This window comes from Glycine soja, chromosome 4 (genome assembly GCF_004193775.1).
Source record: "Glycine soja cultivar W05 chromosome 4, ASM419377v2, whole genome shotgun sequence".
NCBI classification, from domain to species: Eukaryota; Viridiplantae; Streptophyta; class Magnoliopsida; order Fabales; family Fabaceae; genus Glycine; species Glycine soja.
Window position 1 is genome coordinate 21,906,784 of NC_041005.1, and position 72,089 is coordinate 21,978,872.

At 36.2% G+C, this 72,089-nt stretch overlaps 2 protein-coding genes, 1 long non-coding RNA gene and 1 other non-coding gene across 4 annotated transcripts in view; 2 read left to right on the plus strand and 2 right to left on the minus strand.

Annotated features, from left to right (window-relative positions):
* The window catches only part of LOC114409526, a 4,022-nt gene extending 159 nt beyond the window's left edge, over positions 1-3,863 (minus strand). Inside the window, exons 1-2 of the mRNA XM_028373011.1 lie at positions 1,144-3,863; positions 1-251 (exon numbers count right to left, since the gene is read on the minus strand). The exon at positions 1-251 is cut by the window's left edge and continues 159 nt beyond it. Of these exons, the coding sequence (XP_028228812.1) occupies positions 1,158-3,542 (2,385 nt within the window). The 5' untranslated portion in view covers positions 3,543-3,863 and the 3' untranslated portion in view covers positions 1-251; positions 1,144-1,157. The remainder of the gene's footprint in view (positions 252-1,143) is intronic.
* Positions 3,864-22,447: 18,584 nt separating this feature from the next.
* LOC114410676 lies at positions 22,448-28,031 on the minus strand. Its single transcript, XM_028374621.1, has 2 exons — positions 27,599-28,031; positions 22,448-22,737 (listed from the first exon to the last, which is right to left on the minus strand). The coding sequence occupies exons 1-2, from the start codon at positions 28,029-28,031 to the stop codon at positions 22,448-22,450; spliced, it is 723 nt and encodes a 240-aa protein (XP_028230422.1).
* Positions 28,032-44,253: 16,222 nt separating this feature from the next.
* On the plus strand, positions 44,254-44,834 carry LOC114408141. Its single transcript, XR_003665828.1, has 2 exons — positions 44,254-44,386; positions 44,478-44,834. It is a non-coding gene; the product is annotated as an uncharacterized LOC114408141 (long non-coding RNA).
* A 10,777-nt stretch (positions 44,835-55,611) lies between these two features.
* On the plus strand, positions 55,612-55,718 carry LOC114410960. Its single transcript, XR_003666350.1, has one exon. It is a non-coding gene; the product is annotated as a small nucleolar RNA R71 (small nucleolar RNA).
* The last annotated feature ends 16,371 nt before the right edge of the window (positions 55,719-72,089 follow it).

A 72,089-nucleotide genomic window follows, 5' to 3' on the forward strand; every position in this document is an offset into this window, starting at 1 on the left:
AATTTTGTAAAGCAAACCCACACAGCTAAATTGCAACCACAAATTCCCTTTCTGGAGCTTCACTCTTCGTTTAGTACGATTACAAGTCCCCTAAATCTTGAAGCTGAGTTTATCCATGTTTCAGATAGGTGGAGATGCCCAACCAAATTACTTCTTGTAATGGGCATGCACATTACTCCTTGGAGGTTTGGTTATGCTTCCCGTGCAAGATACACTTTCACACGTATAATTGGTGACCTTTTGCCAGAAGACTAATTAACCAAAAAAGAAAAAGGTGACGGCAAATTTTTGTTAGATGAGTATCATCATAAATTTATGGTTAAAAACTTAATAAATATACATAGCGGTCTATTACAAGGTTTCCGGGGTGTAGTGGCATAGAATAGTTTAAAATATTTTGAGTAATAATAATTTTTTGTTTTACTAAAATAAAATATAATATTTTTATTTATGTTGTATTAGAGATAATTATTTTATTTTTTGAGATTTCAATACCATAATTTTCTTAGTTTAAAATTTTATATTTAAAATAATAAAAATGAATATTTTAACAAAATTACTATTTTTGTTCAAGAGTGAAATTATTTGTTATTATTGAGACTTCATGTATTAATTCTTGTATCCATGACTAAAGATAACAAACAACTTCACATATAAAGAAACACAATTTTATTAATCATATACGAAAAATTTTCTTTTAACCATAAATGAAGATATGGAAACCCTCTTCATAAGAAAAATATGAAAGCAACCTAATTATTTTATTATATAAGAATATTTTTTTAAAATAATAAATTAAAATATATGAGATCTCTAAAATTGAGAGAAAATCATCAAACAAATTACGTGAATCAAAATAGCTTAGGTATTCCTAGTGATACAAATATAAGGATAATTTTTTTAAAGCCAAATATAAGGATAAATATAAATACCTTAAATCGTCCAAATAAAATTAAAAATTCATGTAAAAAAAAAAATAACATACAGAATTCAATGCCAGATGAACAACCAAGAAATCTTAATATTCAATAAGTTCCCATGTCAATAATGTTTTAAAAGGCTGAAAGACTGAAACAATTGAGTATGATTAATGAGAAGCTTAGAAAGAATTTTAAAAAAAAAGGTTATCTGTTGAATTTTTACCTCAGCAGCATCCATCAGCTACAAGCTTGAATTATTCCTGAATGACCAAATGCTGGAGAATTGTTTCTCACACGGGTTTCACATTTGGGTGCTGCTGCTGGCAATACCGTTTCAAAGGCTTCAACTAGCAGTGCCACCTTTTTCTTCCTAGCTGGAGCAAGCTGTGTCACAACTTGTCTTAGAGCACAATCAAGCATCCAATCCTCTGAGTTCTTTCTCTCATCCATCATTTGATGCCTCAGGTCAACCTTCTCTTGTCCTGGCTCAGGAACCAATGGCAGAAAATTTGGCTCTTTTGGGTTGAACTTTCTCATTTCATCATCATCATCTTCAACACCCTTCTTTCTTCTAATGCCATCTTTCCAATTCTTGCTCGTGCTTTCCTCTTCAGCACTTATGCAACTTGTGCTTTGTTGCAACCCTATAGCTTTGCCTTGGTCTTTTTCCAACAAATCTTGATCTTCAGAAGCTATGTTACTTTCTTTAGACACATCCACCAACTCAATTTGTCTCTCCCCTTTGTTGCTCTCATCATTGTTCTCTAGGCTACTTGAGTATCCATCTTCATTTGTCTCTTCAATTTTGGAAGTTTCACTCATCTTCTGACATTGAGTGTTGTCAATTGTCTCTTCATCACGTGCCTTTGTGTTGCAACTGGCCGCATCATCATCCTTATGCTTTTCATCTCCTTCACCATTATTTTGTGCATTTGTCAGGTACTCAAATATTTCCTCCGTAAAAGAAGGTTGGTCGTAACCAATTTCTTGTGTTTCAGTGCTTCCATTTGTGTCTTCAAGGACAGAATTGATGCCACTAGGTTGTTCTTCAAAGTAGGTGCTTTCTTCTGAATTGGCTTCTTTGTGTGTTTCATCAACCAGAAAGTGCTCATAATAGCCACCAAGAATATCATCTAACCATGTCACTGATACATCATGAGAACTCTCTGATGAGGACTCAACTTTTGAGTCATTGTCCTCCTCTGAGTACACAGAAGAATCAGCATCCTCTTCGTGATCGAATCCGTGCAACCGCTCCTCCTCCCACTCCATGTCAAAGGTTTTGGAATCCGAGTCATCCATGTCAACATCCCCCATGTCTTGTTCCCCATCACTGCAGTAACTTCCCATGCTCATTTCTTCATGAGACCAGACAATAGATTGGTAATCTTCATCTGCACCTCCTTCATTTTGTTCTAGGAGAGAGCTTCCTTTGGTATCTACTTCAATTGCAACATTATCTAAGGATTTTTTCAAATCCTCTTCAAGATCAATCTCAGATATAGAGGGAGAAGGAATACAATTACCAATACTTCTTGAAGTAGTGATTTGCATGACACCCTCACTGGCTTCTATGCCATTATCCTCAAGTGTTGACTTGTTATCTTCATGATCCTCAATCTCTTTGAGAAAATCTATTCTCCCCATTTCTTCTGCTGCTGTTGGTTTTGCATCCTTTTCATTGGCATAGATTTCAATGAAGATATCAATGCCAATTTCATCACAAGAAGGTTTTGCATCAAAGACATTCTGCTCAGCATCAGAGTCCTCCTTCTGTGTCTCAAGGGGAACCTTCAGTCTCCGAGGGCTGAGAGCTTCAAGCTTTGCACGCTTCTGCATCTTCAAAAGCAACCTCCTCGCAGACACGAAGCTCTTCAACGGTGGCAAATCAGCATGATGATGACCATTAAGAGAACAATATGTGTAAGGGCAAACCTTCATGGCTGAAGTTCCCTCTGACTCAGTTCCCCCAGGGCTAAGCATGAGGTATGCAGGGAACTTTGAGTCCTTCAAAGTTGAAGAACAAGTGGCTCTCTGTGGTGCACCCATATCTGCACACATAACAGCCCTGGTGGATTTTCTAGAACAAGCTCTAGAAGCCTTGAAACTAGTGGTTTTGGTCAATGTTCTCACCAAACTCAAACTGGATGTTCTTGTCAAAACTTTTGCAGGCTTCTTAGCACAGGAAGCTTTGGAATCACTGGAAAATTGTCTAGGAAGACTCCTAAAATCAGAACCAGGTTGAGTGTTCCTGTGGCTTACCGGGAAAAGCTCCTTTTTTGCATGTGAACTGCTTGTTGGCTTCATGTAATTAGGTGAACCATCTGTTGTTCTGAACAAAGGTTGCTGCTTCTGTGGTGATGCTGTAGTTGTTGGAGTATGAAGAGGGAGTGGTTTTCCTGGTTGTGACAATCTTCTCCTTGAAGGTGATGATGATTGAAGAGCCTCAAGATCAGAAAGCTTTATTGACCTTGATTTTTTCATTTTCTTCTTCATATCAGCCCCTCTAGTTTTTCCATCTTGGTGCTGAGATGAAGATAGCTTCGAGTTTGCCAACCTCTTTTCTGATTTAACATGTTCAGCTTCGATGCCAAGCTTGCTAGGCACCTTTCTTTGAACCATATTTCAAGGATAAACCACACAGGTTGAACAAGTGGGATATAAGGGATATTGGTTTGGTTTGTTTTCCTTCCTTGGCTTTGTGGAGTTCAAGCACAGGAAGAAAAGAAACCTTGTGGTGGTTTTGTTTTGCTTGTGAGGAAGTTCATAGAGGAAAGAAGGGAAGCTTCAAACCCAAACAATCAGAGAGAGATTCTCCCCTCCTGGCTTGGTTTGGTTTGCTTTGGTTTGATGTGGGTTTTTCTTTTTGTTTATTCTCAACTATTGTTCGGCAGATGATGATTTTTGAATTTGCCTTAGATAAGTGTTTGATGCTGACTAGCACTAACAGGTGGTTTTGTTTGGGGGCCCTTTTTTATGCTTGAGCATTTTCTCACATGAATTATTAGTATTTTTGAAATATGGTAGTTTTTAATTGGCTGGTGAATTGATTTTCAATTTTTAAGCATAAAATTGTTGCTGATTTGATTTCTTAACTCATCTTTTTCTGCAAATGACCAAATTACCCCCTCTCTTGTTTTTGGATAAGGAAAATTAACCTTGTGGCCTTGTGCAGGTGAAGGGATGAGGACAATATGCATAATGCACTACTTGCTTTAGTTTAGTACACTTTTGATTAATGTGAATTTGGCTCTATTATGGAAACTCATCTGATTCCAGGAACAACTATCATGGTTTATGCTTTTCAATAAATTGCTTTATAGTGCTGCTTCATAAACCGAATTAAAATAACTTTGTTATGGAAATGGTACCTGATTTATCAAATAAAATTGATGGAAAGCTCTAAATAAAGGATATTCCGTCAGTTAGTGTTGGGAAGAGTTTATGTTTGAGTTGAGAGAAAAGTAGTTGGCAGTTAGTAGATCTGTTAGCTCAATAAAATCAACTTTGGGATAGGAAAAGCTCAATGTTCATAATTTGCATGTGTGTTTCAACATATATTTTCCTTAACAATGAAGTTTTTGTTTCAATGAACAATCAAATATCCATATCAGCAATGACTCTTATTTTAAGTATTTAATGTCAACTACGAAAGAGATGACTTAAGGCACGATATTTGAAGAGATGGTAAAGAAACACTAAATACACGCTTGAATTTTGAGGTGATTGTAATTTCAGTTGATTGAAATTTTTGTTAGTTGGCATAAAGCTTTCAAATTTATTATTATATATAATACGTTGCAAAATACCCTCAACGGGCTCAATCCATAATTCCTTAGGTCACCGACAAACTATATACATCAGTTGCTGTATAATACTTTTTAGTAGCAACAGCGATATTTATACATAATTCATGATTTCATATTAGCTGTTTTTGCGTCATTTTCTTGAGTAACAAAATAAATTAAATACTTGCAATACACTTTCTGTTTTTTTTCTTCTAAACAAGTATAGTCCATTTGCATTGTCGTTAAAATATCATTTTGAAGACTCAAAATAAATAACTCACACACACAAGAAATCGCTAGTTTAAAAAAAGAAATTACCTAATTATTATTGTTTGTCAAGTCATGTAAGCAATGCTGTCTTTGGAATACAGAATCTAGGCAAAGAACACTTGACTAAATCATCACTATGGTACTAAAAAAAAAATAAAAATCAATCAATCATCAAAATTTGTTAAAATATTTCTAATAAAGTAAACAGTGAATCGATCTGAAAAACAAATACTAATCAATCATATTTATTTCAAAATTCAGATGTGAATTCAATTTTTTTACAATCACAAAATGAACACGGGTAGTACTGTAATTTGAACCTGCTAAATATGTTCTTTATTATTCCTAATAATCCTAAGAGAAAGAAAAACATGTTCATTAAAGAATAGTTATTGTACAGGAACCCATGACTTATGAGCAATGCCCGCGTGAGGCAGGGAAAAAAGATTTTTTTTTTCTTTTTTCTTTCTTTTTCTGTGGCAAGGTTTAGGAGGCAGAGACTAAAGCACTATGGAAAAGACAAAGCCTTGTGGTCGGCAAGCTTGGGCTGCTAATGGGCCCTACCATGGGCGTGGAGTCCACATATACAGACGCTCCTCTTCTCCATCTCAACCAAAGATTCAAAGAAATAAAGCTAATAAAAAAAAAACAGAAAGTGATAACCGATAAAGTAAACAAAGACAAACAGAATGCCCCAATTAGATATGGTTTTATCCTATGATATGATCCTTTTTATTGAGGCATACGCCACCGCCCCATGCCAGGTTTATGGGTCCTAAACGTATTTGAATAATCTTTTAAATCAAAAGGAACTGTCTGGGATATATAATAAGGTCATGTATTGCAGCCCGTTATTCTTGCTGGAGTAGTTTTCAAATTGCTTTTGAATAATCAGCGTGTGTGTGGCGAGCATGATAAGAGTCCAATGTGATTTTGTCAGAAAAATAGAAGGAAAAAGAGGAGGAGGGAGGAGTCCAAGATAAGTTTTTGAGAATTTGTTACGTGTTAGTTGATCGTTGATTAGGATGAAAGTTTTCAGGGACTGGCTGCTATGTAGCATTCACATGGATAACTATATGAATGGTGTAATTTTCAACAATTGTATATGTATCCGTTTGCAAGAAATAATTTGGATTACATTATATAAATTGTAAGCTTAAATATATTTTTATCACTTACATTTAAAATTTGTGTCTTCTAGTTCTTTAAATTAAAGTTTATCATTTTTAGCTCCATATATTTTAGAATATTTTTTTAGTCCTTTCTCATCATTTTTTTATGGTTTGAACGAATAATTTGTAAAGATTTTTTACAATAAGAAAGACTATAAACAATATTTTTACAAGTTCAAGAGACTAAAAATACATATTTTAATTTAGAGGTTAAAAAAGACCTACGGTCAAATTTAAGGGACTAAAAACATATTTAAAATTATGTTCAATAAAACTAATTGAAAAAATAATTGAAATCTGAAAAACAAGCCAAAAACTTGATGTGTAAAATAATGATGCACAAAGACAAATGTACCTATACAATAATATTGATGACTAAAAGTCCAAATATTGAACTCATAGGACCAATTGTGTCCCTAAATAAATACTTTTGCTAAAGAAGTAATTGAGAAAAGAATTAAAATTAAGATGTGATTGAATTGTCAATATAATTCGAGACCCAGCTAGTAGATAGACACTACAATAGTTGTGAAGTGAAACAACTATCATTTCTAAGTTTATTGATTCATTTTCACTACTTGGAGCTAAGACAAAAATATTTACATAAACATTTTTAGATCATTTCTATAAAAAAAAAAACATAATACAATATTTCATTTCAAATGTCTTATCGATTATGTGACACTCGAATTTGAATTGGGGAAAAAGGATTTGCAATCCCCTGCCTTACCATTCAGTCATGTTATTAAATAGATATATAATTATATTGAGTATATGAGAATACCCCTTTTTTCTATTGAAAAATTAAAAAAAAAATCTTGAGACAATTCACAATCGTTAACTGCCCAAACAAGATTGTTAATTGTCAGTTTCCCAAAGTCAATTATTAGCCATTGACAGGGGTTTAATAATGCTCTTTGTCTTAAAGAATACTCAACTAACAGTTGACGTATTAATTTAAACCAAAGGATGAACAAGGGTGATTAAGCAATTTCCTAATTAACCTATTGGAGATTATCCAACTAGTTTGGTATAAAACATTCTCTTTCTGGATCTACCAATTATATGCATATGATCACTACTATACAATCAATTAAGTATTACAAGAATCGTTTCCAAATAAAAAGTAGAGGTAAAAAAAAAGAATCAATTAACTAGAATACATAAAAAATCTTATTAAAATCAAAAAAGGAGTTTGAGGTAGGTTACATCTTAATCCCTGAACTAGGGAGACTAGTCACTCATAGCCATGACAAACTATCCTCGTATTTTTTCTCTATAGATAACTCTCAAGCTTTGTACAAAATTACTCTGTGTACAATATTACAAAATTATGCTTTGAGATGAAGAAAGGAAGGAAAGGAAGAGACTTTGGGTCCAAGATGCAAGCTTTTTCCCACTCATACAATAGCTCCAAACCATCCATATCACCCAAACCCCAAAAACCAACAAAAACCACATCAAAATCATGAAAATGAAAATGGAAGATGAGAGGGGAAATAGAAGAGTTTCTTACCACTAAACTAGCCCTCCAACTCAAATAAAGTTTTGCTACAAGGTCCCTTGAGCAAAGGAATTCAAGGTCTCAAGCTCTCTCGTGAAAGGTTGTCATTGAGAGGAAGAATAGCGTAAAATGAGAGGGTTCACCATCATCTTAATTATGTCAAATTAATTAAAATCACTTAATCAGACATTATGAAAAATAGAGTGTTACATGAAAATTATATTTAAATTTAAAATTCCAAAATCAAATTTTGACGGTTAAAAACCACCACAAATTATGAAACGGTTTACCATGTCACACTATTAGTTAATGTTGTCTTGATGGAGGGACTAAAAAAATTCAATTGAGAGACTAAAAATTGTAAATTTTTATTTGGGAGACTAAAAATGATAGACTCCTAAATTAAATTTGAATGACAAAATATATTAGGCCAATTTATTTTAGGTACTTTTGTATATTTGACATTTTATTGGTAGAATAGGAAAACAAAAAAGAGAAATTACATAATGCAGAATCAAACTCTAGACTAGCTAGCACCCCTAAAGGAGGTGTCTTCCATAATCCAACCATAGGTATCAAATTTGATCCCCATGTTGATAAGAGGTGTGCTACTCCATTTGCTTCCCTAAGGACCACTTGAAGCTCCACTTGCCAATCCCTCTTTAGAACCTAAAGTATGTTGGCAATTAGATTCACGTGCACATGCGCCTAAGAACCAACCTGCTCACCCTTACTAATAGCCTCAAATACTTCATGGCAATCAGGTTCATAGATTAACTAACAGTAACCATGTTGCCATGCTTCATATAGGCCTTCCCTAATAGCCAAAAACCATGCACATTTTGGACATCCACCATCAAAAAATTTGGAGACCCCACCCAACCATCATCCTTCATGATCACGAACAACGCCACCTATCCCCATGCAATTGTTCCTAAAGCTCCCATCGACATTAACTTTTACTAAAGGCTCCACCTGACATTGCCAATACAGAACATTCTCCATAGATAGCTTCTTTCCCCCACATAACTTCATCATGCTACATAATATTAGCAACCCACTCCTTAACATTAGTGATAATAATAATAGGAGGAATTAGAATTCCTAACAGATTCCATAATTCTCGCGGATGAGGACAATCCCTTAGCACGTGCAGCGTTGTTTCATCCACTAAGAAGCACCTAGGACAAGCTATAGATTGCGCCAATTTACAAGAAACCCTCTTATTATTAGTTGGAAATGCAGTTTGACAGATTTGCCACATAAAATAATGAAGTTTTTCTGGTAGATGAGCACGCCAAATTTTCCTCCACTTAGAATCAATGGGGTTATCATCCATACACATGATCTAGTGATAAGTAGATCGTGAATTATAGACACCAACATTATTCCCTTTCTAGCAAATAACATTCTCACCCACTAGAATAGCTAGAACTAGAACAGCTACAATCTGAAGAACCACTTGCTTAGGTAAGAGTTGCTGAAGATGGGTTGCATTGTTCTCCTAGAAATTTTCAACCAACAAATCTGAATCTAAGATATAGACGTATGGCACTTTATTATATAGTTTTCCTCTCCCTGTCCAATCAGAATACCAAAAGGAGGATTTACCATCTCCCAACTGGGCCTAAAACTCATCTCCTAGAGCATCACGAGCTTTAAGAATACTTCTCCAATTATATGAAGAGTCTGGTTTTAAGGGATTAGATAAAATAGATTCCCCCTCGTGTATTTCCCCATCATAACTTGCACCCAATGAGTGTCCAAAGAGTGCAAAATACTCCATATCGTCTTGCCTAAGAGAGATATAGTCGCAACTCTAGTATCACGAACTCCTAGGCCTTCAAGAAGCTTAGGACGCATGGTAATTTTCCACGATGCAAGATTCCAGTAGCGAGTGTTTCCCAAAAAAGACCATATCATGGCCCGACAACATTGATGAATCTTGGTACACATATGTTGGCAGCCACATAGCTTGCATGCTATAAATGGGCATAGCTGCAGGAACTAAATTTGATAGGCAAAGACACCATGCTTCATATGTAATTTTGCTTTCCACGATTCCAACCGAGATTGCACTTTTGTCACAATATTGTTGAAATCTACCAAAGTCACTGTTGATGGATTGACAAGTGCACCGATTCGTCCCAAGTAGTAAAGTTAAAACGGAAGTCTGAGTATCGTATTCATAGGGACTTTATTTGTAGAAAAAGATTTGGAAAAGTTGTAGAAAAGCCGTAATTTAAATTGATAGAAAATTAAATCAAACAAGAGAAGAAATTACACACGAATTTAAATTGATTAATTAAAGAGAAAAATTAGACAATCCAATAATATTGTAGAAGTAAATTTAGAAGATGAGAATGTTGGGAACTTAGCCTACCAGAGCTAACTCTTTGATGTAATGTTAATGATTTTTCTCTATTTATAATTATTCCAATTTACATCTACATCTACTAGTATACTCTAACTTTGGTCTCCCACATGAAAGATCCTAATTTATCTATTTTCTCTCCCAAATCTCTTTGCAGAGCTAAAATAGTAAATTGCATTTAGAATAGAGATGTATAACAGGCTGAATAAATATCAACCTATCCCTAGTGATGACTTTATTTAGATATTCTTTCCCAGTTCTATTAGAAGATAATGTTTCCCAATGATATCCCTAAAACTTACCATGCAAATGGGTGATCAAGTTACAAGCAATAATATTAAGCATAAAAAAAGATAATACAAATGTAATATTCATAAATAGATAGAAAGAGAAATTACAACAAGAGTAGTTGGCTGTCAAGTTCCCAACAAAAGGGAATTAGCCTCTCATTGTCATGGAGACTTTACAATTGCAAGAGGGGAATATTTAGTAAAGGGAAAGAAGATAAGAAAAAGAATGGAGGGAAGGAATGACTCCCAATGCTTGCTTCTCCTTCTTCTAGCATTTTCTTTCTATAAGGAATTATATTCTCTTGGAATTTCTATGTGTATTTTGCTTCTTCTCTCTACTTCTTTTATAAGTGCATATTAGCGGACTTCTTGTACTAAGCCCATCTTTACTTTTCTAAATTAGCTTGTTTTCCTTAATTACCGTGCTTTCCTTAATCAGTCTTCTTTCCTTAATTAGCTCGCCTTCCTTAATTATTCCTGCTTTCCTGAATTATCCTGCTTTTTTGGACTTTATTTTACTCACTAAGCATCATAAATTCATCATTTTTAATATTCTCTGTACAAAAACTTAAATGATGTTAATTTAATAATTATTTTCTCAAAAAGGAAAAATTAAGAGAGAAATTACAAATTCCTATATAATTTAACTCCAAAATATACTTATAATTAGCAGTTATCAATCACCCTACCAGAAAATAATTTAAACCCTAGATATTTTCCAATGTGAGGGGTGCATCGAATTCCCAAAATCTCTTCAATCACATGCTTAACCACACGAGGAACCCACTTCGAGCAAATGAAGTTGGACTTGGCCAAATTAACTTTTAATCCAAACACTGCACAAAACTTATTAAGAACCTTTGCTACAACTTGAGCTTGATCAACATTTGCCTTACAAAAAAGCATTATGTTATCAACAAAAAAAAAGGATGGGATAATGCGAGACCTCCATGCGACAAATAGATAGCTATTAGAAAATATGCTTTTTGTAACACCCTGATATATATCTATATATTATTAGTAATTATGTTTGATGTTTGATTATATTCATTGTGTTATTTTTATCCGTAATTATTTTCAAGGAGGTTAATTTAGTTAATAGAGGGGTGTGGGTAGATAAGGATCTAGCTTCTCAAAGAAGCCTCTTGAGAAAACTTCTCAAAGAAGCCATGAGGAAGCCTCTTAATGAAGCTTCTTGAGGAAGCTACATGAAGCTGCCTCGGTAAAAATGTTGTGCAGCCTTCGTTAACCGTTGGATCTTCTCGAAATTGTGTCTGCAGCTTCACAAGACACTTGTCCACGATCTGACAATTGGGATCTTTGAGACATGTCTGGAGTGTACGCAAAGTTTCCATGTCCGAGACCATTTCTCACTTGAGCATTTTCAGCCTTTGCTTTCGTGTAGCTTAGGAAAAACACCATTTCTTCTTCTTTCTTTCTTCCAAAGACATTTCTAATGTCCCAAGCACTTTCTCCATCACCCACAACCACTATTAGCCACCACAAACCATCGTTGTTCTCCGTTGCAACCCCACACTGAGAGGAACCCTTCGACCGAAGCAGAATCTTCCAACTTGGCTCGCGGTTTCGGTAGAGAATGAAACCCTAATCTGACTTTTCGTTTTCCTTCGAGGTAACCATGGTTCTACGCTTGTTTCTTGTTAGTTTCAACTTGTCTTTGCATCTTTTCTGACCTTGGAACCGCCATTGCATGTCTTATGCTTCCTTTGAAAAACCTTAGAGAAAGAGACTTTGTAAACGTTATCCTTTCATGAAATGCATGTTATTTTCGTAACCTACACTGAACCCCGGTCACATTGGCGTGGTCGGAATTTCCAAATGATGTTCCTTTGTAAAACCTGAAATGCTCTCAGCTCTTTCATGTAGTGATGTGGGTGTTTGACCCAGAGCATTGTTATTAGCTTTATTTTCTGAAATCCATATTAAGTCTCCTTCGTTTTGGTATGATAGAGGATTGCACGGAACCGACGAGCGGAAAAGAAAAAGACATCTCCAAGTGACGTGACGAGGAAACTGCGGGTAGCTCACAATAGGTGAGGGGAGTTTATTATAGAATTTACCGTTTTAACACCATAGTTAGAGTCAGGGAACCTACCTATGAGGATATCTGCCTATCCCTGTTGCATGCTAATTTTTCTTTCACGTTCATATGTTGGATGTTGTGTATGTTCGTGGGGGGCACTGTGCACTGACCTTCCAGGGTCTTTGGCACTAGCTTTTGGCCATGTTCATATGTCGTATGGAGTGTATGTCATGGGGGGTAGAGTGCACTGACCTTGTCGGATGGCCCAGATATGGGTAACTAGCGTGGTTAGAGAATCTAAGCATTTCTGAGGGGATTCTTAGGTGCTTTAATTGGTCCATGGTCTTTGGCGCTTACTTTTGGCCGTGATCATAGCTCATACGACATAGGAAATAGAGTAACTATTGCCAAGTGTACTTTGTACTAGGAGGCTTGTCACCTGGTAGGGAACACCTTTGGGCTCCCATGCTGATCACCTATGGGAGGGGGGCTGTTACGTGCACAACCGGGTGGTCTCGACAAACTCAGCACAGTTCCCTAAGTGAGAGTCTCATGTGGACACTCAGATGCAATGTGGTACGTACCAACAACAACCAAATTTCAGGAAATAGCCTAAACGTGTCCACATGACACTCTCACTTAGGGAACTATGCTGAGTTTGTGGAGACCACCCGGTTGTGCACGTAACAGCCCCCCTCCCATAGGTGATCAGCTTGGGAGCCCAAAGGTGTTCCCTACCAGGTGACAGCCCCCTAGTACAAAGTACACTTGGCCACAGTTACTTTATTTCCTGTGTCGTATGAGCTATGATCACGGCCAAAAGTAAGTGCCAAAGACCATGGACCAATTAAAGCGCCTAAGCATTCCCTCAGAAATGCTTAGATTCTCTAATCACGCTAGTTACCCACGTCTGGGCCATCCGACAAGGTTAGTGCACTCTACCCCCCATGACATACACTCCATACGACGTATGATCGTGGCCAAAAGTTAGTGCCAAAGACCCTGGAAGGTCAGTGCACAGTGCCCCCCACGAACATACACAACATTCAACGTATGAACATGGCCAAAAGCTAGTGCCAAAGACCCTGGAAGGTTTGTGCACAGTGCCTCCCACGAACATACACAACATGCACATGTCAATGCATTTCCAACATCAATCAACATTCCATTTCCATGTCATTCACAACATAAATATCATCTCATCTCAATGACGTTATCAACAACAACAGCAACCTCATTTCATATTCACATAGTCATCAATAATAACAATTCATGTTGACATGGTCTTTATTAACAATGTCATCTCAAATCAATATCATCATAATTATCATTATCATTACATATCAATTAAAATCCTTAATAGCGACATCAACAACAAATCACATTTCGCACACACACACACACACACACACACACACACACACACATATATATCGCATCCCATTCGTCAAAAACATAGGTTCTCCTGAAAAAAACCAGCATGCATATCAATAACAAATTTTATCGCATCCCATTAGTTAAAACGTAATTTTCTTTGAAGAAAAATCAGCATGCAACAGGGACATGCAGATATCCTCATAGTTAGGTTCCCTGACCCTAGCTATGGTGTTAAAACGGTAAATTTTATAATAAACTCCTCTCACCTATTGTGAGCTACCCGCAGTTTCCTCGTCACGTCACTTGGAGATGTCTTTTTCTTTTCCGCTCGCCGGTTCCACGCAATCCTCTACCATACCAAAACGAAGGAGACTTAATATGGATTTCAGAAAATAAAGCTAATAATAGTGCTCTGGGTCAAACACCCACATCACTACATGAAAGAGCTAAGAGCATTTCGGGTTTTACAAAGGAACATCATTTGGAAGTTTTGACCACGCCAATGTGACCAGGATTCAGTGTAGGATACGAAAATAACATGCATTTCATGAAAGGATAACTTTTACAAAGTCTCTTTGCTCTAGGGTTTTTCAGAGGAAACGTAAAACATGCAATGGTGGTTCCCAAAGTCTGAAAAGATGCAAAGACAAGCTGAAACTAACAAGAAACAAGCGTAGAACCATGGTTACCTCGAAGGAAAATGAAAAGTCAGATTAGGGTTTCGTTCTCTACCGAAACCGCGAGCCAAGTTGGAAGATTCTGCTTCGGTCAAAGGGTTCCTCTCAGTGTGGGGTTGCAACGGAGAACAACGACGGTTTGTGGTGGCTAATGGTGGTTGTGGGTGATGGAGAAAGTGCTTGGGACATTAGAAATGGCTTTGGAAGAAAGAAAGAAGAAGAAATGGTGTTTTTCCTAAGCTACACGAAAGCAAAGGCTGAAAACGCTCAAGTGAGAAATGGTCTCGGACACGAAAACTTCGCGCACACTCCAGACATCTCTCGAAGCTCCCAATGGTCAGATCGTGGACAAGTGTCTTGTGAAGCTGCAGACCAAATTTCGAGAAAATCCAACGGTTAATGAAGGCTGGGCAGCATTTTTACCAAGGTAGCTCATGTAGCTTTCTCAAGAAGCTTCATTAAGAGGCTTCCTCAAGAAGCTTCCTCGTGGCTTCTTTGAGATGCTTTCTCAAGAGGCTTCTTTGAGAAGCTAGATCCTTATCTACTCACACCCCTTTATTAACTAAATTAACCTCCTTGAACATAATTATGGATAAAAATAACACAACGAATATAATCAAACATCAAACATAATTACTAATAATATGTAGATATATATCAGGGTGTTACACCTGTTATGCAAGAAACAAAACTAGACAACAAGGTTTTCCTTAGGCAGAATGACGACCATTTGCCAGTGTCTGCTACAGTGGAGAAAAATATGGGTTATTGTAGTAGTATACATTATTTAAATTCAATTGTTTTGTTTGACTTACCCATTCAGGTAGGATCCAAGGTAGACATTGCATTTTGAACTCTACATCCAACTCTTGATGTAACTTTCCGATTCAAATTGCGATTGCCCAGCTCTCTGAATGGACTCTGGCTCGAGGAATCCATACACATCGGAATTCCCCACTTGCATACTTGTCTCAGTCATATGCCTGTTGTTGTTAAGACAAAGTTAATTATGTATGAATTCAAAATAATAACTTAAGTAATTAATAGTAATCTAAATTGACTTACAAAATCTACAACTGTAGAATAGATATGCTGAGACATTGACCACTGTGTGTAATTTCAGAGAGATCTTCGTGCTTTATGTACAATAGGAAGTTTTGATTAAACACAACAAACACAGTAGCATCCCACATAACCCGGAGAGGCTTCAAAAATAGTTGTGGGATGGTCAATGTCATCAAATACAACGGATCATCGACCTCAGGATTCGGCCTTTCTGGAGGTTTTGCTGAAGACACAGCTGCCTGTTGAACACACATAGTTAATTAACAAGTTTTGATTACAATGAACAAATCAATTGAAAAAAGAAGCATATAATCAGAGTAAAATACCTATTCTGATAAACACTTCACGAGATGTGTCGGCCAAGCAAGGAAGGTGTTAAGTGTCTGTCCCACTAAGGTAACCTCGGTAGTGGGTACAGGAATGGGAGCCTTTGAATCTTTAACCTCCTTAACACCAACCTTCACTTGGCCATGCAACAAAGGGATGTTGTGAACCGTTGTGGATCCCTCATAAAGTCTTCCTAGGGCAACCAGGCGGGAAGGATTTTCTTCAATGTATAGCCCGCACTTGTCTGAGTCACCTGTCTGTGGATCGTTCCCTGAGGGATCAACACAACTCTCCTTTGTGCTGACATGAGCAACTGAGGGACCAACCTTGGGCTCCGGAGGTAGTGCTAGTCCCTATGATTGCATCTGTGATTGAAACTGAGACTGCATCTGGTAGAAGGATGCTATCAGCTACCGAGTCACTTTTTCTATGATCGACTCCTCTAGCTGGTCCTTGATTTGTTGGGTCAGCTACTGTAGGTCTTCAAGAGTGAGGGAGGAAGAACTGCGGGAGGTTCATGGAGCCTATTCGAAGTATTGCTTTATGGTGACACCAGCTCCAGCAGCACGGACACGGCCAGGGTGTTCTGGTCGCCCAATGGCAGCAGTCTGGACATCTTGAAGTCCATGGGGGACGAACGAACCCTGTGACGCCTGCTCCTCCAAAGAATCCTTTACAGAACACATATTTGTCCAAGGCATTCACATAATAGGTTCAACATAATTATAATCCTGAATTGAAAATGACTTATAATCTTCTTAGTGATTTCCTTTGCGGCTTCAGACGTCATCTCCCCAGTATTCTTGGTGTGGTCCATCTTCCACTTCACGTGTCGTCTGATGGGATGGAGGGTTAATGACACCCTCAGTGCTTCCAGACTGAGTAGCTTCCTCTAGTTGTTTCTTTGTCTTCTCAGCCATCAACTTCTATTCTAAATAATCATAACCCCCATGAGACAACACGTGGGGGGCGATGTTTTGCTTCTGGATGGCCTGTGCTTTTTTCTGTACATCCTGCAAAAATAAAAAATTATTGAAAATGATTACTTCAATCTATTATAAGAACTGAATTTTTAATGGAAAACAATTCAAATTACTAATTAAATACCTCCCACGAGGGATCTCTGCGGGTCTGACAAAACTAGGCCCATTTCTCCTTGCTAATGTCCTATTTTTCACAGATAGTGTCATCCACACTGTCCTTGTTGGCTGCAAGTGCCCATTTCCTATTCAAATCAGATTTAAACTGCCTCCACCACTCGCCGACAGTCTGAAGAACTTTCTTCTTTGTCCTACTGTTAGAAGCTTTAGGGATTTCAAATTCTGCCTGACAAACAATAAATTAGGTTTTATTGTTAGTAAATTATAAATTTTGGCTACTAAAGAAAATCAAAGAAGAAATCTATAATACTTGAATATCCTCCCATATCAAATCCTCTGAGCAGCAGACACTTCCTTCCAAGTCTCGTATGTCACGTTGACCTTGTTACAAGCGACAATCCCTAAATATGTTCTTAATTTCTTCTTGAGAGGACCGTCGGCCTTGTCGGTCACAGGATCGATGTGGACCACTGGTCTCTCTGCCCCAGGTGGTCTAGTGGCCAAGGATCATAGCCGTGTGGCTTTGCATGTCCGCTTCAAGGTAGATGGAGACGCTGATGCGTCTGCAGGAGAAGGAGGAGGAGGAGGCGAGGCAGGTGGAGTAGCCATGGTCCTTTAAAGAGAAAAACTTGAGTTAGTTAACATTATCAAAAAGCATTGTATGAGAAGGAACTGTGTAGGGAGATGTTCGGTTCGGGAGAGATTACTAGGTGAGGATACACTAATATAGTGTCCAGGTTCATGATCAAAGAGGTTCCCTTTATGGCAGTCCTATTCATTGGAAGCACTTGACTGATTGGGTTCAAAGCATATACATGTCTTTGATCATGTAGATGCATGCTTTGTTAGGGTCATTCAACAGTGGAAACTGGTCTGACTCTAAAGTCCTTGAAAGTACAGGGCTAAGTTGTCGTACTATCACGAGGAAACTGGTCTGACTCTAAAGTCCTTGTTGAGATGAACTCCCACTCATGGGTTTTCCGAGCCAATCCAATTGAATATGTTTATAGATGGGCTGAGACCACAAACCAGGCAACTGTTAGACGCTTCTGCAGGGGGAAAGATAAAACTGAAGACCCCGGAAGAAGCAACTGAGCTAATTGAGAACATGTCAGCCAGTGATCATGCCATTCTACGAGACAAAACCAATCAAACCACAAAGAAAAGCTTGATAGAGCTATCATCACATGACGCTTTATTGGCACAGAACAAGTTGCTTTCTAAGCAACTTGAGATTTTAACAGAAACACTCGGTAAGCTGGCAACTAAGTTGTCTATGGGTCAACCTACGCACTCTTCTATTTTGCAGGTTATAGGTTGTCCTATCCGTGGTGAGGCTCATGAAATAGGACAATGTATTCCCACTGAAGAAAACACTCAAGAAATTCATTATATGGGAAATCAACAGCGACAAGGGTATACTCAAGGAGGATTTTCAGGATTCTAGCCGGGTCCCTATAATCAACAAGGACAGTGGAGGACACACCCTGACAACTAGTTCAACAAAGAGCAGAGTGGGCCTTCAAACAGGCCAATCCAACAAGGTCCTAACATATTCTAGAGGACTACTAAGCTGGAGGAGACCTTGACGCAGTTTATGCAGGTAACAATGTCAAATCATAAAAGCACTGAGTCAGCACTAAAGAACCTTGAGGTCCAGGTGGGACAACTGGCCAAGCAGATAGCTGACAAGTCATCCAACAATTTTGTGGCAAATACAGAACAGAATCCCAAGGAGGAATTGATGCAATCCTACCCCGTAAGGGCATTGGATTGAAGACTCCAAGAAGATTGGGCCAGAGATGCAAGAGAAGGCCCTAGGGTTCTCATGAGCCTTAGGGTAGATTTCGGGCCCATAGGCTAAGTATGAGCCTGCTTATCTTTGTACATATTAGATTAAGGTTTCATTATTTTTTGGCTTTGTATTTAGGGCTCCATAATATAGGTAAGGTACCCTAGAAATGTAGGATTTTTCAGCCATTGTATTTTAGGGCACCTAGACTAGTTTTTGTATTAGGGGTAGTTTTGTAATTTCGCATGCATTAAGTGAATATTTGATGTGTGTGTTGGAAAATAAATTCAATTGAATTGGGAGAAGCCCAATCCAATTAAATTTTAGAGGGGGAGGTGAGCATTTGCTTGCTACACCCCATTGTCACATCATATAGTCATACTTTGTGCATGTCCTTCATGCTTTACATGCCTCATGACACCTAAGCACACTTAGTGGAGAATCTTGGACTTGATCTTGGATTAGTGGGCTGAAACATAGCTAAAATTCACTAATCATAATTAGTGAAATTTTGGCTCCACAAATTCAATTCCAAATTCAAGTGAAATTTGAAATTCAAATTTCCTTCCAATTTTGTGTGACACTTAGGCTATAAATAGAGGCCATGTGTGTGCATTTTTTTAACTTTGATCATTTGAAAATTAAACTTCATATTTGAAAGCTCTATTAGAGCACAAAATTTCGTGCTCTTCTCTTCCTCTCCCTTCATTCATCTCCTTCTTCCTCCAAGCTCTTATCCATGGCCTCCTATGGTGGTGAGCTTCTTCTAGACTCATCTTCTCCTTGAAGTGGCGTCTCCTCTCTCTCTTCCTTCTCCATTCCACTGTCATTCATCTTCCAAGAAGCAAAGGAATCCATTGATGAAGAAGATCCTAGGCCTACAAGCTCCAATGGAGCTTATATCAGGAATGCAAAGCTGTGATGACAAGGAGTAAAAGGTTTGTGGTAGCTGAGGATGAGGATAGTGTTGTGCATAAGAAGAAAATTGCTGACAAGAAAGATACTGATGGCAAGAAAATGAGGTGATAGGTGAAAGTAATCAAGAAAAAGAGGAACAAATAATGGTCAAGAATAAAGAATTGAAGGACCAAGAAAAAGAAAAAGAAGTAGAAAAAAAATAGAAAATGAAAAAAATGAAAAAATAATAAGAATGCAAAGAAGAGTAGAAGTGAAAAACTTGTCGATGAAGGTGTGGAAGTACCATATCCTGTTGTACCTTCCAAGAAAGAAAAAGATCGTCATTTGGCGAGGTTTTTAGATATTTTCAGGAAACTGGAAATAACTATGCCCTTTGGAGAAGCTTTGCAGTAGATGCCCCTCTACTCTAAATTCTTGAAAGATATGTTAACAAGGAAGCATAAATATATTCATTTGGAAAACATCATAGTGGAAGGAAACTGCAGTGCTGTGATCCAAAAGATCCTTCCACCCAAGCATAAAGATCCTAGGAGTGTAACTATTCCTTGTTCAATTGGAGAAGTCAATGTGGGAAAAAGCTTTTATTGACCTGGGAGCCAGTATCAATTTGATGCCATTGTCCATGTGCAGAAGATTGGGAGAGTTGGAAATAATGCCCACTCAAATGACTTTACAATTAGCTGACCACTCCATTACCAGGCCATATAGAGTAATTGAAGATGTGTTGGTCAGAGTAAAACATTTTATCTTCCCGACAGACTTTGTGGTAATGGATATCTCTAAAGATATTGACATTCCTGTAATATTGGGAAGGCCATTCATGTTGACCACAAGCTGTATAGTTGAGATGGGGAAGAGGAAGCTGGAGCTAGGTTTTGAAGATAAAAAAAATTGATTTTGATTTGTTTGTTGAAGACAAGCCTGCTCCAGAATACAATGTCTACTTATAGGTAATGGAAGGAGGTCAAGAGGTTCTGAAAGTAAGAACCAAAACATAAGATCGCCCAGTGAGGTAAAAGCGTCAAGCTAATGACGTTAAAGAAGTGCTTCCTGGGAGGCAACCCAGTTTTAATTTTTGTTATCTCTGTTTTTCATGCATTATATCATGTGGAACTTGCTTTATAATTTGTGCAGTGGAGTATGTCAGCTTATCCTTGAATGTTAGATATAAGGGTTTCAATTTGTTGAGGAAGGGACTGAAAAATAACTTATAAAACATTTAATGAAAAACAGTCCTTGCGCTAAGCGCCAGCTTCGCGCTAAGCGCATCTTTCATCATGCGCTAAGCCGAGAGTCTCAAGCGCTTAGCACCCAACCCTTGCATCTAAGGCTGATTTGGTCCGCTAAGCTGGCCAAGGTTAAGCTAAGCCAACTTCAATTTGATCTAAATTCGGCTAAGCTACAGCCTGATCGCTAAGCCCATCATACACTTTGGCTAAGCGCGAGTCGTTTCCGCCAAGCTCAATTCTTTACGGCCATAACTGAGGTTCATGAAGCTAAGTGCCAATCATGGTAGCTAAGCTGAATTCCTTGCAGCACTGTGAGCACTAAGCGAGTCCTTATCAGCTAAGAACATACTTCTATGTACTCAAGATGCATAATTTTAGCTAAGCCGGCCTAGAGCTCGGCTTAGCGAGAGTTGCAGCTTTTCTGATCTGCAGACCTCGCTAAGCGGATTTACCCGCACGCTAAGCCAAGCCTGTGTGCTGAAAAAAAAAACTTGAATTTCAAAGTTTGGCTAAGCGCACGGTACTGCTAAGCGAGCATCTTCGAAAAAACCAAACATCACTTCGAGAAAGCATAATGGCTTATGTGAGTGTAATGGCAGTTACACTCACATTTGTTGGAAACTACTGAACTGCCTGCATCTCTCTTGCACTCATTTTCCTGCATTTTCGCCTTCTTCTGCATCAAAGCATCAACGATACAAGTAAGTTCCTTACTCCTTTCATTCTTTTTTGTGGTTGAACCTTAGAGTAGAAAACCATAGATTTTAGTTTTCAATCTTTAGGGTTTATTCATAATTTTAGAGTAGGTAAAAATTAGGACTTTTTATATGATTGTGCTGTGTAGTTATTTTCAATTGTCTTGCATGTTTGATAATGCCTTTTAGAGGCTTAAAAAGACAAGGAAATGAACTGCGTTTTCTGCATTTTTTTTGGAGAACACGATGAACTTGCTAAGCGAGCATGCTGCGCTAAGCGAGTTCATCAAAATTCATTAAACATAAGCGTTTCCAGACGAACTCGCTAAGCGCGCTTAACGCGCTAAGCGAGTTTATCTTGTGAGGATGAACACTCATCCTCCTATTGAGATACTTGTGGCTAAGCGAGGCTGAATCTCTAAGCCAAGATAACTTAGAAAATTTTGTGTTGGAAGCCTCGCACTAAGACGAGTCTACCTGGGCTAAGTGCATTTCGTCATGACAACTATTGGGCTAAGCGAGCTTGGCTCCAGCTAAGCCGATATGTTTTGTTTCTGAGGGTGCACTGAGCGAGCTGTATCCCGCTAAGCGCCTAATGTTAATTTCAACCTTTATTTCTGTTGTTAAACCTGAGCAATTTCGGTCTAAGGAATTTTTAGTTCTTTTTAGTTACAGATGGAATCGAGAAAAAGAGCTAGAACGGAGGACATCCCTTCATCATCCACTCTAGCTCCTCCGTCAATAACTGTAGGACAGGATGTCCAAGGCTCACAAACTTTAGTCCCTATGCTGCAAAGCTCATTCCGAGGACAGTTTATTATCATACACAGCCTGCAAGAGTTGGCTCATAACAGGCCAATCATAACTATGAAGCATTTTCTTAAGCAAGTAGCCTGGCCTAAAGCTCAACTTCCATTGGTGAGACCCGACGAGGCTGCTCCGCCTGAGCCCACACCTGTGTAGGTTGATCCAGAGCCAGCTGACCCACAATCTCCAATGGTGAATCCACTGTCTTCTCCTGAGCGTGAAGTAGTTCCCCCATCTCCACCTCTGATTATCATCTCCGATGCATCATCAGATGAAGCGGCTGCCCCTCCTGATTCACCAGCAGGAGAAATAGTTGACCTTCCTACTTCCCCAGTTGGAGGAATTTCCGATCTTTCCGATTTGTCATCTGGAGAAGATGTTGCTCTCACTAATTCCCCAGTTTAGACACTGTTGACATTGTTGATTCCTGATGACACTTTTTGCTTTTTGGTTTATTATTATTTTAATTATGGTTTTAATACAGTAATTCCTTTATGTTTATATACACTGCTATTTTTATTTTTGGATAGTTGGTTTGCTTATTTTGAAGCATGTGGAACAGTTTAACTTAGTTTTTGATGACATGGTAGTAAAACACTTTTATCTTTTTGTGAAAAATGGTTGTATGCCTTTATTTTGAATTGAGTGCATGATTTTGATGGAGTTTGTGCTTCTTTTCATGAGTTTGAGCAAGTATGTATGTTAGACAAAGAAAGAACAAGAATGTGAACTTGCATTTAGAATTGTTAGTTAGTAGACAGATTGATTGTGAAAGAAAAGCTTGAACCAAAACCGGTGAGAGTGTGACCTTACTCTGTGAGTGAACGACTAGCTTTGAGTAATAATCTTTGCATCAATCTCTGAATTTTAAAATGAAATGCATAAATGAGGACATGATGAAGGCCATGATTATGCATACACAAGCCTTTTGACCAAACAAGCTTACCTTGAATTATAATTCTATCATTTGCACCCTTTGTGAGCTGAATGAGTTTTGTCAATAATTGAACCCTGAACCTGAATGATTCTCTCCGGATACCATGTTTAGATTCTAGGAGAGCATATAGTTCAAGGCAAATTTACCCCAAATTTGGGAGGGGGGGGGGGTGGAACTAATTGGGATGCAAAGAAAGAGATAAAGCATCAACACACACAACACACTAGTTGTCTGTTTAAAAAAAAAGAGCAATAAAAGGAAAGGTGTGCTGATGTAATAAGGTCAAAAGCAATGAAAGTGAAAAGCTAGTGAGCAAGCTAATTGTATTAAAAAGATCACTTGGATAAGTCTAGGATTTGTGCTCTCTTAGAATCTAAAACCTTTGAATCCTAGAAAAACCGATGTATTTTTGTAGCCAAGCCTCACTACAAGCCTGAGAAAGTCCTTCTGATTTTGTTTAAACATTTCTGACTTTATGGCATGAGATGAAATTCAAAGATTGGACCTCTTACTAGTTGTTATTAATGAATAGCTTAAACACTTGTGCTTGAGTGAAACAGTAGCCGTGAGACTGTGGTTTAAGCTACTTTCCTTAATATCTGTCTTAGGATTAACTCCATCTAATTGTTCAGGTTACATTTTATTCTTCTCTTTGGATAACTGCATACCTTGTGAAAGACAAGTGATGAGGGCATTTTACTTCATTCTCTTATCATGCAATTAGTAACTTTTGTTGCATACACCTTTGTACATAGTCACTGCATGTTATTGTCACTTGAGGACAAGTGAGTTGTTCTCTTTTTGCTTGAGGACAAGCAAAACTATAAATTTGGGGGAGTTGTTAGTCGGTGAATATGACTAACTTTTGTGTATAAAACTTGTGTAAATTGTATCAAACTCTTCCAATTTATGGTTATTTTGTAGTGTTATAAGTATTTTTTGTTAAGTATAGGTAATAAATACTTAGTACTTCCATTTTGTGTGTTTAATAATCATTTTCTCTCAATTTCAGGTTAATTAGGCAAGCTTTGAAAAGTGCTATTTTTCACCTTCTCGCTAAGCCAATCTGCGGCTTAGAGAGCGTCCGCTAAGCGCAACACTCATGGGCTAAGCGCGAGGAAGACTCTGGAAGAAGATGAGCTGTACAGGTTTGCTAAGCGCATTGCTTCATGTCACTAAGCGCACCGCTTCAGTCCATCCGCTAAGCGAGAAAGGCACGCGCTAAGCCAAAATTCACTAATGTGCGCTAAGAGGTCCATAATTGTGCTAAGCGCACGAGCACGAACAAGGCCACCTATTTAAGCCTGAAATCAGATTTTAGAAGGAGAGTTTGGACTGGGATTTAGAGCTTTGCATGTCTAGAGATTCTAGAGAGAGAAAGGTCCAAGTTTCAGAGATTTTTGAGAGATTTTGCTGTGTGAAGATCTGTAGAGACTAGAGCTTGAAGCAAGAGCCGGTTTGAGAGCTTGAGATGAGTTTGTGAGTGATTGTGAGATCCTAGAGGTGAAGGAGACATCCTCACCTCTTGTATTTTTGCAATCTTTCATCTTGTTCTTCTCTTGTTGTAAAGAAGGCTTCCTAGTTATGGAAAGCTAAATCCTCTGCTGGATCTTCCTTGTAGGTACCTGATGTAAATATATTTCTATCTATTTAATGATGTTTTGTGTGTTCTCTTTGCTATCTGCTTTTCACTCCAGTATGCCTTTACCTTGATCACGTAGATGCATGCTTTGTTAGGGTCATTAAACAGTCGAAATTGGTCTGACTCTAAAGTCCTTGATAGTACAAGGCTAAGTTGTCGTACTATCACAAGGAATCGGGGTGCGATAATTTAGTTGTGTATGTGTGTCTTAATGCGGTCCTGGTTGAGTTTAGTCCAACAAGAGGAATCTGCAGACGATGCTTGATCAGGATTAGGCTAAACTATCATGAGGAATTGGGGTTTAGTATCTCAGGAGACACCATAGGAACACATGAGCATTGTTAGATAGAGAATATCTTTTTAGCATCAGACGCCTATTAGGAAGGCCAACATGTTTTCTACTTGCTTTTACACATCATTTCTCTCGCGTGATTTTCTTCCTTTTTGCACAGATAGATTACACACCTGTTCATATTCACACTTATCTTTACACACCAGACACCTATTTGTTGAAATAGCTTACCAAATAACACAAGTTCCCCAAGAGTTTGATACTCGGTTCTTACTGTTTTATACTACTTGTGCGGTCCGGTGCATTTGCCGAAAGCAAACAACCAGATATCAAATTGAACATAGGGTGAACGCATACTTCAAACCCTGAACTCAACAGAAGACTTAATACAAACTTTACATTGCAAGTGTGTTAGTAGAGATGCATCAAAGGAAACTTTATGATGATGTTTCAAAGAGCCAATGGTTGCAAAAAAAAAACACTGTGCTTAGTCGGTCTATTAAACAGAGTGAATAAAATCACACAATTACAAAACACTGTGCTTAGTTGGTTCAAAGTCAAAATAGCAAACACACAAGAGGAACTTCACACTTGACATATTTACATTGCCACCACCACATCTATCACGACACTGCTAACTTAAGGATGGAAAAGAAAGGCTTAGGTTTTCTTGGTGAAAGAACTAAAGATTGACAACATTAGCTTTCTATAATACATGTGAGCAAACACTTGTATTTCTTGCTGGCGCTTATAAATGATAAATGTTGTCATTAATGATGAGTTGGGAATTTCTACTTAAAAAGCTAAGGTTGTTTTCTTAAGTATTTTTCAAGCCTTTGATCTTTAAAATTTATTATCATTCAATCACTGTCAGCCATTAATCTAACTTATCTAAGGAATAAACCAGTACAATTGTATTTTACTTGGACTTGTTTTCCTTTCCCCATGTTATAAGCTCAAGTTGTTGAAAAAACTATATTCATATTCTTATTTATGCATTTACAGATTCTGTCCAGAGGTATATATTGGTGAGCAGGGGCATTTCATTCAAACTTGCTGGGGTTACAAGCATCGTGCCAACAACTGGGTTCATGAGTGGGTCAAAGGTGGGTAGCAGCTATGACACATTTTCTGTTCCTGAGACCTGGTTCTAGGTTTATTCAAGTGGTTCCTCTTGGTATCACATGGGCTGCATAAACTTATTATGGGGAACCAGCAAGGAAGCTTGGATTGAAAGACATTGGCTATCAAATTTTTCCTAGAGAGAACACTTTGTATCAGAAATATGATAAAAATGATCATATTCTGAGAGACCCTACAAGCATTAACAAGAAGGGGTGGGAATACACAAAGAAGATCTATCTTGACAGCCAAAATGTCATGTTAGACCTTAGAAGATTCAAAAATAGGTTGCATCGAGCATATGAGGTCCCATTCACTGGTTAAAATATGGGGTCACCATTCAATACATACAAAACAAGACCTTTACACAAGTCATTTTCGAGAAAAAACTCAAGAAATAATCAAATCGAACCACTGGTCCTTGTGGAATCATAGTATCTTATGCTTGCTGTGACTAAAAGCTAGTCACCTGTTTAAGATGATAACACATTGATGCCACAAATGGTAACACACAAGATAGCATAACAATATGATATTGAGATTTATAGAGTTTGACTTCATGCTCAGGTTGAAAAAGATAAAAAAAAACATCAACTTCAAAAACAATCTTTGTGATCAGAGGTCAATGGACATTAATGATTTAGGCAAAACTCCATATTCTGTCAAATAGATCAATCTATAAACCAGAGTACCATACACTTCAAGAATGGTAGGAAGAGCAGCAAAATATCTCCAATTATAGACTATCTTTAATTAATAAAAAATGATTTTCAATAACAAAAACATCTCACTTACAGAGTGAAAATAAAGCATAAATGGCAAATCATGCTTTTCAAAAAACTTTTCACTACAATGAAGATAAAGCATAGACCACTGTGCTATCGGAAACTACCAAGAAGCAACCCCTTAGCTTTATAATCAAGGAAAAGGGTGAGTATTCATCCCTTGGAGTTGTTGTGGCAATTGTGAGTCATGCATGAGCCCAACATGAACCCCCTTATGTGAAGCTATATGTGTGTCTAGAGTCTCTAGTTTAAGTTGATTGCCATGTGCGGAAGAATCTAGTATGACCCTTTTCTTATCAATTTTCTTGGCCACATGACCTATATTTGAAGAAGATGAAATCATAGTTGTTATCTGAGTTACTGATGATTGGCCCTCATGATTATGTTAGGGTTGCATGACATCCAATAGAATTACATTATTGTACTGAGTTGTTGCACCCTTGGCCCAAATATTTTGAATGAAAATATTACCCATGATTGGTGTCTTCTGATTAGTCTCGTTCTTCCTAGGTTTGTGCTTCACCACCATCCACTCCTCATGCGTCGCAACGTCATCAAACTCAATAGCTAGTGGTGACACCTTCTCCATATTATGGTTAGGATTAGGAGTCACCCCTGCCCCTTGCTTGCTTTGGGTTTCCTGACTGTCAGCAATCAGTTGAGATAATGGTATGGTTGGGAAAGCTCGAGCAACATGGCCATAACAGCCACAAGTAGCACAAAGAACATGTAGACCCTTATATTCCACTCTATACCAACTCCCATTGAGACTGAATTTTCCCACTACAGGAACATTCAAATCTATTTGAACACACACTCGTGTAAACTGACCACGATTCATATTCAACATGTTTCGATCCATCTTGATTGGCACACCAATAGCTAAGGTAATGGTAAGCAACATGTGTTCGAACCCGGCAAGGGCACCGAACCGCAAAAGTAGTATAAAACGGAAAGAACCAAGAATCAAACTCTCAGGGAACTTGTGTTACTTGGTAAAGCTATATTCAGTGAATAGGTGTCTAGTCTGAAAAGATATGTGTGGACTATGAACGGGTATGTAAACTAACTATTAAAAGGAAAATCACATGAGTAATGATGTGTAAAGACAAGTAGACAACATGTTGGTCTTCCTATTAGGTGCCTGATGTTATAAGGATATTCTCTACTTAACAATGCTCATGTGTTCTATGGTGTCTCCTGAAATGCTAAACCCCGATTCCTCATGATAGTCTAGCCTAATCCTGATCAAGCATCATCCTCAGATTCCTCTTGTTGGACTAAACTCGACCAGAATCACATTAAGACAAACATACAACAACTAGGTTACCGTGCCCTGATCCCTCGTGATAATACCATAAACTAGCCCCGTCCTATCATGTTATAAGAATCAGACCAGTTTCCACTATTGAATGATCCTAACAAAGCATACATCTACGTGATCAAGGCAAAAGCACACTGAAATGACGTACTGATAGCACAGAGAACACATAAAACATCATTAAATAGATATACAAGTATTTACATCAAGTACCTACAAGGAAGAACCAACAGAGGATTTAGCTCTCCATATCTGGGAAGCTCCCTTTACAACAAAGAGAAGAGAAAAATGAAGGATTGAAGAAATACAAGTAATGGGGATGTCTCCTCCACCTCTAGAACCTCAAAATCACTCACAGACTCATCTCATGCTCTCAGGATGGCTTCCTCTTCACGCTCAGTTCTCTGCCAGTCTTCGCACAGCAAAAGCTCTCAAAACTCTCTGGAACTTGGACCTTTCTCTCTCAAGAAATCTCTAAACATGCAAAATCTTCAAGAATTGCCCAAACTCACCCTCCCTATTTTTGATTTCGGGCTTAAATAGGTGGCCTTGTTGGTGCTTGCGTGCTTAGCGCAACTCTGGCTCGCTTAGCGCGCATTAGTGAATTTTGGCTTAGCGCGCGTCTTCTCGCTCAGCAGATGGACTCAAGCGGTGCGCTTAGCGGGATGATCCCTCGCTCAGCGAACATGCACAACTCATCCTTCTTCCAGATTCTTCCTCGCGCTCAGCTAAAGGAGTGGTGCGCTCAGCGGATGGCTCGCTAAGCCGGCAGATTGACTTAGCGAGCAAATCAAAATTAGCACTTCACAAACTTGCCTAATTCATCCAAAATTGAGATGAAATGATTATTAAATACATAAAATAGGAGTACTAAGTATTTGATGTAAACTCCATTGGAGCTTGTAGGCCTTGGATCTTTTTCATCAATGGATTCCTTTGCTTCTTGGAAGATAAATGGCAGCGGAATGGAGAAGGAAGAGAGAGAGGAGACGCCACTTCAAGGAGAAGATGAGTATAGAAGAAGCTCACCACCATAGGAGGCCATGGATAAGAGCTTGGAGGAAGAAGGACATGAATGAAGGGAGAGGAAGAGAAGAGCACGAAATTTTGTGCTCTAAAAGAGCTCTGAAATCTGAAGTTTAATTTTCAAATGATCAAATTTGGAAAAATGCACACACATAGCCTCTATTTATAGCCTAAGTGTCACACAAAATTGGAGGGGGAAATTTTGAATTTCTATTCAAATTTCACTTGAATTTGAAATTGAATTTGTGGAGCCAAATTTTGGAGCCAAAATTTCACTAATTATAATTAGTGAATTTCATATATGGTTCAGGCCACTAATCCAAGATCAAGTCCAAGATTCTCCACTAAGTGTACTTAGGTGTCATGAGGCATGAAAAGCATTAAGGACATGCACAAAGTGTGACTATATGATGTGGCAATGGGGTGTAACAAGCAAATGCTCACCTCCCCCTCTAAAATTTAATTGGATTGGGCTTCTCCCAATTCAATTAAATTTATTTCTCAACACACACATCAAATATTCACTTAATTCATGTGAAATTACAAAACTACCCGTAATACAAAAACTAGTCTAGGTGCCCTAAAATACAAAGGCTGGAAAATCCTACATTTCTAGGGTACCCTACCTACATTATGTGCCCTAAATACAAGGCCCAAATTTAATGAAACCTTAATCTAATATGTATAAAGATAAGTGGACTCATACTTAGCCCATGGTCCCGAAATCTACCCTAAGGCTCATGAGAACCCTAGGGTCTTCTCTTGCATCTTTGGCCCAATCTTCTTGGAGTCTTCTATCCAATGCCCTTGGGGGGTAGGATTGCATCAATATTTATTACCTATCTTTAACAAAAAGTAATTACAACACTACAAAATGACCATAAATTGGAGGAGTTTGATACAATTTACACAGGTTTTATACACAAAAGTTAGTCATATTCATCGACTAACAGCATGCTCTCATCATAATACACCATTCCTAGTCCTAGAATCTAACTAAAACCAAATTTTTGTTTGTCGTTGCTGTTGACACCACAAACTCAGGCACCCAAGGCCAAATTGTAACATAATGATAAAAAATCATCCACGCCCCCCTATTAGTTTCCTTTTCTCTATCCGCATCCAAATCAAAATTCACCATGAAGTACCCATGAGAAACATAAATTAAATCAAACCTTCCATCTGGCTTCCATGTTGATTGGAGTTTTTCCTTCATGATCAAATATCCAAGACTCTTGCCCTACAACTTCACTACCAAGCATTTCTTCCAGGAAACACATAGTTGCTCAAAAACCTTAGTGTCAATCGTGAATTTGGGAAGCAAGCGGTTCCCTCCTTCATGTTTTTGTCTTGCAAAAGGTTGTGTGTTGCAATAAGTGTAGAGACTTTCCCTATGATCCTATCTCTAAGTGACATGCATTAAGGATCTTAAGCACCAACCCCGTCAGGTGGTTTGCATGGCCATGTGCATTCGCACCATGACATTTAATTCATTAGTAAAAAATATTTTTTCTCAAATGTGTGCATTTTCCTTTAAATAGAATTCTTATTCTCTTTTAACAATAGTGTTTGTAATATATTCTTAGACACGCTTCCTCTAACACAATAAGGTATTGATTAAATTTTGGTGAAAACTAGAAATTTATGAGTAAAGCGCATTAGAAAAAAAGTGTAATTCATTAATTTTTTTATTTATAAATTTCAATCAATATTTAAGAGTATTGAAGAAGTGTTTTCAGAATTATGTTGTTAACATTTCTCTTTCTCCTAATTGTCAAATCATATTAAAAAACTTGATGAACACCAATATATAATTAGCACCTAAAGAGGAAAAGGAAGAGAAAAGATAGTAATATATGAATCAAAAGAGGAAAAATAGTAGTATGAGTATAATATGATATAATGTAATACAAAGAAAGAATGAGAAAAATAACAAATGTTCACGATGGTACGTACACATTATAACATCCAAATTTTCCATGTGTGTGTGGTAAACAATGTTATGGCTTTGTTATGTGATTAGGTAGTGTTTTTAAACTATTGAAATGGTAAAAAATGAGATGTTATCATAGGATACCTAGGCATGGTTAAACTCTTAAGTTTTTAAGTTAAAGTCTAGAAAGAATAAGAATAATTTAGAGAAAATTCTCTAGTCAAATAACAGTCAAATCATTAATGACCTAGATGTTAATAATTGGATTTTGGTATGGAAATAGAAATTATAAGCTTAAAATGAAATTAGTAATTAATGTAAGTAAAGTTACAAATTAAGTGAGGATAATTAAGGTTGATTAATGGTGATCTAGATTCCATAGAATTAGAAAAATGGGTAATTAAGTCATAAGAGTTTAAAGTGGAGGGCCTTTTCGTAAATGACTATATAACTAGTTTAAAAATAGAATTTTAGTTTAACTAGTTGGTGACTAATTAAAGTGTCTAATTATATGATGTAGAATCATTAAAATAAGTTAGAGTTGTGATACCCTGAAAAATTACAACTTTGACCGACAAAGGAAACTCTGTGTTGTGTCATTTATGCATTTATGAATTTAATTTCAACAATTATATGTGTAAATTTTAATCATAGAATTTTGTGCTATGTGTGTGTGTGTGTGTGTGTATATATATATATATATATATATATATATATATATATTGTGTGTGTGTGTAAGTGATTGATTTAGTAAAACTTGAGAGAGAAATAGAAACATTCTGACCTAGATTTCCATTTGTGCAAGAATTGCACTGTGCATTGAGTCGTAGTATAATTTGTCTCTGTGTGGGTAGACTCTGTGCAAGGTTCACTATAAGTACACATATCCCAAGGGAGGTTAGTACACTAATAGTAATATATGTATCAAAAGAGGAAAAATAGTAGTATGAGTATAATATGATATAATGTACGTAATACAAAGAGAGAATGAGAAAAATAACAAATGTTCACGATGGTACGTACACATTATAACATCAAAATTTTCCATGTGTGTGGTAGACAATGTTATTGCTTTGTTATGTGATTGTTTAGTATTTTTAGACTATTGAAATGGTAAAAAATGAGATGTTACCATAGGATACCTAGGCATGGTTAAACTTTTAAGTTTTTAAGTTAAAGTATAGAAAGAATAAGGATAATTAAGAGAAAATTCTCTAGTCAAATAACGATCAACTCATTAATGACCTAGATGTTAATAATTTGGTTTTGGTCTAAAAATAAAAATTATAAGCTTGAAGGAAAATTAGTAATTAATGTAAGTAAAGTTAGAAATTAAGTTAGGATAATTAAGGTTGATTAATGGTGATCTAGATTTCACAGAATTAGAAAAAAGGGCAATTAAGTCATAAGAGTTTAAGGTGGAAGGTCTTTTCATAAATGACTATATAACTAGTTTAAAAATATATTTTAGTTTAACTAGTTTGTGACTAATTAAAGTGTTTAATTATATGATGTAGAATAATTAAAATAAGTTAGAGTTGTAACACCTTGAAAAATTATAACTCAGACTGACAAAGAAAACTTTATGTTGTGTCAGATGTATATGTATGAATTTAATTTCAGTAGTTATATGTTTTAATTTTAATCATAAAATTTTATATCAGCGGAATAAGATCAAACAGACAGATAGGAAGTAAGAATGCAGTATGATAAATGAAAGCGAAATATAAACTGTAAAGCAGATATCAAGGGCACACCGAAACGGATTACAAACCCAGGTTTTTGAAAAAAAAGAAACCGAAGCGGCGGCAGAGCCGCACAGGATCGGTGAGGGGAGAAGGGAGATATGAAAAACAGAACTTGAAATTTATTGAAACCGAAAGAAAAGCTTACAAAGAGTTTTTCCCTAGGCAGAGCTTCTCTCTCTAAAACCTGATTCTGAGACTATCTGAAAGGGTGCCTCACAAAGGGAACGAGGACTCCTTTAAATAGACTCAATTTTTACTATTTCTACAGTGTGGGTAATGTTTACCGGAACTGTTACAAATTACATCACTTAAAAAATACTGACAAATTAGTTACAATAATTCATGATTATTACAACTAATTAATCGTCGTCTAACGATATACCAAAATAGTCGTCTTCATTCTGGTAGAATGGATCGTCTTCTTGGTCATCATTAGTCTCAGATGATTCAGCTTTCTTCTTGGAAGGTTCTTCTTCCACCTCCTGTTGAAGTAGTTGGAGAACTTCTTTGAGATTCTGAGCAAGACTCTCTTTAGATTTTGAGCTTGCTAAGAATGCTACCAGTTGCGACTTCTGATTCAGAAACAAAGATGTCTCCGGATTAGCAGGTTTGAGGAACTCAGGATTGCTCTGGAACCAGTTCTTGACTTGATCTGGAGCAGCCTTCGAAGTATCGAATTGTGACCACCATTTTACAAAGGCGTGTCTCTGTAACGGTGGATATTGCTTGCTGTTTTCAGTTTTTCCGTATCTGTATTGCCATGAAAAAATCCAGGACAAGGCGAAACTGGAAAAATACTTTAAATCTGCCGGAATACGTGATTCCTTGCTATTATAGAGCTTGTTGAATTGTTGGAATCCCTGTTGGACTTCTTCTGGAAATATTTGTGGAATTGGTCCGAAGTAGTTCCACCATTGGAGGAACCAATTTGGAAAATTATACACAGTATTATTTTTGAAGTAAATTAGCCATGAATGCTTGAATTTACTATTTTGATGCCAGAGCACATTGGTCCAGGCGTCGATGTAATCCCAATAATTATATCCTGCGGGGTCAAATGGAGCAGAAAATTTTTTGGGTTGGTTTAAGTTTGAGCCATAATGTCGTGGCTGCATAACCTTTAGGATTTGGATTGTGGAATGGGTATTTAGATTTGGATCTTTGGGGTCTTTGAAGTGTTTAATAGATACTGAGTTTGTATCTATTAGAATGAATTCATAGAATTTGCGGGTTTTGTTTGTGGCTATTGGCCTGTAGTGGAATCCCGGGGGGAATACTTTGGCGGTTGCTTTGAAAGGATTCTTGTCCCAGTATTCTGGTTCCATTTGCAAAACATTGAAAATTTTGTTTTTTGAAATATAACTGTTGCTGGGTTGTGGTGTTGATTCTTGTTGAGTCAACGATTGGCTTGGTTTTTGGTTACAGACAGTTTTGGTCTGTTTGGCCTTTTGGATTTGTTTTTGTAGATCTGTTTCAGAATCTTTGTCTGATTCTGAGGCCATTTCTGCCCAAGTCTTTTTGGCTAATTTTGGTATTTTGGTGAGGCCTATATCCTCTAAGGCCAAGAGAGTTTGTATTGACCAGGCATAGTCAGCCACGGTCTGTTTGGTTGTTGTTGGTTTTGGGGATTCCTGAGTTGATGACTCAGGTTTGACGGTAGTTGTCTGGGTCAATGACCCTTCAAGCTTTCCTTTCTGGGTTGATGACCCAGTCTGGGTAGGTGACCCAGAAGATGTTGTAGTTGCCTTTTTGGTTATTGGCTCTGGTAGAGCCAGTAGAACCTCTTTTCCTTTTGTACTGGATCTTCCTCCTCTACCGGAGGAACTAGACACCTTAGGAGGCATCAGGAATTTTCTGTAAAAATTCACGGGTGAGGTAGTCAGGTAGAGAGTTGGAAGAGCCCTTGATATATTCTATATTAAAATCAAAGACACTTAAAATTGCTTGCCATCTTGCAAAAATCTGTTTTGAGGCAAGGTTTTCTACATCCTTCTGTAAAATGTCTTTGGCTGATTTGCAGTCAACCCTTACTAAAAATTTTTGATTTAATAAATCAGATTGAAATTTGGAAATGCACAAAACAATTGCTAAATCTTCTTTTTTGACAGTTGAATACTTTAATTGTGCAGGATTCTAGTGTTTTGAAGTATATGCAATGACATGTTCTTGACCATGTACTTGTTGTTTGAGTATGCCACCGTAACCGATGTCTGATGCATCAGTTTCGACAATTTTGAATGCCTGTGGAATGGGAAGATACAGACATTTTATGGATTGGACTTTGACTTTGATTTCTTTAACTGTTTGGGTATGTAGGTCAGACCAAGGAGGCAGATTTTTCTTTAGCCTATCATGCAATGGTTTGACAATATTGTTTAAGTAGGGGACAAATTCTCCTACGTAATTTAGACAACCTAGAAATCTTTGTAACTGGGTTTTGTCTAAGATTTAGTTGGGGAATTTGCTAGCAAACTCTATTGACCTTTCGATTGGAATGATTGTACCTTGATAAATATTGTGACCAAGGAATCGAATTCGAGTTTGGAAAAGATTGATTTTTGATTTGGAGACTGTCAAACCATTTTGTTTGATAATATGGATGAAGGTTTGGAGATGTTTGAAATGTTGGTCAATGTTTTGGGAAAAGATTAAAACATCATCTATGTAGACAATGACAAATTTTGAATAAGGATTAAAAATGTCATTCATAATTTTTGAAATTCTGAAGGGGCATTCTTCAGTCCGAATGACATTACATTCCATTCATATTGCCCGAAAGGTACAATAAACGTTGTTTTGTACCTATCTGATTCTTGGATTTGGATTTGCCAAAATCCAGATTTCATATCAAATTTTGAAAATATCTTTGCAGAATTTAATCTGTTAAGAAAATCTTTTTTGTTTGGAATGGGATATCTAATCCATTGTAATGCTTGATTTAGTGGTTTGTAATTTATGACTAAGCGGGGTGTTCCACGCTCAATCTCAGATTGTTTGTTGACATAAAAAGCCGCACAAGACCATGGGCTCTTGCTTTTCCGGATTAGGCCTTTATCAAGCAAATCCTTGATTTCCTTTTGACAGTATTGAAGAAGTTCTTCATTCATTTGGATTGGTCTGGCTTTTGTGGGAATTTGTTTTTCCCTAAAGTCTTTCTCATAGGGGAGATCAACAATATGTTTCTTTCTGTCCCAAAATGCATGTGGCAATTCAGAACAGACGATTGATTCAATATGATTTAATAAAGATTGAATTTTTTCTTTTACTTGGGGTTTTCCAAGTTGTATCTGTATATTATTAAAAGATACTTCTTCTTTTAAGAAGTTAATTTGATTAATCTTATTTTCTATAAGATTTATATTTCTGGAAATTGGTTTAGTAGAAAAATTAAATATAATCTTTCTTTCTAAATAATTTGTGGTTATTTCTTCATTAGATATTTGGATGGGAAACAGGGCTCTAATGAAGGGCGTTCCTAAGATTACTTCATTCTTAAGGTTTTTAACCAGAAGAAAGTTTGTGTTAATCTTAAGACCTTGGTTTTCAATGATTGCATTTGATAGCTTAAAATTAATTTTTAATTTTGAGCCGTTTGCCGTACTTAATTTTTCTGAGGTTTTCTCAAAGAATTTTGTAGGAATTAATCCTTCTAAAATGCAGTTTGAATCAGCCCCTGTGTCAAATAGGGCCATTGTTTCTAAAACGAAATCATTAATAATTATTTTTATGTTTATGTAAAATTTTTGGATTTTAATCTTGTTGATTAATCCCATAAACATATCATCTTCTAAATTTTCTGGTTGATTTTCTTCACTGTTGTTGGCACTTTCAGAATCACTATCTTCCTCAAGCTGAGAAAGAATGATCTGATGAATTTCTTGTTGTTGACGAAGTTCTTTTACCTCTCTTTTTAGATTGTTTATCTCTGTTTGGAGATCTTGGATTGTCGTTGGTTTGGTTGAAGAATTTTCTAATCTCTTGAGTATGTTACTTACATCAAATTTGTTGTTCGTGATAAAATCCTTTTGTCTAGGTTTTACCTCTAATGTTTTCTTGAGTTTTTCCAGGAAAACCTTCTTTTCCTGGGGGTCAGGTATGGAATTGATTGCTTCAAACAAGAGATCTTGTTCTCTCGTTAGAGTATTGATTTGCCCATCATCATCTGTTGATGATAGTTGGTCATCTTGTTGGATTAGATTTAGGTTTTCATCGGAAAGCACGAAGGATGAAGTTTCTGTTTCCTCCTCTGAGGTTTCTATGAGCAAATTGTTTATTTGCTCTTCAATTGAGGGTTCTAGGTTAAGGTTTCTTAACTTCTTTTTTAGTCTACAATATTTGCTAATGTGGCCTTGTTTTCCACAATTGTAGCACGTTATTTTTTATTTTATTTTTTGTTTAGGATTTTCCATTTCTCTACTGGTTGAGGGTTTTTGAGAGTATCTTCGTTTTGAAAATCTTCTTCTATTGGCTGGCTTATGATCCTGGGCTTCTTTCTTAGAGGTTTGTTTCTTCTTTTGTTTTGGACAGGCTGGTAAGCCAAATTGTTCACAGAAGGAACCTAAATCCCTCTTTGTTTGAGCTTTTTCTTTTGCTAATTGCCTTTGAATTTTGTCGTCCTGGCAGATTTTTAAGGCTACCTTTTGGACATAGGAAATTAATTGACCATAGCCTAAGTTTTCATATGGAATGTCTCCATTGGCAGATTGACTACGGATTTTATCTCTAACCTTGTCTCCTAATGATCTGGGAAGACCGGCTAGAAATTTTTCTTTCCAAAAAGGTTGTTGACTATCTTCTCTTGTGTAAACCCTAGTTAGGAAAGTATCTCTATACCACCTAAAATCCGCTAAGGTTCTACACTTAAGATTTGATAATAATTCTGCAGACCTATCTTTCCACAAGGATGAGTCTCCAATGAAATGTTGGGCTATTGTAAAAATTAATGTGTTAACAGCGTCAGGAATCTCTTTATCATCGTCATTAGTAATGACTTTTCCATTGAGATCCGTCTTAATTGCGCTGTAAATTTTTTATTTCTCCTCATTAGTGAGATAATTATCCCACCATCCTTTTAGTTGTCTAGAAAATCCTGCCACTAAGATATCTATAATGGTTTCTTCCGAACATTCATGGGAGGTTTGGTAAGCCGTGGCTACCATGGTCATATGTTGGAGTGTATTCATGATGTTATACTCCGTTTGTGCATCTATGTTCCATTCATAGATGTTATTTGCACTAAAACTTTTAAAATTGTTTTCACCTCTTTCTTCTAATAGAAGGTCAGGGGCAGTTGGACGTTGATAATATAATTTGGAGGGGGTTTTCCAGTGTTTGGAGTTTATTGAATTTATATTCTTTACTGATCCTATCTCAGTTGTGTTATCTGAGTTTTGGTCACTATCTTCATTAATAACATTAATTAATTTGGAGGTACTTCGTGTTACCATTTTGGAAGTATTTTCCGAGGCTTGGGGAGTGTCTGGAATGACCTTAAGCAAACTACCAATCTTGTTTAGTAATTCGCTATGATTGTCACCTACGCCTTCAATTAAGGATTTAGTTTTTCTAAGTTCCCTAATTTTTCGTTTAGCCTTATCACTGACTTTGAAAGGTTTGAATAAAGGTTTTTCAATGGGGACACTTGGCGAAGCTTCCTCAATTGATTTTTGTTTAGGAACTACCTTAGTTTTAATGGTTTCTCCTAAAGCTTGTAAGTATTTGTTGGTATAATTTGCCTGTTCCATTAGGCTTTTAATGTCTCTAGAGGTTACTTCCTCGTTGACATCTTTTTTCTTGAATGGAATTGCCATAACAGGTTTGTTGTTACTGTCTTTGATATTTGGTAGTTGATATTGTGTTGTGGGAGGTAATTCCGATTGGATTAACTCACCATCCTTCAGTTGCCAATTTGTTATGACATTTGTTGTTGGATCACCTATGATGTCTTGTTTCCAAGGGTAATCTATATCCTTTCTGATGGCATAAGCATGAAACCAATCAAAGAAAAGGACATTAATTTTGACTCTTTCGACAAATTCGTAGAACTTGTCTTGGATTTGTTTTCTGTTTGTACCCTTGTAATGTTGGAAAAACCATCTCCTTTGAGGTTCATTTTCCGGAGAATAGAAATCTTTCCTAAGGGTTTCCTTATCAATGCTAAAGTTGTCAGATAACATCATAAGGTTCCATAGAAGAGTATGTTGGGGATTGGATCGACTTTTGGTCGTCCTCTTGTTCTTGGTTGTAAGTTGTTCTAGGTATGCTAGAAGTAGTGCCTAATCCTTGGAGGTTTACAGTAGGGAACTGGTTATGTGACTCAGATCTGGTTAGTCCTACTGGAATTGAACGGTTTCTAATCGAAAAAGACCTTCTGGCTGACTCGTATTCAGACCTAGAGGCTTCTATCCTTGATGAAAAAGAATTTCTCCTATTGAAGGTTATCTCTACCTTTCCGGAGTTATCTTGCTTAATATGCTCTATGGTTGGAGCGGGTCGGGGAATAGACGGTGTTGCCTTATCCATAACCCATCTTTCGGGAAGAGTTACTTCATCCCATTTTATTTTTCTCGAAAGAGAAACGTTAGCCTTCGTCATATCAGTGATAAACAAAGTTATTTCTCCTTTTTGAGGTTTTAACAGGACTCTAGATGCACAAGTATTCATGACCTTGTACTGGATCCTATATATTAAGGCTGCTGGGATTGATCCTTCTTTCATGTCAAGGGCATGAAAGTGGATGTTTAAGAACAGAGAATCAAGAATGTTTCTGTCTATCAGACTCACTGTTTTGTTTGGATAACAGTTAAAATATATTGGACCTTGTCCTAGGCTGGTTTCGACTGTTCCAATTAGGGAGTCTTCAAATTGATTATGCCTAATGTCTCTTAGACACATTAAAACTGCTGCATCTATGCCCATATCAATTAAGGGCTTGATGGCTACTTGTACACAACCGATGTGTAGATATTTATATATATACGGTGTGTGTGATTGATTTAGTAAAGCTTGAGAGAAAAACAGAAATATTCTGAGCTAGATTTCCATCTGTGCAAGAATTGTACTGTGCATTGAGTCACAGTGTTATTTGTCTCTGTGTGAGTGGACTTTGTGCAAGGTTCACTCTAAGTGCACATATCCCAAGGGAGGTTAGCACACTAATCTAGAAGATTAGGATAATATTTACCAATTTTAGCAAAAACAATTTTTACCATTTTTGGCAAAACTCTACTTTATCCTTTTATAGTTAGTTTTGGAAAAGTGCAAGAAGCCATTTAAGACATGGCTGAGCTTGTGGAGATCTCCTCAAGGGCTGTCCAAGCTGCCAAATAGTCATATTAATGGTCACTCAAAGTGCTGAGATTAAGAAGATAAGGATTTGGCCTTGCAATTTCATTGGTTCAAGCATTTCACCTACAATAAGTGTTGTTTTTTAAAAGCCATAGTCTAGGCCAGTTCTCCCATTTTTTTGAAGCTTTTGGAGAAAGAGGAAACCATATTTTTCTTATTCTTCCAAATTTTACCAAGTGTTCTTGAACCCTTCTTCCATCAAGCTTAGGTAAGTGACCTCCATTTTCAACTCTAAGCTTGATTTTCACTTCATTTTCTTGCTCTATTCTCACTTGTAGTTTCAAAACCTTATTTTGCACTCTTGAAGGTTGCAAACTTGAATCTAAACTTCCTTATTCTTCCTTTTAAATTTTGTGGAGCCTATAAGAGGTAAGGGGGTCTCTCCAACTCTTGAACCGTATGCTTGTTGTTGAACTTCCTTAAAAATGTTGTTGCTTTGAAATTTTTGAGTTGCTGCCATGTCTTGAATTTGTGTTCTGAGTTTCTTTCCTTGAGTTTTTGATGCCAAAAATGAGTTCTTTGCATGTTGAAACGTAGAGTTAGCCTAAAATTTCACACAAATCAAAGTTTCCTAACAAAAGTTACAAATAAAACAAGTTTAAAGACCTTTAATAAAATGAAAAATCTGTCACAAATTTGGAATGGGAGTTACAAAAGTATGGACTATTTTTATTAAAGTTTTGACTTAAAAAATGAGTTCATTATGTTTGAAAATGTAGGGTAGCATATAAGATTTATGAAAATCTGACTCCTAGAGCACCGAGAGCGCTAAAAAAAAAAAGTTAGGAGCAAAACTGTGAAAAATCAAGTGACAAAATGATTTTAGACAATAGATAACTTAAATTTGGAATTCATGCCTCCATATAAATTATCTTAGAATTATTTATTTTCTGGAACTACTGATTTATTTACTATTATATTGCTTAGATAAATGCAAGATTTGATGACTGATACAAGTTATGAAATTTTGTGTGTGTGTGTGTGTGTGTGGAAAAATTTCTATACTCAGTGTCGTGATATTTTGTTGTATTAAACATATTGTGTAATATTTTGAGGGGCACTGAATAATTTATTTTCTTGTTAACAGTTGTAATGACTTCAGTACGTCTATGTTTAAATCTTAAGGGCCATAGATGGTCATTATGTATAATTACATATTTCTTTCAATTTATTAGTATATAGTTTTGTGCACGTTAATTCTTTATAAGTTTTTTTTATAGTATTGTGTAAAGGTGGAACAAAAATGACAATAACTTTTAAAATGTTTTTAAACAGAAAAAATGTTTTGACAATACCCTTTATTCATAAACAATTTAATTATATGTACATGCTTTAATCAAGCACAACATATATATGTATTCGTGTTCTTTCTTTTCTCAAGAAAAAAAAAATATATTGAGATATTTTATTAACTTCGAAATAGAAACTAGATTTAATGACGTGTATTCCCTAATATTTATTATTTATACAATTGTAAAGTAATATTTTCGGGAAAAAAAATTAAGGTGTTACACATATCAACACTCAATGATATTATTCAAAAATCAAAAGAAAATATCGCAAAAGAAAAAGCAACAAAGGTAAAGAAAATCATTTACCTGAGCAAAGAAACAGAAAGACAAAAGAGAGACATAAACGTGAGCAATTAAATTGAGTTTCCTTAAGTTGTCAAGTTGAAGTGGTTTTGTAATGTGCTCTTAAAATTCATCAACAAGAAATTAAATTATATACTAGGATAAATTGGAACTGAGAAGGTCCCGTTTTATCATGAGCAATAATGCCCCAATATTGTCATCTCCCTAAAAAGTGGCGTGGGATATGCACGTGGCTTGTCAGTTGGTCGTTATTAATTATATAGAATATTCCACATAAATCAGACTGATTAAATTAAAAGATACACTTTATTAGTGGTTCCTAAATTTTGGTAGCATTCTGATAAAACTATTATATACTAATTTTATTGTATTTGTGATTTTTTCTCTCTCCCATTTATTTCTTTTTCTGTTTATCTCTTCTTTTCATATTTATACATTCTAAAATTAATTTACATTTAACTTATTTCATTTTTTAACTACTCATGTTTTTATTTATTTATCATATTTGCTTCCAAAACTTCATCTTTTAAAAGTTGTTATCAATAAAAGATTCTCATAAACATAAATTTCCAAATAGGATGTATGGGACAGAAGTAAGAGAGATACACAAAGAAAAAGAAAGGAAGAAAGAAAAATAAAAGAAAAGAAATAATAAATATGATAATTGATGGGATGGGAATTAATTAAGGAAGAGATGGAAAGAAAATTGAGTAGAAAATTAGATGGAATAGAGAGCCGGAGTAGGAATATAATTATTGATCAATAAAAAATAATACAAATAATAATATTTTTGTAAGGGAAGGTTTGGTAGAGGAGAAATTTTTAGTTTTACAAGAGTCCTAGATTCAATTTTAGTTTTTCACATTTGATATCTATTTTATTTTTTAAAAAAATGATATTCCTGGGAAAAAATATTTTATGGGAATTTTTTAAACTAGTTTCACACGAAACTTTCCATGGGAGAAGGTGATAATCTTATTTTTTTGAGTTTAATTTTTTTACTATAAAACATCATGTTACTCATTTTATATGATAAATAATTAAAAGATTGGTAAAAATTTCCCATGAATCATGATTCTCAGTAATCATGATTTACTAGGCATAGAAAAACTTTTTCTCCTACCAAACGCCACCTAAAGGCTTTGTAGAAGTTGAATGTGAATTCTTTAAATATGAGAATCAGGAGTGTTAGCAATACATTCTCAATATTTTCTTCCTAACACATTCTATGGTTGGTTTTAATTTATTACAAACTATAAAATCTCGAGGGTTATTAAATAAGATATGAAACTCATAACATTTTACAATTTTCAAGAAATTTTCACCATTCATTCAAAGAGTGTGTCAAAAAGAATGTTGTTGGTATTTTTTTTTATTTCTTTATGAGAATTGATTATAGTCAAACATCTGCCCCTATAGATGTAATTGGATGTATGGTATTATTATTTTTGGTGAGTTATAATAATGTGAATATTATAAAGTTATGAAATTAATTTTATTTTTATAAAACTATTATTGGGAGAAAGCATTAAGGGAGTGTTTGTTTCATGTAATCATATTGTATTTCTTGGAATCACATTTTTAGAAATATTGTAGTTAGGAATGTTATTCCTTGACATATATAAAAATGTGTTTTGTTAATTTTTAACTTTCCTAGCGATACTTTTAATGTTTTAAAATAATAAATAAGTAAATAAGTTAAAATGGAGTTAGAAAATAACTTCTCACATTCCCATATGAATGTAACTTTCCCACCCCCATTAACATGGGAATAAAAGCTATGTAAATATGGGAATGCAACCTTTTTTTATGATAAAAGGTGTCTAAAAATATTTTCTGATAACTTCTTAACAAACATGGAAATAAGCATTTACACTTTCATATTTTTAGAAATGTAAGATGATTCTCGGAAACAAACACCCCATAACTTGTTATTGTCATATAGAGGGACCATGTTGTCAAATGACAATGAAAAATTAAACTGTAAAAGTGAACAAATGGAGAAATGATCTATGAAATTATTTTCAGTTAATTAATATTAAATTAAATTAATTCTATCACCATGATAGGGTGTGAACTTGGCAAAATAGGAGATGAAAATAAAAAAGCCCACAGTACTATCATCCAATGGTAGCCTCGCAGAACCGGGCCGCTCAACCCATTTTCTCCTTTTTCATCTAAAAAAATTGCACTTTGTGCATTTTTCTGAACTGAACTTCGTCATGCCGCGGGAACCGAAGAGCCTCGGCATGAAAATCCTATGGATTTGGACCTTTGGAACTGCTATTAGTAACCTCTCTTCCTACCCTTTTTCTCCCTCAATTATTTTGAACACCCATTACTTAATTGTATTCATTTGATTCATTTTCTTTTGTGACAGTTGTAGTTACGAACGTGATGCGCGCAAGAATAAGGGAAACAAAAACACTCATGAACGCCGAACAACAACAACAACGACAGCATGATGCCACTACCACTGCCTCGTCTTTGGTGGATACACTGAGTCTCCTATCATCTGGCCCTGTTATTTCAGACAATAAAGATTGATTTGCATTTAATTTATGGATTCTGTTTCGTTCTTGGATTTTGTGATGCCGTGTAAACTCGCGGAGGATAACAGTGCATGCAACATGTTTGTTGAATGTCCTAATCGAAAACTGAAGGCTGGGACAACCAGCGGAATTTGGAAACCCATTTGGGATATATGCTTTTTACATTTTAGATAATCTTTTTGGTATTAAAATGATCCTCTTATGTGAATATGAGAATGATTGTTCTCGTTTGATCATTAGAATAAATGAAAGGTTAAGATTAAAACATTTTAAATTCAAATTAAAGCTTCATTTAACCATAAAATGTCTATGAGATTTATCATACAAAAAATCAAATATTTTAAAGATTTAATTTACATTAAGATCGTCATCACAACCACCACCATCGTTGCAATCACCACTATCGTGATTGTTGTCATGACCATTGTTCTCACCACTAACATGACCATCACTACTGCCGCCGTCGTTGCCAGCGACGGTGGCGACAACAACAGTGGCGATCATGTTGGTGGCAATGATGATAGTTACGGTAGTGGCAGCGGCAACAGCAACGATAGTGGTGGTGACAACAATGGTCATGATGGTGATAACGATGGTGGTGAGAGCAACAACAACGACGGTCATGGTGTGCCTAAGAAACGCTTATATCATTATCATTGAGTTTTGGGTGCTTAAACTTATCATATTTGGATAATTTTTTATAAGTATTTATTGATGCACAACTCCTTCAAGACTATAGAAAATATATTGGTTTTTGTTCCTCTGATGAGTCTACACTTTATGGACTGTAAGATTAGTCCATGTTTGTTGTTAACAAAATCAATGAAAAAATAGGATATGTATTGATACTTTAATAGTGTAAAATGGTTTTACATCATAAATTATCATGTATGATGATGAGAATCCTAAAATTGTCCAAATACAGGGACCTATGACCAAGAATAGGACTAAACAATCAATGGATACCCTCCAACAAATGGTAGCAGACATACTTAACAAGGTCCAAGTGGAGAAGGATGAAGGCCCAGAGGCATAGACTTTATTAAGAATATTAATTGTTGCTAAAGATCCAAACTAATTTGAAGGCCCATGCCAAATATGTTCTATGTTTTATTTATAATTTATTTTCGTTGTAATTTTGGCCCAAACTGTTTTAAAGACCCATGTCTATTTCTATCTTTTTGTTCAGATACTCTATATGTATGGATTTCATTTTCAATAGAGGAACTTTTGGCATTTGATAAAATTTGGTGAGAGCTTCTCTCTAGGATCCTTGTTGAACCAATCTCAGACTTATCAAGGTAATCATTGTGGCGTCTACCCTGACTTATCTTCCCTCTCTGGAAGTGGTATCATCCAAAACTTTGTAACCTATATCAAGCGATCCGCTCCTAGTAAGGATCACATCATATGATAAATTTGTTGAATTTTATAATAAATACATTAAAAATCATACAACTGGTTTTCTCTTTTAACTAAAAAAATGAGTATAATTTACTCCTGCACCCTAACTGTGTCTTGAACTCAATTAAGGGGTTAACATAACTAAAAGAAAGAGACGAGAGAGGATGGGAGAGAAAATCCTACAGAGAGGGAGAGGCTATGCAGGAATTATCACTTTTTTCTTTTTCAGATTTTCAACATATTTCAAAGAGGAGAATTTGTGGAATATTTTTCAGAGGTGGAGGAGAGTTTGGAGTGTTTTTTTAGCAAATAGGAGAGATAAAACAGGAAATAGATATGGCTTCGTTAGGTTCATGGGTGTTCAAGATGCTAAGGCCATAGAGAAACAACTTGACATATGTATTGGAAATGTAAAGATGAATGTGAATCTGCCAAAGTATTATAAGGCTAAAGTGTTTTATAAAGGAAAATGAGTGTCAAATGAAATGGAGAGAAAACCAAGAGGTTACTATAGAGTGACACATGCACAACACAACATGAACATGGTTGGGGGGAAAGTAGCTATGCACAAGTGGTGGCAATGCCTCGCAATGAACCAGTTCGAGTGTGGTAGGAGAAAAATAGAGGTCTCAATAAGGAAGAGGTAGAGGTTTGGCGTGGGAAGAGTTTGAAAGTTGTGGAGGAACAAAGTGATAGGTTGGCGAAGTGTTGGGTGGGGACCCTCAAAAACAGAACTTTGTTTGAAAGGGTGAATGAGCTTTTCATTTCAGATGTGGCTAGAAATGTCAAGCTAAAATACGCAGGAGATGATATTGTACTTATAGAAGGGATTATGGAGGAGTGAAGAATGAAGTACATGAGCTTATGCCTATATTCCATTATGTCCAGAAATGGAATGAAAATATTTATCTTGGTAACAGATTAGTGTGGATGTAGTGCACAAGAGCACCTTTCCAAGCCTGGAGTGAAGAATGCTTTGAAAAAAAATAGTAAAAGGAGTAAATAAGTTCGTAGCAATGGATACAACCACATTGAATCTAGAGAGGGCAGATGAAGCTAGAGTTCTAGTGTTGGTCTCATCCCCAAAGCAAGTTATTTATGGGGAAAGGATCAGGATTAATGGAAAAATTTGAATTGTGAGAGTTGTGGAGGAAGTTAAAAAAGAATCAGAGGTGTGTAGCTACAGGAGATGGGAGAACCCGATTTACAAAGGAAGAGTCTTATGGAAGCGATTTTGGGTTAGAGGTTATGTCATCTTGTTCAAAGTTTGACGAGGAAGAGGTGGAGTCTAGAGGGGGTAGAGGCAGAGAGGCAGGACGGACAACAGTGGAAGGCACTACTCCATAAGGTCTGTGGAGGGAGAAGTTTCAAAAACTTATCTGCAGGATAATACATAACAGATTTCAAGAATGTCTGAGTGTTAGATTGGAAGATGTCAACCTTTCCAAGACAAGAGGAACCAAAGTCGATGTCAACAGGAGGAAACAAAGGGAGGAGATTAGCATAAAAGAAGAAAGTGGATCAGGAAAAGGGTCAAAAGAGATAAAACAAGATGAGAACGAAAAAGGAAGAAGTTCTTGGCAACATCAGATACACGAAGTGGGTGAAAGGATGATGCAATCCTCCCAAGGAGAGGACCCATCACCAGAGCCATGGCTAGGAGACTCCAGGAAGATTGGGTCAGAGATGCAGGAGAAGACTCTAGGGTTCTTTGAGCCTTAGGGTGGATTTTGGGCACACGGGCTAAGTATGAGTCCACTTATTTTTGTACATATTACATTAGAGTTTCATTATTTTTTGGGCCTTGTATTTAGGGCTCCATAGTGTAGGAAGGGTACCTGATCAAGGCCGTACCCGAATGAAATAAACATAAAAAATGCAGTATCTAGGAAGTGATCCTAGGTCGTCTCCCAACGAGCAATGGTCAACCAAACGTTCATAACATATAGTAATAAAACAGTAACGAATTCGGGGGGGGGGGTTGTTTGTTTTTGTAAATTAAACAGCAAGCAAATTTGAATTAGAAAATAAAAGAATTAAAACATGTTGTTTCCCCTTGATTCACAAGCAAGTCTCTTATCCTAGGTACGAGGATTTATCCCTAAGTAGTTCAACCACTTAATCCATCCCTAAATTAAATTACTAAGCGAAAATTAACATAAGGCTATCATTATGTGATAAAGCAACACATACACCAATTAATCATGAACGAAACTGATCATTAAGCATGAACGTAAATTAAGCGCAGAGACAATTAATCAAGCACTAAGCATGCATGGATTAATAGCAACAAATACAGAGTAATTGGTGAAGAGGAAAAACTTATCAGAATTCAATAGTAATAACAAAACCTCAAAGAGAGCTGTGCTTGATCCTCAAGAGAAAACAACGCTGGAGACTTAACCTTCCATTAATTAGTAGAAAACAAAATTGTAGATTGAAGCAGAAACGAAATTGCAGAAAACGAATTTTATTCTATGTGAACGGTGTGCATGAACAGTAAAAACTGGAATTCTAAAACTCTAAAATTATTCTCCTCGCCAAAAACGAAAAACTCCTAAACTAAAACCTTGGTGCTATTATATAGGTCCTTAGCCCCAAAGCTTACAAATCTGTTTTAAGTCTAAGCCCATAAATAAAATAAAATCTGGACAAGATAAGATAAGATTGGATGAAATAAAATCTGGACGAAATAAAATCTAGATAAGATAAGATTAAATTGGATGAAATAAAATCTAGATGAAATAAAATCTGGATAAGATAAGATTTGATAAAATAGAATTGTCTGCTTTCTTCAAGTCCATGCCCAATTTCATATTCAAGCCCAATTGCTTATAATTCTCCTGAAATTAAATTAAAAACACAAGTTTTCAAGTAGGCCCAAATGATAAAACTGCATAATTAATTTGACAATTAAGGCTAATCAGTAATTAAAATGGTGGCAAAAAGGGTTAAGAAATAGGAGAAAATAATGACACATCAAATCCCCCCACACTTAGCCTTTTGCACTCCTGGGCAAAATAAAAAAGTAGAGCAAGGAACAAATTCGGAGACATTAAAGAGAGACAAACAAACACAAAAACAATTACATATTTCTCAATGAATCCCAAGGAATGAAAGGAATGGGTAACATCCAACACGTAAAGAGTTAAAGAATTAAGACAGTCATGAAAATCATCTAAGCACCTCAAACATAGCAAGGTAGTCAATCAGCTCAAGAAATGAATGAAAAGTGATAAAGCCTCACAAGATATGCACTCTATCTCTCAAGTGTCTAGGCTACTATTTACTCTCAGAGCACCCATGAAAACAAACACCACATAGACTTGGCAAGACTCTAAAATTGACAACCACATCACAAACACATGCACACTAGGATCAAAAGGTCTTTTAAGGTTGTAATGGGGCCAAGGACAAGGTAGAGGAAAGTATGGGATAAGTAGCTAAAACCCAAAGGAATAGAAGAGCAATGGGGAATAAGTGGGAACTAAGAAAAAGTAGTAAACCCCAAAACCAAAATTAAAAATTAAGCATAAAAAGTATACCCAAAACAAAATCAACCAAGTCCTCAAACCAATCCAAGTCTTCAAACCAAGACCTCATTTATTCAACTTCATTTTTTTTCTGTTTTTTTTTTCGTTTTTCTTGTTTTTTTTATGTTTTGTTTTTTTTTTAATGTGAACAGTAGCAATTGAAAGCAATTGAAAAATAAAGCAAAAGTTAGGCAATATATGTATATACATCAAGCATGGCCAAAATACATCATCAAGCATGACCAACAAAAACATATCATCCAATGAAACATACCCCCCCACACTTATTCCCAAAACAATTCCAAAGCTCCAAAATTCCTTAAGGGTAGGGTGAGATCATGGTTTTTCACTTAAGGCTTGTAATGAGCTTCAAAACAAAGAAAGGGAAACATAGGCTCAAAGGGGCTATCGAAGGAATTAATTCAAGGTAGACTCATTTGGCTAGAGGCTTATAAGAACAAAATGCCTAAATCGTCTCCCAACATGCATGTGAAGCAAGAAGTATCAACAAGAGTCAAGCCAAGGCTATTGTGAATGTAGAAGCAAAGCTTCATGGTGAATCAAAGGTGATTCAAAGGTGTTTTGATGATAACAATGATGATAACAAAAGATGATGACAAAGGCGATGACTAAAAGCTCAAAGTTCAATCAAAGAACAACTCAAGTGAATCAAAGATCAATCAAAGAACAACTCAAGTGAATCAAAGATCAATCAAAGAACAACTCAAGTGAATTAAGAACAATTCAAGAGTTCAAGATAAGAATAAGGAAGAACTCAAGACTCAGGAAGAAAGTTTAGAGTCAACAATCAAGATTCAAGGTTCAAGATCTCAAGAATCAAGATCAAGATTCAAGAATCAAGAGAAAGCTTAATCAAGATAAGTATGAAAAGTTTTTCTCAAAAATTGAGTAGCACATGATTTTTCTCAAAACATGTTTACCAAAGAGTTTTTACTCTCTGGTAATCGATTACCAGATTGTTGTAATCGATTATCAGTAGCAAAATTGTTTTGAAAAATTTTTCAAATTGAATTTACAACGTTCCAATTAATTTCAAAAAGCTGTAATCGATTACAATGTTTTGGTAATCGATTACCAGTGCCTTTGAATGTTGAAATTCAAATTCAAATTCAAATGTGAAGAGTCACATCCTTTCACATAAAAGCTTTGTGTAATCGATTACACTTATTTGGTAATTGATTACCTGTGACTGTTTCTGAATAAATCAAAAGATGTAACTCTTTAAAAAGGTTTTCACTTTTTCAAATTGGTTTTAAGTTTTTCTAAAATTTATAACTATTCTAAATGGTCTTCTTGACCAGAAATGAAGAGTCTATAAAAGCAAGGCTTTGTTTTGCATTTTCAATTAATTCATTCTTTCAATTTTGAATACTTTTCCAATCAATCTCTTACAATCCTTTACAAGCCTTGAATCTCTTTGAACTTCTTCTTCTTCTTTGTACCAAAAGCTTTCTGAAGTTTTCTGGTTTTCCAAACCTTGAAAACTTGTGCTATTTATCTTTTCATTCTCTTCTCCCTTTGTCAAAAAGAATTCGCCAAGGACTAACCGCCTGAATTCTTTTTGTGTCTCTCTTCTCCCTTTTCCAAAAGAACAAAGGACTAACCGCCTGAATTATTTTGTGTCTCCCTTCTCCCTTGTCAAAGAATTCAAAATGACACAGTTTGAAAATTCTTTTGATTCTTCCCATTCCCTAATACAAAAGTGTTCAAAGGACTAACCGCCTGAGAATTCTTTTGTATCCCCATTCACAAAGTATCAAAGGTTTAACAGCCTGAGATCTTTGTCTTAACACATTGGAGGGTACATCCTTTGTGGTACAAGTAGAGGGTACATCTACTTGGGTTGTTGATTGAGAACAAGAGAGGGTACATCTCTTGTGGATCAGTTCTAGTGAAGGGTACATCCACTAGGTTCAAAGAGAACAAGGGAGGGTACATCCCTTGTTGATCTTTGCTTGTAAAAGGATTTTTAAGGTTGAAAGAAATCTCAAGGACCGCAGGTCGCTTGGGGACTGGATGTAGGCACGGGTTGTTGCCGAACCAGTATAAAAACTCTTGTGTGTTTGTTTTCTTCTTCCCTACTCTTTTACTTTTCGCTGTGCATTATAATTTCTGCTTTTACTTTCTGTTAAGTTTCTCTTCTACTTCATATTCTCTTAACAACATAAGTAAAAGCCTTAGAAGAGTAATTTTTTAATTAGTAAAGGTTTAGGAATAATTAATTCAACCCCCCTTCTTAATTATTTTGAGGCCACTCGATCCAACAGTGAAAGCATTCAATGAGGCAAAAGACACTGAATAAAATAGATGATGATGGTTCAAATTCTCACCAAGGGTAAATCTATCACTTCCAATTCGAACTTTCAAAACTAACTTTACATGTAGAGAAAAACAAGGATTTCAATTCACAAAATGCCAAGAAACTCCTATTTCAAAAACAATTACCCATTACCTGTACATAACCTATAATTCAAAGAGAAACATGCAATGTTGTACATAAAACATAAAATCAAAATAACAAAATTAACCTAGAAAACCTAAAAAAATTAAACTAGAAAACCCAACAAAATTAATCTAGAATACCCAACAAAATCAACAAAATTAAAGAACAATCTCCCCCCCCCCCCACACTTAAACAACACATTGTCCTTAATGTAGCACAATCACAAGATCAAGAACAATCAAAACAATCAATAAAATTGGACAAGTGCAATACAAGTAAAGAAGGAGACAGAAAAAAAAAGAAAACTCCCTAAGTCATGGTGGAAGAGAAGTAGGGTGAAGTAAGGAGGTCCCCTCCATCACTACATCCACTAAGGAGGGATTTGTGAGGAATGGTTTCAGCCGGTGTCCATTGACCTTGAAGCTTTTATCTGTGGATTCACTTTTGATCTCAACTGTACCATAAGGAAAAACATTAGTCACCACAAAAGGACCAATCCACTTTGACCTCAACTTACCACTCATGAGTCCGAGCCTAGAGTTATACAATAAAACTTTTTGTCCAACCATGAAGTCCTTCTTAGCTATCAAGCTGTCATGGAATTTCTTGGTCTTCTCATTGTAGAATTTGAAATTCTCATACGCTTCTAAACGGATCTCATCTAGCTCACTTAGTTGCAAATTCCTTTCCTCTCCAGCCTAATCAATAGAGAAGTTGCAGGTCTTTACAGCCCAGTAGGCTATGTGCTCTATCTCTACAGGAAGATGGCATGCCTTGCCAAAGACAACCCGATAAGGCAACATTCCTATGGGTGCTTTGTAGGCAGTCCTATGCGCCCAAAGAGCATCATCCAGCCTGGTGCTCCAATCCTTTCTGTTCGACTGCACAATTTTCTCTAAGATCCTTTTTATATCCCTGTTTGAAATCTCAGTCTGCCCATTAGTTTGAGGGTGGTAAGGTGTGGAAATTCTGTGCACGACCCCATACTTTTTGAGCAAGGCATACATGGATCTGCTACAAAAATGGGTGCCTTGTCACTAACGATGGCTCTAGGGACTCCAAACCTGCAAAACAGATTAGATCTAACAAAATCCACTACAACCTTAGCATCATTAGTTCTGGTGGGTTTGGCTTCCACCCATTTTGAAACATAATCAACAAAAACGAGAATATAAACAAAACCAAAAGAGATAGGGAAAGGCCCTATAAAATCTATACCCCAGACATCAAACACCTCACAGAATAACATGGGTTGTTGAGGCATTTGTTGTCTCCTTGAAAGTGAGCTGCCTCCTCTCTGACAAGGCTCACAAGTGCTACAAATTCTCCATGCATCCTTGAAGATGGTGGGCCAATAGAAGCCGCAGTCAAGCACCTTGCTAGCTGTCCTTTGTATGCCAAGATGGCCACCTAGTGTGGAAGAATGATAGAATTGCAGGACTGAGTCAATCTCATGGTTTGGAATGCATCTCCTAATAACCTGGTCACTGCACAACTTCCACAAATAGGGGTCATCCCAAATATAATGCTTAACATCGCTCTTAATTTTATCATTTTGAGCTTTAGATGCTAAGGGAGGAAAAACAAAAGCAACCAAATAATTCACAATATTAGCAAACTAGGGAGTGGGGAAGGTATCATAAATAATATACAGAATGTACAAATGGTCATTTCGAAAATCATCTCGAATGGGTGAGTCCTCAGACACACGCTCAATCCTACTCAGATGGTCAGCCACGAGGTTCTGTGCACCGCTCCGATCACGGATATCCAAATCAAACTCTTGGAGCCAAAGCATCCACCTGATCAATCTAGGCTTTGATTCAGCCTTCTTCAACATGTACTTCAGAGCTGCATGGTCAGTATAATCAATAACACGAGTACAAAGCAAATATGAATGAAATTTTTCAAGAGCAAAAACAATCGCTAATAGCTCCTTCTCTGTGGTAGTGTAATTTGCTTGAGCAGCATCCAAGGTTCTGGAAGCGTAGTAGATCACCCGAGGCAGCTTATCAATCTTTTGAGCAAGGACAGCCCCTAATGCATAATTGGATGCATCACACATTAACTCAAATGGGGCTGTCCAATCAGGTGCCTGAATGATAGGGGTGGTAGTCACCGCACGCTTGAGGCAATCAAAAGCCTCTTTGCACTGGTCATCAGAGTCAAACTCCACCTCCTTTTGTAGCAGATTGGATAGTGGAAGGGCCACTTTGCTAAAATCCTTGATAAAGCGCCTATAAAACCCAGCATGACCAAGAAAAGAACGAACCTCTCACACGCAAGAGGGGTAAGGCAATTGTGAAATAACAGCTATTTTTGCAGGGTCTACCTCTATGCCCCTACTGGAAATGATATGCCCTAAAACTATACCTTGTTCTACCATGAAGTGACATTTTTCAAAATTCAGCACAAGGTTAGTTTCAATGCATCTACTAAGAACTCTATCCAGACTATACCTTGTTCTACCTCTATCTCCTTTTCCGCTTCTTCCATTTTTTGTTTGAAATTTCTCTAGGTGGGAATGGAAGAGGGATAGAAGGCTGCGGTAAGTCAGAATTACTAGAAGAAGGTCCACTTGCATGAAAATTTTTGTTAGAAAGCTTTCTCTTTTGTGCAACTATCTCATCCTCTTTTTCAGGTGTAGAATGAAGCTTGACAGGTTCAGGTGCAGGTGCTGCTACTGGTGGAGGCACTTGAATTTGGTTGCTAGACCTCAAGGTGATGGCACTCACATTTTTTGGATTATGCACAGTTTGTGAAGGCAATTTGTCAGAATTTTGGGACTGAGCTTGGTTCAACTGAGTAGCCATTTGCCCTATCTGATTTGTCAGACTCTGAATGGAGGCTCTTGTCTCTTGCTGAAATTGCATATTCTGGATGGTCATTTGCCTTACTAACTTCTCTAAGGAAGGTTGAGAAGGGGCCTCAGCTGCTTGTTGTCTTTGTTGTTGCTGCATTGGAGGAGGAACATAAGGCTTGCTTGGACCAGCAGCATTCTGGAAAGGAGGGACAGACTGATGTTGTTGTGGAGGACTTGTCCATCTCAGATTTGGATGATTCCTCCAACCTAAATTGTATCTATTGCTTGAAAGGTCATAATTATTCTGTTGTTGTTGGTTTTGCTGCTGAGGAGGTCTATTATAAATGTTTGCAACATAAGCTTCAGGTTGCTCATTGACTCCAGATTGCTACAAAGAAGGACATAGATCTGTATGGTGATCTGCAGAAGAACATAGACTACAGACTCTTGCAACAGGTGCAGATTTCTGATTCATGGCAAGCTGAGTTACTAGGTTGAACAAGGCATCAAGTTTTCCCTCAAGCTTTTTATTTTCAACAGATGAAGATGAATCCATGGCCACCTCATGGACTCCTCTAAGGACAATAGCATCGTTTCTTGCACTGAATTGTTGGGAGTTAGAAACCATCTTCTCAATCAAATTCTTAGCCTCAGCAGGGGTCGTATCACCGAGAGCTCCACCATTGGCAGCATCAATCATACTCCTCTCCATGTAGCTAAGTCCCTCATAGAAATACTGCAAAAGGAGTTGCTCAGAAATCTGGTGGTGAGGACAACTTGCACACAATTTCTTAAATCTTTCCCAGTACTCGTACAAGGTCTCTCCACTAAGTTGCTTGATGCCAGAAATGTCTTTTCTGAAGACAGTGGTCCTAGATGCAGGGAAGAATTTCTCCAAGAACACCATCTTAAGGTCATCCCAGCTAAAAATGGACCTGGGAGCAAGGTAGTACAACCAATCTTTTGCCACTCCCTCTAGAGAATGAGGAAAAGCCTTTAAAAAGATATGATCTTCCTGGACATCAGGGGGCTTCATGGTGGAACAAACAATATGGAACTCCTTAAGATTCTTATAAGGATCTTCACCTGCAAGACCATGAAACTTGGGCAGCAAATGTATTAGTCCAGTCTTGAGAACATATGGAACACGCTCATCAGGATATTGAATGCACAAGCTTTCATAAGTGAAATCAGGTGCAGCCATCTCCCTAAGAGTCCTCTCATGTGGTGGAGGTTGAGCCATGTTCTCAGTATGAAAATTAATAGTTGAATGCTCAAAATTAGAATATTCAGAATCACCAGCAACATAATACTCAAAATGATCAGGATGCTCAAAATGCACAAAATGACCAGGATGCACACTATGCCTAACTAATCTATGAAAGGTTCTATCTATTTCAAGATCAAAGGGTTGGAAATCATCTGGATTGCCCCTAGTCATGCACTATATGTAGCAAATAATGTGTTTCTCAACAAGCACCTAACAAGGGGGTAAAACTACAGCTATACTCAAACGATATCCAAATGAGTTGAAATTTTGTGAGGAACACCCTAAAATCATTAAAAGATAGCACAAAAATTTTCAGACAAAAATTCAAATTCTAACTATGAAAACTGGCTAAGGAAAGTTTAGAAAAATAAGACAATAATACTAAAAAAACAAAAAAAAAACTTAGTAAACGACTAATTTTTCAAGTTTAAAATGGCAACGGACTGCAGGTGGAACACAGGTCAGTTTCCACGGCATAAGAAATTTTCTTCTACCCCAAATGCATATATAATAATCGTCATTCTGATAACCGGAGATAAAGTTATGGTTGTTTTAAGTTTTGCTAAACACAAGTCCCCAAAATTTTTGCCTCTCTCAAATTCAGCCACACCAAGTGCTTCTGGTATTTTTCACACAAAATATGGACTAAAAGAAACTACCACACAAAAAATCAGCCAAAAATAACAACTCTAACTATCAAAACAAAAATCGTCAATTAAATTGCAATATTAGTCGGTAGTTCAGTCGCTGTCACAACCTACCCTTCGGAGGGAGGGCGACGCGCGACTCACGGGTGCGTCTTCCATGAAAGGAAAATGCACGGAGTCGCCACCAACGTTTATTTGAGGAAAACATCGGAAAAACCGGAAAAAGACGTGGTCTATGCACTTTAAGTGAAAGGTTCGGGAGTTGTATTTACGCACGGGGAATGTATTAGCACCCCACGCGTCCGTCACAAGGGACGACAGCCTTTTAATCAAGTGTGCAAACATGACTTCAATTTGTTTTATTTTCCCTTTTTTACGTTCTTATGTCTTTTTGTGCCTTTTATATATTTTATCTTTTTGTGGTCGACAAGGGTGTTTCCCTTGCTCCTACGTATTCCTCAATTGTGATAAGGAAATCAAACCTACGTAGTTCTTTGAGAAATAAACGTTGGTTAAATTGTTTTTATCCTTTTTTGCAAGATATATATTTTGATTGAATGAAAGGTCGTTTAAGGCGTTGGACCATTAAACGATCTTTCGATTCTTTTGAAAGGAGAGTAAACATTAAGGCATTGGACCATTAATGATCTCTTGGTTTTTTGAAAGAGGTGACAAAGCTACGTGTTGATTTTAGGCTTTAAAAATCCGTGTTTAACCAATAAAAGCGGAAAAGACCATTTCAAGGCGTTGGACCTTAAAAAATGGTTTTTAGGTGATGACAAAAACTTGATTTATGAATTGATTTTAGCCTTAATATCACTTTGGTTATTAGTCAATTCGATTAAGAAAGAAAATCCCAAAGAAAAATGTCCGATTGATTTTTTTTTATTATTTTATTAAATGATATTTTTTGATTATTATATTATTATTTTGCCTCTTTTTTGGTTTTAAACGTGGTTACGGCGTGAAAGATTGGTCGGATTTTATTCTAACAGAAATTAAAAGATGTCACAATTCAAATAATCGGTGGAAATTTATTTTATTTTTGATTAGGCGAGAAAATGACTTAAATAAATGACTAAAGCACGTCAAAAGGGGTACGGAAAGTAAATGAAATAAAAATAAAAGCACGCGAAACAAGTGGGGACCACTATGGGTACATGGAATGAATTGAAAGGTTCGATTTCAGAACTTACCGGTTGAAGACCGAAGAACGAACGGAGAACGATGAAGAACGGTGGAAAATCTTCGTGAAATCGCCAACGGAAACATCTCAGAAGCATTACGGAAGCGCCTCGGCTTGGATTTTCTTCACGGAAACAATTTTTCTCACTAATTTTAAGTGATTCTCAGATACCAAGAGGGTTGAACATTTTTGTTCTGCCCTCCTCCCCCTATTTATAGGGGAAAAGAGGGAGGTGGTTGCCGCCCAACTCGCCCAGGCGAGCTGGGTTGCTTCCACCAGAAGGCACCGCCTTCTGTTGAAAGATCCTGGAAGGCCCAATCATCCCTGATTGCTATTTGTACACCCATGTTTACTAAATACACCCCCTCTGCCCCTTTTTTGCTGATTCTTTTTCCGTAACGTTACGGAACTTTACGAATTACATAACGATACTTGTTTTCTTTCCGTAATGTCACGAAACCTTACGGATTCTTTTTCCCTTCTTACGGAACATTAACACTTCCTTTCAACTCCCGACATGTCGCGGAACTTCACGGATTGCCTAACGATGGGCGTCAAGTACCTTGAAGTGGTCAAGCGAGGGTCGCATCCCAACAAACAGATGATCCCCGGATGAAATTAGGGTATGACAGTCGCTAAACATTGTTCACAGCAAAACACCAACTGAATCAGTCGCTAAACATGGAACACGACTGAAATGCAAAACAGAACGCTACTCAAAACAAAACAACACCCACTCACAACCTAAACGATAGAGTTGCACACAAAAAAAACACTATTATGAACCTTTGGCCCACTGCTCCCCGACAATGGCGCCAAATTTGATCAAGGTCGTACCCAAATCAAATAAACATTAAAAATGCAGTATCTAGGAAGTGATCCTAGGTCGTCTCCCAACGAGCAATGGTCAACCAAACGTTCATAACAGATAGTAATAAAATAGTAAAGAATTGGGGGGTTGTTTGTTTTCGTAAATTAAACAGCAAACAAATTTGAATTAGAAAATAACAGAATTAAAACATGTTGTTTCCCCTTGATTCACAAGGAAGTCTCTTATCCTAGGTACGAGGATTTATCCCTAACCAGTTCAACCACTTAATCCAACCCTAAATTAAATTACTAAGCGAAAATTAACATAAGGCTGTCATTATGTGATTAAGCAACACATACACCAATTAATCATGAACGAAACTGATCATTAAGCATGAACGTAAATTAAGCGCAGAGACAATTAATCAAGCACTAAGCATGCATGGATTAATAGCAACAAATACAGAGTAATTGGTGAAGAGGAAAAACTTATCAGAATTCAATAGTAATAACAAAACCTCAAAGAAAGTTGTGCTTGATCCTCAAGAGAAAACAACGCTGGACACTTAGCCTTCCACTAATCAGTAGAAAACAAAATTGTAGATTGAAGCAGAAATGAAATTACAGAAAACAAATTTTATTCTACATGAACGGTGTGCATGAACAGTAAAAACTGGAATTGTAAAACTCTAAAATTATTCTCCTCTCCAAAAACGAAAAACTCCTAAACTAAAACCTTGGTGCTGTTATATAGGTCCTCAGCCCCAAAACTTGCAAATCTATTTTAAGTCCAATCCCATAAATAAAATAAAATCTGGACAAGATAAGATAAGATTGGATGAAATAAAATTTGGACGAAATAAAATCTAGATAAGATAAGATTAGATTGGATGAAATAAAATAAAATCTGGATAAGATAAGATTTGATAAAATAAAATTGTCTGCTCTCTTCAAGTCCAAGCCCAATTCCAGATTCAAGCCCAATTGCATATAATGCTCCTGAAATTAAATTAAAAACACAAAATTAGTCAAGTAGGCCCAAATGATAAAACTGCATAATTAATTTGACAATTAAGGCTAATCAGTAGTTATAATGGTGGCAAAAAGGGTTAAGAAATAGGAGAAAATAATGACACATCAGTACCCCACAAGTTTAGGGTACCTTAGTCATGTCAAATTTTTTCAGCCCTTGTATTTTAGGGCACCTAGACTAGTTTTTGTATTAGGGGTAGTTTTGTAATTTCACACGCATTAAGTGCACTATTTGATGTGTGTTGGGAGAGAAATTTAATTGAATTGGGAGAAGCCTAATCCAATTAAATTTTGAACCAGCCTAAGGGGGAGGTGAGCATTTGCTTGCTACACCTCATTGCCACATCATATAGTCACACTTTGTGCATGTCTTTCGTGTTTTACATGCCTCATGACACCTAAGCATACTTAATGAAAAATCTTATATTTGATCTTGGATTAGTGGGCTGAACCATAGCTGAAATTCACTAATCATAATTAGTGAAATTTTGGCTCCACAAATTCAAATTCAAATTCAAGTGAAATTTGTGTGACACTTAGGCTATAAATAGAGGCCTTGTGTGTGCATTTTGCAACTTTGATCATTTGAGAAATTATACTTCAAAGTTCAGACCTCATTCTTCCTTTTCTCTCTCTCAAAATTTTGTTCCCCTCTCCCCCTTTCCCCCTCTCCCCCCACTTATCTTCTCCTACCTTCATGCTCTTATCCATGGCTTCCTATGGTGGTGAGCTTGTTCTTGACTCATCTTCTCCTTGAAGTGGCATCTCCAATCACCTTTCCTCCTTCTTCATTCTGGTGCCATTGATCTTAAAGAAGCAAAGGAATTCATTGATGAAGAAGATCCAAGGCCTATAAGCTCTACATGGAGCTACATTAGAGCAGTAGAGAGAATGTGGGAGTAAAAGAAATTAAAGGTGGAGAAGGAGGCACCACCGTAATTCAAAAGGTGGTCAACAATATAGAATTGGAAATTGACTTTGGCCGAGAATTGGTGTTGGGGTTAGATGTTGTTAATGGGGAATAAAAGAAAAACAAGAAATTGGGCAAGGCTACTAACCTTGTGTAACATCCCTAGTTATTATTATGATTTTTCTAAATTCATTTTTGAAATTATGGAATAAAAAATTAATTAAGATACGTGTTGGACAAGTGGCCTCAGATATCTTAAGAAGGGGGGGTTGAATTAAGATATCACAAAATATTTCCCTTATTAAAATTTTATTTCACTTTCTATTCAAGTTATAAATTCCCTTAAAAATGAACTTCTTAAATATTGATTCAAATAGAGCAATTTGAATATGAATATAAAACAATAATAAATAAAGGAGTTTAAGGGAAGAGAGATTGCAAACTCAGATTTATACTGGTTCGGCCACACCCTTGTGCCTACGTCCAGTCCCCAAGCAACCCGCTTGAGAGTTCCACTATCTTGTAAAAGCCTATTACAAGATCTGAACCACACAAGGGCAACCCTTCCTTTTTGTTCAGATTTCTTTACAACAAGAGACCCTCGGTCTCTTAATCCTTTTTCAGAATAAAGAAGAAGAAAAGAAGTAATCTCTCTTGAAAGAGATAGATTGAACAATTTGAGCACTCAAATAATTCCTTATTGAATCACAAGTGTTTTGGCCATGGAATTTTTAAGAAGATAAAATGATTTTGCTTTTTAAGAGGATAAGACCTTTTTGTTCTGAAAAACTCTTAGCAAATTCGTGTCTCAAGTCACATATATATAAGCCTTTGATGGCCATTCAAGAAACAAGTAAAAACATGTGACTGTTGAGAATATTTTTCTGAAAATCTTCTCTGGTAATCGATTATAGTATATGTGTAATCGATTACAAGCTTTAAAATTTGAATTAAAACGTTCAGTAACTGCTGGTAATCGACTACCATATATGTGTAATCGATTACACAGTGCAAATTTTGAATTCAAATTTTAATAGCTGTTGTAAATCAGTTTTGGCCACTGGTAATCGATTACATCCTCTGGTAATCGATTACTAGAGAGTAAATCTCTTGAAAAGGACTTTTTAACTTAAATTTCTTGGCCAAACCTTTTGCTACTTCAATAGGAATTCCCTTCCTATTTTAATATACACTTTCTAAGACTCTAGAAACTATCTTGATCATCCATCTTGAATATCTTTGTCTTGAATAAAGCTTTAAGAAACATGTAACCCTTTGGCAAGCTTTCCCTTTGGCATCATCAAAACATTCAGCTTGATCCTTTGTCTACAATCTCCCCCTTTTTGATGATGACAATCCTGAAATCAAGACAAGCTATATACAAGATGATAGCCCGTTCACACAGCCCTTACTCCCCCTATCTTTTGGCATGTATGCCTAACTTTAATGATTTTAATTGATTTCTAACCCAAGTTCTCTCCCCCTTTGGCAACATCAAAAAGAACTAAGCAAGACAATCAATAGCTAAACAGAGCCAAACCTTAAACCAAAATAAATCCATACATTGTCATAATCAACCAAAGCAAAGTCTAGAAATATAATAATAGTGCAAGATTACGATAACTAGAGCAACAAAAAGCCAAATACACGGCGATAAAACAAAGTACTAATAATACTTAATCACTAATAATACTTAGTCATAATAATAACATATAAGCTAAGAGGATGATGGAGGCGGTGGTGGTGGATCAAAGCAAGTACGGATGAAGGAGACATCTTCTTCGACTTTGGTGATCCTTGATTCCATGGCATCGAACTGCATGTCGACTTGCAATTCCATAGCATCAAACTTGTCACCAACAAAGCTCTGAAGACCATCAAACTTGTCCAAAAGCTTTCGAAGAAGAGAGGAATTATCTTCAACTGGTAGATTGCCTTCATCATCAGTAGGTTGAGCACCCTTTTTGACCCAAGAGCCATCATGCTCTTTGCGGTAACCAAAAGAAGCAATCACAGCAGCACCAATTAAAAAGGATCTCTTGATTGGAACGTAAGGTTTAGAATCAAGAGGAATTTGAAAATGGCGAAAAAAGAGAGTGACAAGGTGTGGATATGGCAAGGGAGCATTTAATCGCAATGCCTTATGCATGCGATATCTGATTAAGTGTGCCCAGTCAAGTTGACGCCCGGTATGAAAGGCCCACATGATAACAAGATCTTCCTCAGAAACCTGGGCAAGGTTGGAAGATCGTGGAAGCAAAATACGCACAATTAGATAATGAAGGATGCGGCTTTCAAAAGCTAATGAACCGGCAAGAAGGCGTCCGGTCATATCCGCATGGTTGGTGCAGACCAACTGGCGGGCATCATGTGCAGAGAAATCAAATTTCCAATCGTCATTCAATGTACCTTCAAATGGTACACCGTCACTGGACAACTGGGTTAAGTCATGGAAAAGGGATTGGTCAATGACCATTTTTATCCCAAAAACCTCAGAAATCAAAGTACTTTTCTGAATTTCAAGATTACAATAAAAGGCTTTAACCAATTCAGGATAAACAGGCAATTGTAATGACATGAAAGGTATGAGACCTAAGTTCTGAAATGCTTGAATGCAATCAAAAGTTTCAGCAGAGAAGAATTCCATATCAATGAACTTAGGGTCGATGATGGAACGAGATGAAAAAAGATTTGAGTACCGTTTCTGCTGTTCTTCGGAAGAGAACAATGTGGAAGAGGATAAGGAAGGTGGAATTGGTGCTGTGGATGCACTGTTGGCTCCGGAACGATGAGCTCTTGAAGCCGAAGCGGAGGCGGAGGAACCCTTACGTTTCTTTGATGATTCTGCCATATGATGGAGTTTTTGCAGATTTCAATCGGTGAAATCAAAAGGAAATTGAAAAAGAAGAAGATTGCAAGTTATGGGAGTCGATTTGATGAAGAAATGAGTAAGATAGGAAGGTTTGAAGGTTTGGGAATGGAGGAACGTCGCAAGGGGGAAGAGGCTGCGCAGGGGTTTCTGAAAAATGTGATATTTATAGACCAGGACGCATTGTAATCGATTACAAGTAATGGTAATCGATTACAGGTGGAGGCAGCCTACTGGTAATCGATTACAAGTATACTGTAATCGATTACAGGCCATCTGTTCTAGTGTAATCGATTACAGTATTCATGTAATTGATTACTAGAAAAAAACAATAGCCTTTTCCTAAAGGAAAACTTATTTTTAAGTCTAAAGACTTATACTATCTTAAGAGTTAATTATACTAACAAGAAAAGTAAACTAAATTAACCAGAAACAAGCATCATACTTAATCAAAACACAGTCAATCAATCATAAACTTTACCTATCCAAATTACTAAGGTCTAAAAGTCCTAATTCTCTTCTTATTGAAAAGAATATATCCTTTGGGAGAGGTTTTGTAAAGATATCAGCAAGCTGATTCTTTGTATCAACAAACTCTAGCAAACAATCTCCCTTTAGAACATGGTCTCTTAGAAAATGGTGCCTGATTTCTATATGTTTCGTTCTAGAATGTTGTACAGGATTTTTGGATAGATTTATGGCACTAGTGTTATCACACCTAATAGGTATTCGATCAAGAAGGATACCATAGTCAGATAATTGTTGCTTCATCCATAAAATTTGTGCATAACAACTGCCAGCAGAAATATATTCCGCTTCAGCAGTGGATAAAGCAACACTATTTTGTTTCTTACTATGCCATGAGACAAGAGCAGATCCAATGAATTGACAAGTTCCACTTGTGCTTTTTCTATCAGTTTTGGATCCGGCAAAGTCAGAATCAGAATATCCTATTAAGTTACATGTTGAGTTCTTAGGATACCATAATCCTAAATTGATTGTACCTAATAGATATCTCATGATTCTCTTTACTGCACTTAAATGTGATTGTTTGGGGTTGGATTGAAACCTAGCACACATGCATACACTAAACATAATATCAGGTCTACTAGCAGATAAATAGAGAAGAGATCCGATCATACCTCGATACTGTTTCATGTCTATAGATTGACCAAATTCATCTTTATCTAAGTAACAGCTAGTGCTCATTGGTGTAGCCATGTGTTTTGCACTTTCCATACCAAATCTTTTGATCAATTCCTTGCAGTACTTGGCTTGATTGATGAATATACCTTCTTGAGTTTGCTTGATTTGTAATCCCAGGAAGTACTTTAGTTCTCCCATCATTGACATTTCAAATTCACTTTGCATATCAAGGGAAAACTCCTTGCACAATTAATCATTAGTAGATCCAAAAATTATATCATCAACATATATTTGAACCAACAAAATATCATTATGCTTTCTCTTTATGAACAATGTGGTATCCACTTTTCCTCTAGAAAATTCTTTTTCTAGGAGAAAATTGCTTAAACGTTCATACCATGCCTTAGGGGCTTGTTTCAAACCATAAAGAGCCTTTTGCAATTTATAAACATGATTTGGTTTATCCAGGATTTCAAAACCTGGGGGTTGTTCAACATATACTTCTTCTTGAATTATGCCATTTAGAAAAGCACTTTTAACATCCATTTGATAAAGCTTAAAATTCATTATGGATGCATATGCTAAGAGCATTCTAATGGCTTCTAATCTTGCAACTGGAGCATATGTTTCTTCATAGTCTATTCCCTCTTCTTGATTATACCCTTTTGCTACTAACCTAGCCTTATTTCTAATAATTATGCCATGTTCATCTAATTTATTTCTAAAAACCCATTTTGTTCCTATGACAGGATAATTTTCAGGTTTTTCTACTAGTTTCCACACATTGTTTCTTTCAAATTGATTTAATTCTTCTTGCATGGCAATGATCCAGTTATCATCTACTATGGCTTCATTTATATTTTTAGGTTCAATCATAGATATAAAATCCATATTATTGCATAAATCTTTAAGAGAATGTCTAGTTGTTACCCCTTTTGAGATATAACCAATAATGTTGTCGAGGGGATGATCTCTTGAGGCTTTCCATTCTCTTGGAAGTTCATTATTTGCTCTAACTCCATTATCTTGAGAATCCTCATTGCTTCCTTCATCTTTTTCTTTAGAATCATTTCCATGAATATGTGTATCTTCTAAGGAATCTGAAATATCATCTAAAAGATCCTTCCTTGGAAGAATGGCATTAGACTCATTAAAGGAAACATGTATAGACTCTTCAATTGTCATTGTTCTTTTATTATATATTCTATAAGCTTTACTATGCAGAGAATATCCAAGAAAAATACTTTCATCTGACTTAGCATCAAATTTTCCTAAGTTATCTTTTCCATTATTCAATACAAAACATTTACAACCAAAGATATGAAGATGTGAGATGTTTGGTTTTCTGCCATTGAACAATTCATATGGAGTTTTCTTTAGAATGGGTCTTATTAAAGCCCTATTTAAAATGCAACATGCAGTATTAACGGCTTCAGCCCAAAAGTATTTTGGAAGAGGAGTATCATTTAATAAAGTTCTAGCAATCTCTTCCAAAGATCTATTTTTCCTTTCAACAACACCATTTTGTTGAGGGGTTCTTGGTGCAGAAAAGTTATGCTCAATCCCATGCTTATCACAAAATAACTCAAATTCTTTATTTTCAAACTCACCCCCATGATCACTCCTAATAGATATAATCTTGAGATTTTTCTTATTTTGAATGATTTTTGCAAGTTTTCTAAATGCTTGAAATGCATCATTCTTATGAGTGATAAAAAGAGTCCATGTGTATCTAGAATAATCATCAACTATAACAAGAGCATAGTAACTTCCTCCAAAACTCATGATTCTGGAAGGACCAAACAAATCCATATGTAGTAATTGTAAGGGTTGAGTAGTTGAAACAATGTTTTTAGATTTGAAAGAAATTCTAGTTTGTTTTCCCTTTTGACATGCATCACATAGCCTATCTTTTTCAAATCTTAGTTTTGGCAAACCAACAACTAAATCTTTTGATATTAATCTATTTAAATGTTCCATGTTTATATGTGCAATCCGTTTATGCCACAACCATGGATCATCATCTTTACTAAGAAAACATTGATTATTATCTAGTTTTTGACTTAACTCTATCATGTAAACATTGTTGACTCAAAACCCTATATGCTTTATATTCGTATCATGTTTATGTTCAATGACACACTTTTGAGAATCAAATGATACCAGATAGCCTTTGTCACATAATTGACTCACACTAAGCAGACTATGTTTAAGACCTTCAACAAGTAGAACATTTTCAATGGAGGTTGAAGAATTTGTACCTATTTTTCCAACTCCAGGAACTCTACCTTTGTTATTGTCACCATAAGTTACATGTCCGCTTTTCTTGGGAGAGATATGTGTGAATTTTGATTCGTCTCCCGTCATATGTTTTGAGCATCCGCTATCTATGTACCACTTTTTCCTCAAGGGTTCCTACAAAATCAAGGTTGTAACTTAGGTACCCAAACTTAATTGGGTCCTTGTGTGTTAGTATGAATAACAGATCCTTTTGGGACCCAAATCATTTTAATATTGTTACAATTTCTTCTAAAATAGCATGTAGATGTGCCATGCCGTTTTCTTCCACAGTAAAAACATGTGATAGAACTAGAATTATATTTTTGTGTGGAAGTAGAGAAGTTTTTATGAAATTTTTGTTGTTTTTCAGATTTATATCCTAGTCCAGCCTTATTGGAGGCATGTCTTTGTTTTCCTAATATGACATCTAAATTATTTTTACTATAAGAAAATTTTGCAAGTGAGTTTTTCAACTCTTTAATTTCTTTTTCATAATTTTCACAACAACTACAAGAATCTGACATTTTCATGTCAGAAATAGTAGAGATATGAACTTTTTCATTTGGTTTAGAAATTGAGACTTCATTTCTAAGATGATCTAATTCTTTGTTTAATTTTCAAATTTCATTTTCTAAATTTGAAATTGTTTTCTTAGAAGATGAAACTAACTTAGCAAGTTTAATTGACTCTTTATGCAGATCAGCAAATGCATCTTGCAATTCATCAAAAGAAATAGATAAGTTGTTTGAAGATGTTACCTCTCCATCACTTTCATAACTTTTAGCCATAAGGCAGAGGTTTATCTCTTCATTTTCTGAATCTTCAGAAGATTCCATATCATTTTCATCCCATGTAATGTATGCTTTCTTCAATTTCTTTTCATTAATATTTTTCTTTTCAGACTTCTCCATCTTTTTCTTGAAGATGGGACAATCAACCCTCAGATGTCCAGGTTGATTGCACTCAAAGCATTTTAGAGTAGAGGATGAAGTTTTTGTCTTTCTTTTAGATTTAAAATTGGGTCGCTTTTGATTTCCTCTGACTCTCAGGAACTTGTTGAATCTTTTTACAAAAAGACTAATATCTTCATCATTATCCAAGTCAATTGAATCTTCTTTATCAATGTCTTCTTGGATAGCAGATGAGGCTTTAAGAGCGATTCCCTTCTTCTTCTTATCAGTTTCTTCATGTTGATTTAATCTCAATAATTCCATTTCATGCTCCTGCAATTTTCCAAATAATGTAGCAAGATACATACTAGACAAATCTTGAGATTCTGTGATGGCTGTTACCTTTGGTTGCCATTCTCTATTAAGACATCTTAAAACTTTATTTACTAGATCTTCATTTTGAAAAGTTTTTCCTAGATATGCAAGATGATTAACTATGTGTGTGAACCTCTTTTGCATGCCTTGTATACTTTCATTTACATTCATCCTAAACAGTTCATATTCACGAGTTAATGTGTTTATCCTAGATCTTTTAACATCTGTTGTGCCTTCATGTGTTACTTGTAGTGTATCCCACATATCCTTAGCACTTTAACAATTTAAAACCTTAAAGTATTCATCTATTCCTAGGGCAGATGTAATAATATTTTTGGCCTTTAAATTATATTGTACTAATCTTCTTTCTTCCTCAGTCCAATCTGCTCTAGGTTTTTCTATTGTTGCACTTCCGACCACTATAGAGGGAACATAAGGTCCTTGTTCTATGGCTTCCCAAATATTTAAATCTATTGCCTCTATAAAGATTTGCATGCGGGTTTTCCAGTAGTGGTAACCCACACCATTAAAGATGGGAGGTCTATTTATAGAATTTCCCTCGAGAAACAAGTAGTTTGATGAGGCCATAATTCTTGAAGCTTCTAAACTTTATACAAGAATGAAGCTCTGATACCACTTATTGGACAAGTGGCCTCAGATATCTTAAGAAGGGGGGTTTGAATTAAGATATCACAAACTATTTCCCTTATTAAAATTTTATTTCACTTTCTATTCAAGTTATAAATTCCCTTAAAAATGAACTTCTTAAATATTGATTCAAATAGAGCAATTTGAATATGAATATAAAACAATAATAAATAAAGGAGTTTAAGGGAAGAGAGATTGCAAACTCAGATTTATACTGGTTCGGTCACACCTTTGTGCCTACGTCCAGTCCCCAAGCAACCTGCTTGAGAGTTCCACTATCTTGTAAAAGCCTATTACAAGATCTGAACCACACAAGGACAACCCTTCCTTTGTGTTCAGATTTCTTTACAACAAGAGACCCTCGGTCTCTTAATCCTTTTTCAGAATAAAGAAGAAGAAAAGAAGTAATCTCTCTTGAAAGAGATAGATTGAACAATTTGAGCACTCAAATAATTCCTTATTGAATCACAAGTGTTTTGGCCAAGGAATTTTTAAGAAGATAAAATGATTTTGCTTTTTAAGAGGATAAGACCTTTTTGTTCTGAAAAACTCTTAGCAAATTCGTGTCTCAAGTCACATATATATAAGCCTTTGATGACCATTCAAGAAACAAGTAAAAACATGTGACTGTTGAGAATATTTTTCTGAAAATCTTCTCTGGTAATCGATTACAGTATATGTGTAATCGATTACAAGCTTTAAAATTTGAATTAAAACGTTCAATAACTGCTGGTAATCGATTACCATATATGTGTAATCGATTACACAGTGCAAATTTTGAATTCAAATTTTAATAGCTGTTGTAAATCAGTTTTGGCCACTGGTAATCGATTACATCCTCTGGTAATCGATTACTAGAGAGTAAATCTCTTGAAAAAGACTTTTTAACTTAAATTTCTTGGCCAAACCTTTTGCTACTTCAATAGGAATTCCCTTCCTATTTTAATATACTCTTTCTAAGACTCTAGAAACTGTCTTGATCATCCATCTTGAATATCTTTGTCTTGAATAAAGCTTTGAGAAACATGTAACCCTTTGGCAAGCTTTCCCTTTGGCATCATCAAAACATTCAGCTTGATCCTTTGTCTACAATACGTCGTGCAATTATCCTTTTCCTAAATTATGAATAACTTTATTGCCTTTGTTTTAACATGTCATCGCTTGGGATTTTTCTTAAGAAAAAATCGATAAGTCATATTGAAATAATACCCATTTTAAGTAAAATAAGGTGCCCATAAACATCATATCTTTCAATAAGAAACAATTTAATTTGTTAAATACTAATTTCCAGTAAGCCATTACAAAATATTAAAACTCATTTGTACATTTTCAATAATACCTCGTTAAACAACTACACTATATAATGATAATACATGTTTACATTCCTAAATTAAGGCACTTGATACATCTGAGTCAGATAAAAAAAACAATGGCAACAACATAAAATTAAAACCTAATCTACCATTTTACGCACGAGAAAGGACTGAGACTCAAACAATGACTCAAAGAAAACCCAACCCTTATCTACCCACTTCAAACTCTCAAGGCATCCTCAACAAATCCTTCTTCTTCTTGAGTCAGTACACCAACTTCTTAGTGCTCATCACAACTTTTCCATCCAATTCTTGTTGTTGACGTCGAGTCATTAAGCATTCACGAAAAACAATGAAAGTGTGGAGTGAGGTACCCAAATCCTCTAAAACCACAAACAAATGACATTATGATCTCAAACATACATATTAACCACCATAAGGTGGTCCTCTCACTGCCTTACTCGCAATCCCATTCACGTTTCCAACTAATTCTTAATTTATTAGATAATGAGCCCGCTGCCACTAGAACTTCTAGAACTCAGTGGTCTTACACAATTTTAAGTTGGATGACTATTGGGAGTACACCTATTGTCATGGTACAATGAAAAGGTTCTCATCAACATGATTATGGCTCACATTTGTCGAGGTTGCAAGTCGACACTATGGGAGCGTGACCACAAACTCAGCGCCATACCCTCAAGAAATAGCAAGCCTGTGATCCATCCCTTAAGTATCACTTTGTGTGGTCACCCAATGTTTGTGGACTAACTCCTCAACAACCTTCCTCACTCAGATTATCTTTATTTGTCTATGTGGGATTCTTCAATCATAGGTACTTCATGGTGGTTGGAGAAGAGAATATGAGCTTGAGGCATCGCCCTCGACTCCTCAACACAAAGATCGAAAATCACCACACTAGGTGATTATTCCAATCCCGCCTCTCATCATTCACACTTACACACAAGCAGAACTTCCCACTTTACTATTTCCATGTTTCCTCTACAACCGAAGTCCATGATTTTTCGTGCATTCACAAGTATAGTGTATCCACCACGATCCTCACACCATTAGGGAAAAGAGAACTTCTCATTCTTTCCCTCTAACTAAGACCTTAAACCATTTCAAACACATCACAAACAACAAGCAAATGACGAAGGCATTCTCACACATTTCCATGAATTGAATCCATGTCTCATCCCACATGTTATTAAGTTTTATGAAAGCCTTTATTCTCTCAAGATTATGTGGGGTTTACCATAATTTATGTTCTCCAAGCAAAGGACTTTGGGATCATTCTAAGTCCACTTATAATAATTTACTCCATTGTGCTAAGGTATCTAAAGTTTACTAAGTCCAATTGATTTGTTAGACTCATGCTCTTGTTAACTTTTTATTCATTGTTAAACATCAAAGTTACTAGATTTTTATATGCATTTTATGACGTTTATTTGACATTTTAATTAATTTTAGGCCTTGTTTTGAATCAAATTAGCTTTAAATTAAGTTTTTACTTTGTCTTATGTATAATTTTATGTTTTATTTTTTTTAATGAATTTTTTTCATAATTTTTCAACAAAAACATGTCATTTTGGCAAGAGCTTCAAAGACCCAAAATCAGCAGAAATTTCTGGAAGGAGAAATTGCGAAAATTGAAGATAAAAGCTAGGAAAATCAAGAGCAAGATATTTTTCAAAGATAAATTAGCTGAAGAAGAAGATAATTACTTGAATTAATTGTAGATATTATTTTTTTTTGTAATTTCTTGTGATTATCTCCTTAATTAAACCCAACTATAATTCTATGAATAAGAGGCTAGGCATTCATTGGAATGGTGTAGAAGTCCTGAGTAGTTCTTAGAAT

Bases quoted from the DNA above. Each gene is read 5' to 3' on its own strand.
- LOC114410676 (XM_028374621.1), bottom strand. From the start codon at position 28,031: ATGTTGCTTACCATTACCTTAGCTATTGGTGTGCCAATCAAGATGGAT. The intron at 22,738-27,598 runs GTAATATTTTCA...CTGGGGAATTAG, and splicing joins TCAGAAGACACCAATCATGG to TGAGAGCAACATCTTCTCCA.